Genomic DNA, 72,089 nt, shown 5'->3' with positions numbered 1-72,089 from the left:
GGGAAGATATGGCCCAGTCAAAGGGAGAAGCTAACACCTCAACTGAGATTCAGGAATTGAAACAACTAATTATACATGTTCAAACAAATCTTTCAAGTCAAATCAGTGAGTTGTGAGAGAATGTGACAAAAGAGATGAAGGATATAAAGAAGACACTGGGTGACATAAGAAATAATTCTTAAGCTTGAAAAAACAAATGGCAGAACTTATGGGAATAAAAGGGACAGTAGAAGAGATGAAAAACACAGTGGAGACATACAACAGCAGACTTGGAGAGGCGTAAGAAGGGATCAGTGAGCTGGAGGACAAGACATCTGAAATCCTGCACAAAAAGGAACAGATAGGGAAAAGGATGGAAAAATATGAGCAGGTCTCAGAGAACTGAATGACAACATGAAGTACTCAAATATACATGTTATAGGAGTCCCAGAGGGAGAATAGAAGGAAAAAGGGAAAGAAAGAAGAATAGAGGAGATAATCAATGAAAATTTCCCAACTCTTATGAAAGACATAAAATTACAGGTCCAGGAAGCACAGCATACCCCAAACAGAATTTATCCAAATAGACCTACTTCAAGACACTTACTAATTAGATTTGCAAATGTCAAAGACAAAGAGAGGATTCTGAAAGCAGCAAGAGAAAAGCAATCCATCACATACAAGGGAAGCTCGATAAGACTGAGGATCTGTCAGCCAAAACCATGGAGGTGAGAAGGCAGTGGTGTGATATATTCAAGGTACTTAAAGAGAAAAACTGCCAACTAAGAATTCTATACCCGGCAAAACAGTTCTTCAAAAGTGAGGGAGAGTTTAAAATATTTACAGATAAGCAGACACTGAGAGAGTTCGTGAACAGGAGACCTCCTCCACAAGAATTACTAAAGGGAGTGCTGCAGACGGATAGGAAAAGACCAGAGAGAGAGGTTTGGAGAAGAGTGTAGAAATGAAGATATGAGGAGATAGAAAGAGGATAGAGATCAGGCATTTGATGCTGAAGAAGTATAGAATGTTCAAAAGGATTGATTATATAGATCCAGAAATGGATAGCACAATATTGAGTGATGGTAGCACAATATTGTAAGTACACTGAACAAAGATAACTGTTTGTACAGCTGAAAGAGAAAAGTTAGGGGTATGTATGACACCAGAGAAAAGATAGAAGGTAAAGACTGAGACTGTATAACTTAGTGAAACCTAGAGGGGTCAATGATTGTGATTAAATGTAGAAATATAAGAATGTTTTTACATGAGGGAGAACAAATGAATGTCAACTTTGCAAGGCGTTGAAAATGGGACAGTATTGGGGAAAAATACAATCAATGTGAACTAGGGTCTATAGTTACAGTAACATTGTAATATGCTTCATTAATTGTAACAAAGGCAATATACCAAAGCTAAATGTCTGCAACAGGGGGATATAAGGGAGGGGAATGGGATTCTTGGCATTGATGGTGTTGTCTGACCTTTTAATTTAATTTAATTTTATTTTATTTTTCTTTTAGATTTTTTTTAGTTGTCATTTTTTCCCTTTCTTTTTTCTTTTTCCTCCTTTTCTCTTTCTTTGCGGAAGAAATGGAAATGTCCTCATATAGATTGTGGTTGTAAATGCGTAACTATGTGATTATACCAGGAACCATTGATCATTTACTTAGGAGGGAATGTATGGTGTGTGAAAAAAACTGTTTAAAAAAATCTTATGTGCTTTTTGTATTGAAATTCTATTCATCAGGTGAGGTATAAGTATTTATTTATAATTATGATCTGTTAATTTAAGGACAAAATTATTAAGAACTGTAAAATAGTTAAAGAATAAATGTACGGATGATGGGAATATTAAGGGATCATGTTAGCTCAAGAACTTTACAGATCTCATTATATCCATTTTGAGTCAACAGAAGTTGACAAAAGTGTAAATGATAATATAAGGAGAAACTCCAAAATCAAACATAACAACATTCATGAATTATCATCTTCAATCCCTAAATAATGAAGAATAATATAGAGAGCATGGAGATAAGAGAAAACTGGTTAGAAAAAATATGAGTTACCCCAGAAGATCTCACTTCTCCACCAGCCTCAGTTAAAAGTGAGCATGTATTTAATATCTCAAATGATTGTCCCTATAAAATAAAGGCAACTTTAAGATTTTGACTATTAACATTTTTATAATGAAGTAATTATAATTAAATTTTGGATAAAAGTCCTGATTTATTCTTGTGTCCCAGAAGTTCATTTTGTGATAGTGAGATTCAGTTTCAGCCAATTATTGATTTTAACACTCAGCCACTTGACATTCAGCCAAAACATGTATTCAGTGTGACTCTATTATATCTATATATGTCCACATCCTGTTCTGTAAACTAAATATTATAATAGGAATATGCATTGCCCCAAGTTGCCTTATAAACGACTGTATAAAATTGAATCATTAGGCTATATCATAATTTAATCATTACTTTATTGTTGGTCATTCAGGCTTTTCCAAATATCTGAGTGATTATAAATGTGCTGAATGTCTTATACAATACATTTTTGACTGCATCTCTGAATTTCTCCTTTCCAAAAAGCTTGTGCTAATTTTCACTCCTACATCTAATGTATGAGTGCTATTTTTCTTAAACCATTGCCAATGCTGAATATTATTAGTTTTATAATTTCTGACAATTTGATAGGCAAAATTGGCATCTCATTATATTTACTCTGCACTCTCTTTGGTTACTTGGTTCAGTTCTTTTGTGAAGTTTCTATTTATTTCTTTCCCCTTGCGTCCAATGGCGTTAGTGTCTTCTTGTTTATTGACAAGAGTTTCCTCCTTATATAGTAAGGTTATTAACATTTACTTGTTAAAAATGAAAAATGTTGACTTAGAAATGTTAAGTGTTAGCTACTTTGATAGGCTCAGATGGAGTGGGTGGAGAGAGAATGCGGGGGTGTTTACTGGGAACATAATTGGTGGTGCGTGTGCTAGATCCAGCAGAAATTCAGTTCATCCTCTCTACACCTCCAGACTGATTTCCTAAAATAATACTTCAACATGCTTTCCTCTGCTCAAAATCTCCCCATTTATCTTTATCAACCATGTAGCAAAGCATAATCTCATCAGTTAGGCATTAACATATCTCTGTATTTGGCTCCAGATATTACTTCACAATGTGTCCCTCCCAGCCCAACTCTGTCTAGACTAGTAGAATATGTTAAGTGGTGACTCAATACAGAGATGACAAGGTCTCTATCTTCATGGTTCTCATGGATGAAAAGGGAGGGAAAAATAAACAGAAAATTGCAATTCTTCATCTAAACCCCATGTAAGAAATACACAAAAGGCATTATGAGTGGATAGGGGATGGACAGCTTGGCTGGAGGACAGTTGTCAGGGAATCTTACCAGATGAGGTCAAAAATCAATCTTGATGGATGGTTAGTTGTCAACCCAAGAAAGGTCATGAGGGAGGAGGAACATTCTGAAAAAAAGCGAAGAGCAGGAGAGATTCAGGTTAGGAAGAGTAGAGGGATGCAGAGGGAAGTGATCAAAGATGAGGTGGGCAGAAGCTAGGTATCCTGTTGTATCAAGGGGTTGGGTTTTTTTTTTAAATTCAAATTTATTGAGATACATTCACATACCCTATAGTCATCCACAGTGTACAATCATTTATTCACAGTACCACCATATAGTTGTGCATTCATCACCACAATCAATTTTTTATGATTTTCCTTATTCCAAAAGAAATAAAAATGAAAGTAAAAGGAACACCTAAAACATTCCATCCTCCCCATCCAACCCATTTTCATTTAGTATTTTTTTCCCCATTTTTCTACTCATCCATCCATACACTGGATAAAGGGAGTGCAGTCCACAGGGTTTTCACAATCACACTGTCACCCCTTGTAAGCTACACTGTTATACAATCGTCTTCAAAAGTCAAGGCTACTGGATTGGAGTGTTGGTAGTTTCAGGTATTTACTTCTAGCTATTCCAATATATTGAACCTAAAAAGTGTTACCTATATAGTGCGTAAGAATGTCCACTAGAGTGACCTCTCGACTCCATTTGAAATCTCTTAGCCACTGAAGCTTATTTCATTTCGCATCCCCCTTTTGGTCAAGATGTTCTCAATCCCACGATGTTGGGTCCAGATTCATCAAGGGGTTGGGTTTTAACCTTAGGGCAATGGAAAGTGATTGAAGAGTTATAAACAGGGGACTGACTGACCAGGGCTATTCTTTAGAAAGACCATTGCCTGCATCATGCAGAATGAATGAATGAGAGGAGTAATATTTAGAGTGACTATAAGTCCCAGTTGTCCTGAGATAGTCCACATTTACCTATTGCTCCAGGAGTCTGCCTAGTTAAGCATTTGTCCAAGATTTTTCATTTTTAAATTGAATATCATTAATAGGCATTGAAATAAGTCAAGATGAGTTTGATAGAACTCCGTTTTGTACTTCCAGCTTCTGTCATGCCTTCTCTAGTATTGAGATGCATATTCACTGAACAGAAGTCTGGCTTTAACATGTGATTAAATCTGGAATAAGACCAGCGGTAGCCTACCTATCTTTTTTCTGACCCTTTCCAGATGCCAGGTAGCAAACACTTGCCTTTCAATGAAGGGGTGTATGCAGGCTGTTGCTGGATAGAATCAAGTGGGTTCAGACATTAAGAGCAAGGGAGACCTAAACTCTTTTGGCCCTGGTGGTGATGGGAGAAATATTTGAAGCTCTTGTCCCTGCTAGCCTCTTTGTGTACCAACCATTTGTGCTGTGACTTGTGCTGCAGTCTGAGACATCCATGAAACTGCACAGGTCACCCCTCAGTAGTGTCAGCGGGAAATGTGAACATCGTGGGTTAGGTACATGTGAAGTAGGTGCGGAAAGTAGGGGCTTTTTTCATCTCAGTGCTGTTGCTACCGTGGTTTTGTCATTTATTGTATAAGGTAACCTACATCTATTTATTGTATTATTTGCCAATGCTTTTTTTTTCTTTTTTTGCAATAAACCCTTTTGTCAGCAAGAGCTCAAGAGACCGTTAAATGAAAAAATTAAGTATGGAATTTTCATCTTGCAAGAACATTGATGGTGAAAGTATAACCTGCATAAAGTGTTTATGGACATTCATCATGTACCGTGGAGACCATACAGGTACCTCTGAGCATGTGGGCTGAAGCATCATCATCAATTTCATCAAAAGGTATCACGGATGAAGTTTTGATTTGTGCTACAACGTGGATGAGCCTGAAAACATTATGCTGAGTGAAAGAAGCCAGTCACAAAAGGGCAAATACTGTATTTCACTTTTATGAAATATCTGCAAGAGACAAAGCCATAGACACAGAGAGTGGACGGGAGGTTACCAGGGGCCGGGGAGAGAGGGGGATGGAGAGCTATTGCTTAAATGGGTACAGAGTTTCAATTTTGGGTGACAAAAACTTTTGGTAGTGGATGGTGGTGATAGTAGCACCACATTATGAATGTACTTAACGCCATGAATTGTATGGTTAAAATCGCAAATTTTTTGTAATATATATATATATATATATATATATATATATATATATATATATATATATGTCAACACAATAAAAAATAACTAGAAAAAAGAAAATACACAGTGCTCAGAGAGAGCAGTTAATAGGGGGCTGGGAAAAGAGCAGTGGTTGTCACTGTGAGACAACCATGCCTGGAGACGATGATTTAACACACGCAGCTGTGGATTGGGGTTCAGGCTGCCCCTGACATTTGTGGGCCTGGGGCAAGAGGGCAAACACAGGCCCACATTCCATTAGGTTTAAATATTTACAAGTTATAAATCAAGCCAGAAAACTGTTAGATAAAATATGCTGTATTCTACTACCTTGACAAAAATATGTTCATTATGACAAAACAAAAAAATTTCACCTAAAGCTATGGTTTCTCTCTGACTGAAAGTTGGCAAAAACTCAAAGATGACAGAACTTCAGTGTTGAACATGTCCGAGTCTTCTCTTGATGGGCTGGCAAAGTTTAGATGAGTAATAAAAGTAAAGGGATATGTAATTCATAAAATTCTATATTTTTTTCCATCAAGTTTCGAGTTCTTTCCTTCATTCCAGCAAAGTCACTGATTATATCCTTGTGGTCAAGACTTCCATGCGATTTGTGTTCTGTTGACAGTAAAGATCTAAAGGATTAAGGAATAAAATATATTTACATTGACAATGTAGAAAATTTGAATATATTCTCACCCAAATATTTAAGTTAAAGTGAATGTAAAACATAACAAAATTAAAATTACTTTTCACATTTCAAAAAAGGTTTCTTCTAAAATATTAAAAATTATCAGTTAAAACTGTAATTAATGAATAGCAGATTTTAAAATCAAAATTACTTAAATAAAGGTGAAAATAGTTTAGATTTTGAAAAGTTAATCCAATTGTATTAACGAATTTTATGAAAGTAAGACTATTCACAGGTCTAAGGGTCAATGTCTATCTGGTTGCCAATTTAAAGAATCTGCAGCACACTGCACCCATCTTAAAGCTGGATTTATTTATACACAAAAATAAATATATGAAAATGAATTTATGTATATATATGAGCATACACATGAATTTAAGAGTTATATGAATTGTTTAATATTGGAAAATATTAATATATACTGCTTCATGAGTACTTTTGGAACCAAGAAGTGGAACAAAAGAAAAGCAAGGCAGTGGATACTCAGCACTAATGGAAAATGATGCTATGTTAGGCATAAATCTCTTGCATTCTTGCTATCTGCGGGGAAGCATTTGACAAGTTAATTAATTTGCCTTTTCTCTTATATAAGTCACTCCACTACTCAGCTCTTCCCTGTACTCTAAAGCAGTTCCTGTCTCTGATTTCGGCAACAGCACAACTCACAAACCTTTATGCATTTGAATGCAGCTGCTTTTTTGTTTCTAGGACACTGGGAAAGAGCTGTGAAGAAGAAGATTCTGAACTTTGAAAGACATTAGTCATGAGTGTGGACGTTTACCAGAATTGAGCTTTGGATCCTGAGGGACAACTGCCCATGAGTTTTTTTGATGTACTTTTTTTGGTGTGTGTTTGTGATACACAGGGCCCCTAAAGTTCAGTGTCCAGGGCAGGGGTCCTTCTTGTCCACATCTAAGAGTATTTACATTTCACGGTGTGCAGGATGTATTTTTATCTAGGATGACACAACTGAACTTCATTCCAAGACTTCTTGTGCACATACAACACGTGAAGCGAAAGTTTTCCATGTGTTGACTCCATTAGCAGATGAAGAAGTTCACAGAGTTAAATGATTCTAGTTTTACATCAGTGTAATCAGATGCTTCAAATAGCAGATCAGTTCATTCTAATTCCAGTTTGATCTTTTTATCCACTTCATAGAATTAATAAAGCTTTTGGAGGTTCATTCTGTTAGAGGTGAAATGTCTGACATGATTGTGAATGTCATAGTAAACTCATTATAAAAATTCAACATTTAAAGATAAAATTGTTTGTTCTGAGGGTCATGGTTAAAATACAAATTTTGGTTCAGTACAACATCATAGTGAAAGAAATGTTCTTACTAAAATTAAGAAATTTATGGAGAAGAAACATACTTGAAATTAATCATGATGCACATATAGTTTGTAATTAATTGTGTAGAAACAAGTGGCAATATTCTACCAATCAAAATAGAAGTTGTAGCTGTCAAAACTTGTAAATATTTCTGTCTATACAATGTTTAAGTAACTGAAACACAAAATTTTTTGACAAAGCTGATGTTGAATTAAAAACAATTAACATGACAGTATGTGCTTTCTTATTTTTCTGCCTGTCATCAAGTGGATTGTAGAAATGTCTAAGGCTTTGAAGAACTTCTTTGTAAGTCAACTAAGTGTCTTCCAGTGTCATTGAACAATTTAGTGATTCCTCTGAGTTTTGGTTTCATTATTTTCTTAAAACCATTTGGAAATCTTTAATCAAAGTATTCAAAGATGGAGCTCCAAATATGTTTACTTTTAAAGATTTTAGCAAAATCAAATCAGTAGAAAATGAAGCCTGCAACCAGAAATGCATTGAGATTTGTCTCTTTAAAACAAGAGAGGAAATGAAAAAAGTAAATGATGAGAGTTCAAATTATTTATAAGATTTAATTTTGAAATTCTATAATTGAGCATTGGAATATTCTGACTTAGAAGAATCTTTTGATTAAGTTCTTATTTTTAATTGGATAAATTTATAGTTTTTACCAAAATGGAACAAAGTTTGGACACCCCACAATTTTTCAGCATCTGAGTTGGATGATACATTAAGAAGAATCATAAATAGATATCATTTATTTGATGGGTTTTGTCACTTAAAAAAAATTGTGGGAGAAAGGTATTCTGAATGGAAGCAAAAAGACACTACCTGAGAAAATATTTGGGCTAAAAGACTTATGTATTTCAATAAATATATGAATTGAGAATATTCTCCACATAGCAGAATTTGTATCTCAACAACTGAATAAATCTTTTTCTCATTTAAAATATGATAGCTTACTCATACACCATCAATTAATTTTGACAAGGATGCCAAGACCATTCAATGGAGAAAGACTAGGCTTTTCAACAAACGGTGTTGAGACAGCTGTATACCATGCAAAAGAATGAAGTTGGGCTCATATGCAAAAATTAACTCAAAATGAAACAAGGACTTAAATGTAAGAAATTAAACTATAAAACTCTTAGAAGGAAATGTCAGTGCAAAGGCAATGATTTCTTAGATATGACCCCAAAAGTACAAACAACAAAAGAAAAAATAAGTTGGGCTTCAAATTTTAAAACTTCTGTGCATGAAGGACACTATTGAGAAAGTAAAAAGACAATCAACAGACTGGAGAAAATATTTGCCAATCATCTATATGATGAGCATTTAATATCCAGAATGTATAAAGAACTCTTACAAATCAACTGAAAAGACAAATAGCCCAATTAAAAACTGGGCAAGGCACTCATGCTAAAGAATGAAGTTGGACCTCATACCATGTACAAAAATGAACTCAAAATGGATCAAAGACCTAAATATAAGAGCTAAAACTATAAAACTCCTAGAAACACAGGGGAACATCTTCAGGACCTTGTATTAGGCAATGGTTTCTTAGACTTTACACCAAAAGCATGACCTACAAAAGATAAAACAGAAAACAAGACTTCATCAAAATTAAAAACTTTTGTGCATCAAAGGACTTTATCAAGAGAGGAAAAAGACAACCTACAGAATGGGAGAAGATATTCGGAAACCATATATCTGGTAAGGGTTTAATATCCAGAATATATAAAGAACTCCTACAACTCAACAACAAAAAGACACACAACCCAATTTAAAAAATGGGCAAAGGACCTGAATAGACAGCTTCCCAAAGAAGAAGAAAAAATGGCCAATCAGCACATGAAAAGATGCTCAACATCATTAGCCATTAGGGAAATGCAAATCGAAAACCACAATGACATACCACTTCATACCCACTGGGATGGCTGTTATTTTAAAAAAATGAAAATAAGTATTGATGAGGATGTGGAGATATTGGAACACTCATGCATTGCTAGTGGGTATGTAAAATGGTACAGCCCTTTAGGAAACAGTTTGGCAGTTCCTCAAAAAGTTAAACAAAGAACTACCATATGACCTGGTAATCCCACTTCTAGGTATATACCCCAGGTAATTGAAAACAAAAACTCAAACAGATACTTTTCTGACAGTGTTCATAGCACCATTACTCACAGTAGCCAAAAGATGGAAAAAAACCCTAGTTCCAATGACAGATGAAATGAATAATCAAATTGTAGTAAATCCATACAATGGAATATTATTCAGCCATAGAAAGGAATGAAGTTCTCATACTGGCTACAACATGGATGAACCTTGAAAACCTTATGCTAAATGAAAGGAGCCCCAGACGAAAGACTACAGTGATGGATATTCCATTTATGTGAAATGTCCAGAATAGGCAAATTCATAGAGACAGAAAGTAGATTAGTGGTTTCCACGGTTTAAGAGGAGAGAAGAATGGTTTATGGTTTGTGGTGACAGAAATAGTCTGGAGTTAGATAGTAGTGATATTTGCATAGCATTGTGTATATACTAAAACCCACTGAAATGTACACTTCAAAATGGTGAATTTGTTTTGTGACTTTTATCTCAGTAAAAACAATATTATCTCAGTAAAAATAATATTAACAATATATTAAAAACAATATTTATCTCAGTAAAAAAATAAGAGAAGAGTCAATGGAATGTGCTAACAATCTAAAATTTATAATCATAAGATTACAGGAAATTTTAAAAAACAATTTAAAGTAATCAGACCACATTGAAAATAAATACCAGTGACATGGTATCAGAGACAGATATGACTTAAAGTATGTGATTATGTATATATAAAGAATGTGAATATGTACCAAGAATAATTATTCTGCTTGTGTTTTTTAATGGTTACATAATAAAGTGTTTAAATTTTTTTGCTTTAATGTACACAAATATAAATTATTCTTATTCTTAGAAGGAATTTTATTTTTAAAAACGGTTTCTGAATAGAACTCTTTTAAGAGTTCAAAAATATAATTAAACAAATTCATTGGTCGAAAAGTAAATATTCCAAAAATTAAGTAATTTTAGTTATTTTAGTTCCTTCTCTTACTCAACTGTCCCCCAATATATGGTCACACTATTGATATTGGAAGTAGGGAGACGAGCTGGGAGGCAGTTGTATCTGGGTAAGAGATGATAAAGGCTTGAACTAAGACTGAAGCTGTGGAAACAGAGAGAACACGATAGGTCTGGAGATATTTAGGAAGTGGAAGTGATAGGATTTGATGGCTGGTTGGAAACTGAAGATGAAGGTGAGGAAAGAGTATAGAATGATTCTTGGATTTTTGGTTTGGGTAGATGGTGATTTCATTTACTTTGGGAATGCAAAAGGAAGGGCAGGTTTAGCAGGAGAAGATGATAGATTCAGTTTTGGTCGCATGGAATTTAAGATGCCTGCTTAAAACTCTCCAACTCTCCAGTGATTTCTCAATGGCTTTACATTATCTTTAGAATGAAGACCAAATCCTTCAAATCCCAGACAACTGACATATTAATAAACTTGGATGCAACCCATTCTCAAGTTAGGGGAGAGAACTGGGAACAAGGAAGTACTTAGTAGCTAGGAGATGGTGATACCAGGCTGAGACGTAGTGATAAAGAAGACATGGGATAGGAAAGTGAGTGCTGAAATTGGTTAGGAGTGCAGGATTGGTGGCAAGAGTGCATTCAAAATTGGCAAGCAAGTGACCTAGTGTTACACTGAGGTGGTTTAGAGAGCTACAGTAGGAGTGAGGTGGGCCAGGGAAGCAGGTAGAATGGGGATTCCTGCCCATACTCATATATTTTTCTGAATGCTGCAAACAAGGCTGGTGCTAGAGTGAGGCAAGAGAAGTTCCTAGGGCTTAAATAAAAGGTGGTGCTCATACTTGGGTGAGTGCATGTATACCCAAGAGTGAGTACCTCCTTAAATTTTGTACCCTAGGAGCTTCCCTTGCCTCTCCCTAGTACAGGCCTTGCTGAAAACACTCTCTCTACATCTTAACATGTGTTAACAGATAGAGTTGAACATCATAGTCACTTAGGGAGTTATTCTTGGTGATTTTTTTTAATGCAGATTCCTGTATCTCCACTTCAAATATACTGAATTAGAATTTCTGAGGGTGGAATTCAGGAGCCTGTATTTGAACAAAAACTACTTAGGTGATTCTGATGGATGAGATCTATGGGATCCAATGATCTGTAGCACTCAGATGCTATTCCTTCGGCTGACCTCGAAGCTTGATGTTAAGATTCTGGGAGGTATTTGGGTTGAAGATACTAATTAAACATACCCCTTTGGTGTATGCATTCTGAGCCAACTGAGAAGGAGAAGCAGGATTCATGTGGGAATTAAAGTATAGTATCAAGAGTCAAAGAAGAAACCACAAGGGAAATTAGAAAATACTTGGCATTGAATGAAAATGAAAACATCATATAGCAAAAATTATGGGATGAAGTTAATGCAGTGCTTAGAGGAAAATCTGTAGTATTGAATGCTCACATTAAAAATGAAAAGTTCTTAAATCAATGATCTAAGCTTCCACCTTAAGAAACTAGAAAAAGAAGAGCAAATTAAATCTAAAGCAAGCAGAAGGAAGGAAGTAACAAAACAGAAATCAATGAAAGAGAATCTTAAAAAAGAGAGAGAGAGAAAGAAAATCAATGACACTCAAAGGTGATTCTTTGAAAAGGTTAATACAATTTATAAACCTCTAGCTAGGCTGATGAACAAAACAGAAGATGCAAATTACCAATATCAGGAATGAAAGAGGGTATATAACTAAAGATTGTACAGACATTAAAAGGATAGTAAGATATTATGACAGCTTTATGCCAATAAATTTGATAAATTAGATGAAATATTTTTCAAAGATACAAACTACCAATGCTCACTTAAGAAGAAATAATTAAGGTAACCTTGTAGCTATTAAATAAATTGCTTTAACAGTTAAAAACCTTGTCCCTACCCCCACAAACTTTAATGGTAAATTCTATCAAACATTTAATGAAACAATAGTATCATTTCTATACAAGCTCTTCAAGCAAATAGAAGAGCATAAATTTCTCAATTCATTTTATCAGGCCAGCATTATCCTGATATGAAAACCATATGAAGAAATAACAAGAAATCTGTAGACCAATATCCCTCATGAATGTAGATGCAAAAATCTTTAAGAAAACATTAGCAAAGCAAATTCAGCAACATATGAAAATAATATTACACCATGACCGAGTGGGGTTTATCTCAAGAATATGAGGCTGGTTTAACATTTGAAAACCAATCAGTGTAATTTACCACATTAACAGGTTAAAAAAGAAAGAAAAACGATCACTTCAATAGATGCAAAAAATTTTTGACAAAATTCAACACTCATTCATGACAAAAACTCTCAGCCAACTAGGAATATAAAGGAATTTCCTTAACTAGAAAAAGATCATAAAAAGATCATCTCTGAAAAATTATAACTAAACTTAATGGTGAAAGACTGAATGTTTTCCCCCTCCGATCGAGAAAAATGTAAGAATGTCTGCCTCAGGTCGCTTCTATTCAACATTATACTGGAGGTCCTAGCTAGTACCAGAAGGCAAAAAAAATAAATAAAAGGCATACAGACTGGGAGGAAGAAATAAAAACCATCTATGTAGATGATCCAAAAGAATCTACCAAAAAAACTTCTAAAGCTAACAACTGAATTTAGCGAGGTTTCAGGATATAAGGTCAAAATACAATGTACTAACAATGAATAACTGGAAATTGAAAGAAACAAAACTATTTACAATACAATCAAAACATGAAATGCTAAGATATAAATCTAACAAAATATGTGCAAGATTTCTATGGTGAAAACTATAAAACATTGCTAAGCAAAATTAAAGAAGACCGAAATAAATGGAGAGCTATACCACATTTGGAAGGCTCAGTATTAAGATGCCATTTCTCTCTGACTTGATCTGTCGAGTCAATACAATCCCAATGAAAATCCCTGAAGGATTTTTTGGTAGAAGTTTGCAAGTTGATTCCAAAGTTTGTATCATGTGCAAACTTACAGCATTTCAGCTTTATTTGCTAGGAAAAATAATGCTGGAAAACATTTACTGAATGTTTACCCTGTGCCAGGTATTGTTTTCAGTACTTGAATGTACTAAGGAATCTAATCCTCAAAATAACTCTCTGAAGGAGGTGAAATGTTGCTGTGCTGGTTTGGTGCTGTTATGAACCCCACAAAAGGCCATGTTCTTTTAATCCATCCCTGTGGGGGCGGACCTGTTGTGGGTGGGACCTTTTGGTTCAATTGAGATGTAACCTAACCCATTCAGGGTGGGTCTTAATCCCTTTACTGGGGTCCTTTTTGAGGAGAAGAGAGAGAGAGAAATGTCCAGAGACGTTTGGAGAAAGCCATTGAAACCAGAACCAGGAGAGAAGGACCAGCAGACATCGCCATGTGCCTTCCCATGTGACAGAGGAACCCCAGATGCCATAGGCCTTTCTTCAGAGAAGGTATCTTCCTCTTGATGCCTTAATTTGGACATTTTCATGGCCTTAGGACTGTGAATTTGTGAACTAATATAAACCCCCATTGTAAAAGCCAATCCATTTCTGGTATATTGCATTCCGGCAGCTTTAGCAAACCGAAACGGTTGCTATCCCCATTTTGTAGATGTGCAAACTAAAGCATAGAGAAGGCAAGTAACAGCTTATCAACTTGTAGACTGGAGAGTTTGCCCTTGAACCCAGGCAATTGGAATCACCAGCTATTGCTGCAAACAACCACAAAATCTCAATGATGAATAATAATAAGCATTTAGTTTCCACATCTGTAGGTTGATTGGGGTAGCTTTGCTGACTTGGCTCTGCTCAGCCAGGCAGTCCAAGCTGCAAGTTGGGTTCAGGTCTGTTCCACATGTCTCTCATTCTCCTTGAATTAGTGGCTTAGCCATGGCCTGTTTTTCACATGTTGATGACAGAAGCACTACAGAGGGCCTCTCATTAGAACTCAGACCCAAATCAAGCTGTCTCCTATTTCTACCTTTAATTGCACTTACCTGCCCAAGTAAAGGGAGAGTAAATAGAAAACTGCAGGTCTGTCCCACAGGGCGAGGACGCTCTACCCTGGTGTGCTTATAACAGGAAAGCTACAGCAAGGCCTAGAATTTCCTTCCACAGGCAGGCTCTCTCAAGAAAGTCAAGTACATGAGGAGAGGCCATTTCTGTTCGGCAACATTAAAACCACCTGATGGAAGATTAGTGGCTGTCAGATGTTCACCAGGATTTGTTAAGTGTCTCACGGGAAAGGGAGTGGGAGAAGGGTGAAGGAAGTGTGAAAGATACAGAAATGTTAAAAGAACTTTCTATTTAAGGGCCAAAGAGGAATATAGAGAGAGAAGAACTTTTTCTTTCACAGAGGTGAGGAGTTTATGGATACTGAAGTTTCTCAAGAGGTATTTGTAGTTGAGCAATAAAAGAAACTGTTGCGTTTTTACTCTTGAAGAAGCAGCTCCCCAGATTCCCCTCACTCAAACCTCACTTCTTGTGGGCTCTGCTTGGCTTGGCAACAGAAAGACTTGTTTGCCTTGTGAGGAGTATTTTGGCCATTTGTTTCAGTTGCCCTGAGTTACTCCAATATGGCACAGAAGCTTGTCCTGCTGGGGTTTGTAATTGATTGCAAAACTAACTCTGGCTAGCAAAACCTGCAAATCCTACTTAGTGTGTGCGTGTGTGTGTTACCGTTGTTGTATTTGCATTTGTGATTTGTGTGTGTGCATGTGCATGTTTTGAGCAGAGTTCCCACAGGAAAGAGAAAGGCAAGATGTTGCCCAGCTGTCTTGTTCTGACAGGACTTCTTCACATAACAGTCCATGGAAGGTTCAGCAGCACTCCTCTCCCCCTAGTTTCCTGTTTCTATAGACCTGCAAAGAGTCATTGAGCCTCTCCAGCTGTAGCTTAAAGTCATCACTGAGACAGTTTCAGACTGTCTCTTCTGAGGTGGGAGGGTGTAGGAAGGCCTGTGCCCTTATTATATAAACTAATCATTATTTGAAAGAAGAAAGCTAAACTCAACAGAAATGGTAAGATGGATGCCTTGTTCATGGTCTCAGAAGCTGGTACTGCTGCTCTGGGTCAAGGGCAGTAGAATTTCTTGTCAGTCAGTTTTTTTTTAATTAATTCAGTTTTATTGAAATATATTCACATACTGTACAATCATCCATGGTGTTCAATCAACTGTTCACATACAGTCTTGCATTCTTCACCCCAATCTATTTCTGAACATTTTCCTTACACCAGAAAGAATCAGTACAAGAATAAAAAATAAAAGTAAAAAAGAACACCCAAATCATCCCCCCCTGCATCCCACCCTATTTTTCATGTAATTCAGTTTTTAACCTCTTTGGAACCCTCAGTAGCATCAGAATTTCAGGGCCTGACTACAGTGGGTTCTCTCTGAAATGGTGGGCAAGAATTTTCGCAAGAAATACAGGGACAGAAATGAATGTTCTTTTCTCAAATGCAGGGTGGGAAGTTTTCACTTTCACATGGCTTTTAGGAAGAATGGTCCAGCAATGTGCAAAATGATTCAAGTAGTGCCTGCTTAGCTCCAATTCCCCTACTCTGTGAGCCCCTTAAGGTCAGGAAATGTGTCTTGCTGTAATCTAGCACTTGACAGATGCCTGGCAGAGACACTTAATAAATGTGAGCTGAATGAATGCATGAAATAGTGAAATATCACTTCCTTAAGAAAGCTTTTTTTTTTCTTGTTAAACCACTTGTGTTTCCAGGAATTTTGCCATTTTTTAAAAACTTTGCTTGAATAGCTAACTACCATATCATTTATAAAACTGCACAAAATCATTTATAAAACCACAAAAAAAAATCACATTTTGATGATCTATTCTTGTGTAACAAACCATTCCAAAATGTAGTAGCCTAATACAATAACCTTCTCATTATCTATCATGATTTTCTGGGTTGCCTGGGCTCAGCTGGGCAATCTTCTGCTCCGTGTAGCTCCATGTAATATTGACTGGGCTATAATTGTCTGGGGGCTTGACTGAGCTGGACATCCAGGATGGCTCACTCAAACGGCTGGCAACTGATGCTGGCTGTTGCCCAGGAGCTCAGTCAGAGCTGCTGACTGGAGCACACACATGTGGCCTCTCTGTGTGGCTTGGGCTTTTCATGGATGGCAGCTGGCTTCCAAAGGGGACTGTCTCAAATGTGAGTGTTCAAAGAAAATGGAAACAGAAGTGGAAGCTGCCAGTCTACCTAAAGGCTGGGCCAAGAATTGGCCCAGTGTTATTTTTGCTGCATTCTATTAGTTAAGCAGCCACAGAGCCAACCCACATTCAAGGAGAGGGGAAATAACTTCACCTGGGGAAAGTGACAAAGAATTTGTGACTATCATTAATGCACGATATTGCCTATATGGTAATTGACATGGAGGAAGGGACAATGATAAGAGGCAACAAATAAACTAGGATGGGTGAAAAGATTGCCTCAGGGCAGCTAACTATTAATCTGAATTATTTTAAAGTCCAGCCCAAGATGGATAGCATACGAGACACTGCTAGACAGTCAATAAAAATCTTTGAGGAATTATGGACCACAGTGGGTGTCTTAGAACCCTAGAGACAGGTGAATGTCATTATCTTTAAAAATGGGAAGAAGGTACAATCACTGCAAAATTCAATTCTGACCCCGAGCACGATCCTAACAGATATTATTAGAATGATTAGATTCAGCTCCATGTGATATAAAATCCAAATTTACAGTTATAAAAATATGAAAAGTTATTTTCTCTCTTACATAAATAAAATCCAGAAGTAGGCATACAAAGTTGGTATGGTGGCTTCATAAAGTAATTGGGGTCTCAACTCTTTCCAGCTCATTGTGCCACCATTCCTTGTCCTCGTGGTCCAAAATGATGGCTAGAGTTCCAACCATCATGGATACATTCCAGAGTAGGGAAGAAAGGAGAAGGGAGAGCAATTCATCTCATCTTTTAGAGATGTTTTCTAGAGGCTGCCATACAGCCTCTGTTTATTTCTCATTGGCTAAAACTTAGTCATAGAACCACACCTATGCTGGAACATGTAGTCTTAATTTTGGGTGGCCGTGAGCTCACCTAGTAATTGGAATTTAATTACAGCTTAATTAAAAAGAAGGGCAGAATGGATTGGGGGTAGGCAACTAGTAGTGTCTGCTTCAGATGTTTTGTCACTCCTGGTAGAATCCAGGGTGAGTTTTCCAAGAAATCAGGTGAGAAATGCTAAGGTTTTAGGGCCTGAGCTGTTGCTCTCCCTCTCCTCTGGGCTTAGTCAATGGAGTATACAAGCTCATTGTGTATCAGACCCATCTTATGCTGCTCTTCAGATTCTCTCAGCCTCACCTGTCTCCTGGACCCTCTGCCATCTGTGTTGCTATGGAAGTCATCTCTGTGTGGGCCCAAGTGGTCCCATTTTTTGAGACTGAGGCCCAGACTCTGTGGCTCCTCTCACCATTTCCCAACTCAAACACAACCTCATTGTGTGAGATCTGATTTTTCCAGTGACTGTCAGAGAGCTCAGGTGATGCAACAGGGAAGTGTAGGTGAGTTAGCTCCCCATGGGTCCAACTTCACCCCATGGGAAACAGGAGACAAAGGTGAGGTAGCAGATAAATCCCCTGTCCATTCCTCCCTTCCATGGACTGTTCCAAGGCCCAACTTCTTTGTGTATAGCCTGTCTGGAAGTATCTTGCCTGGCTAAGTGACTGGCTGTGTCTCTTAGAGAAGAAGTGCCAGCTCAGGAAAGCATCACCTTTACATTTTGCTTTCCATCCATCCCTGCCTCACTTTCCTTTTCCTCCACTCTCCTGTCCTAGGATTGTACCTCCCAATAAAGTATTAGCACTTAAGCCTTGACCTGGGCTCTCTTTTAGAGGGAACTTAGGCTAAGATAGTCTGGTCCAAAGTATCAACAATCTCCTAAAAGCAAGGCTTCTGATGTGTTGTGCAGCTAATGTGGCCTAGACCTGAGACTTCTTGCCTCCTACCCCAAATGTATATACTTTGAGGTGTGCATTTGGGTTTATGTGTGGGGATATGACTGTTCTTGCAGAGCAGACTTAGTGACCTGCCAGCTACAAAGCCCAGAGGCCTGCCTCCTACCTAGTCACAGTCTGGGCAGAGAGGACTCGACACTGGCAGATATCCCACCTTGGGGATACTCAGCTTGGCATTCCTTCTGCATGGAGACAGGAAGTGAAAAGGAGGGCAAGGAGCTGGAAGAGCATGCACCCAAGTCTCAGCAGATCAGAGGCAGAGAATAATGGAAGGCCCTGTTGGATGGGCTTACTTCATGGGAGCTGGAAGCAGAGGAGAGCCCTGGCCCTCCTATCCAAGCCATGAGGCAGGCTGGCAGCTACATTCTTGCATTAGAGGCATGGTACCTGCCCAATGGTAAATATGACAAGATTAGGCTACTACCACTCAGATTAGCCTCCCCTCCTCTTTTGGAGAGGAATAAGAGATTAAACGAGAGAGGGGAGTAGAAGGCCCAATCTTTGAGGAAATCTGAGGAGGGAGGATAAGGCGTGCCACCTAGAAAGAGATATCTCATTTCTTTCTTTGAAATGGTCATGATTTTTTTTTGTTATTGCATATTATGGATATGACTTTAACAAGGCATGTGAGAATGTGTCTCATGCTGTAGTTAAACCAGGGCCTGTGATCCTTGGTACTATTGATGTTTGGGGTGAGAGAATTTTTGTTGTGGAGGGCTGTCCTGTGCACCATGGGATGTTTAGCAGCACCCCTGGCCTCTAGTCACTAGATGCCAGTAGTGTACTCTGCCTCCTCAGTTGTGACAACTACAAATGTCTTCAGACATGGCCAAATGCCCCCTGGTGTGCAAAATCACCCCTAATTGAGAACCAGTGCTTTAGATATTGGTGTGCCCCACCATTTTATCTCTGGTCATCCTATTGTCTCTTTCTGTACATTCTAGGTGATTTATTTTCTCCTTTGGCATCGGAAATCATCCTTCTGTGGATGAGTCTTACATCCGTCCCTCAAGCCCAGACCTTCCCTCTGAGCTCCAGATTCTTAAATCCAACTACCGATTGGATGTAGACACTTTGATATAAAACATAAATCTCAAACTGGATGTCTAAAATGAAGCGTATTGTCTTCCTTTCATATCTGTTCTTCTTGTATCCCTTCTTGATGAATGGCATCGCCATGTCATCAAATTGCCCATGTGAGGAATAATCTTTGACTATTCCTGGACTTCATTACCACCAGTTTCCTGGAGAAGAAATCTTGCCTCAAGGCTACAGCATCAACTCTTGCTTGAGTTTCCAGCCTGCCAGTCTGCCCTACTGATTTTGATTTCGCCAGCCCCTACAATCACGTGAGCCAATTCCTCAAATTAAATCTCTTTACACACACACACACACACACACACGTACATATCCCATCAGTTCTGCTTCTCTGGAGAACACTGACTTCTCTGAAGAACCACATTTTCCTTTTATGACCCTGGCCTTCAGAAATACAAGATATTAGATGTACCTAAACATAACTGAGGAGAAACACTATATATTAGAAGTGTGTCTGAATGAAAGAAAAGAGAGTCAAGGATCATTGACTTATTTACATAGAAAATCATAGAATTTTAAATAAATAATTAAATGGGGAAAAAGCAATATATGATTTGAGTACTGGTTAACATTTTCTTTAATTGTTTAAGCTGTGACCATATTTTATGAGCAGCAAATTACAAAGACTGAAAATTCATGTAATTCTAAAGTGAGACAATGGATTTTCATATATTGCTCATAGACTGAGTCGCATGCATTCCTGTCATGATCAAATATAACTTGAAACCATACCAACAGGACACATTTTAATGATGTATACATGATTGCTATTGTGCTGGGTGGTGATTTGGCTTGAATGGTAAACAGATCACTTAAATGATGTAATTCATATTTCTTTTACAGAGTTAAATCAATTTTTGTGCTTTTCTCTTCTTATTGTGATGCAGATTATAGATCTTGGAGAATTAACCCTGACAGTCTCCCCTGATCTTTAATACTCATTCAGTAATCCTATCTTTTGGCTCTTGGCATCTTGTAACACACACTCAAAATGACCCCCACTTAAAGCTAAGGCCAGGCTCAAACATACCAACATTTGGGGCTCCATCGTCCCTCATTTACCACCCCTCTAGGGCCCAGGGTTGAGGCTCCTTGTGCCCCTGAAACAGACTGCTGTGCTGCCCCACCACACCTTGGGTTTCAGCCTGGGTTGTAGCATCAAGAGATCTCAAGGCTGTGAGGACTCTGGGCCATAGGCTGTGGGTGGAAAGCTTGAATGTGGGGGTGTCAAAAGGAGGATGGGGTACCTCTAGGGTACAGGGGGGGTTACTAAAAGAAGGGAGAACTTGAAATGTAAGGAACAGTGGGCCCAAGAGCAACTCAAGCAGGCCCTCTCTGCTCCCTCTCACTCTGTTCTGTTCTGTCTCTCCTCAAGCCATCTCTGTGCTCAGTGCAGGGAAACCGGAAGGAAAACTGAACATTCAGTGGACTGGCTTGACACCAGACTGCTATGAAAAGCTGTCAGAGTCAAAGGTTTTATGTTAATATGTTGTTAACAATTATTTGTGGATAAATTAAGCATCTGGGTAAGTTTGGGGGGGGGGGTTGTTAATAAGAAACCTTTCCTGGCAGCCTTCTTGGGACTCTTACTCCTGGGTTTCTGGTGTTATACCCTGAGGTGACCTCTCCTCCTTCGGACACTCCCAGTCTAGGCTTATCAGCCTCAGCTCAATGGGTCTAGAGTCCCCACAGCCTTAAGAGCTCCTTGATGCTACCATCTGGGCTCAAAGCTGATTCAAAGACCCTACAGCACCGTAGCCCCTTTCAAGAACATTGAAAACCTCCGCTCTGGGCCATGGAGGGTTGGGGGATCAGGGACAAGGGAAGCTCAGGTGTAAGTGTGTTTGAAGCCCAGCTTTTATCCATTAAGTTGGTGCCATTTTGTGTGTGACAGTGAGTGCTGTTAATTTTGTGGCTGGAGAAAACCAGATGGGAATTAACTCTGGAATCACAGTTGCTGGAAGTCCTGGAGAAGTGGATGCTAATATTGGGATGGAGGCTAAAGGAGAGATGAAAGGGTGTCTTTATCTTGCTCTTCCACCAGGGAACACGCAACGGAAACACCCAATGAATATACTTATGGGAAATGTAGTTAATAGCATATTCTGAGGCTAGTATTACAGCATCATGATTAGTGAATTGAGCACTGCCTTTGGATTCAAACCTAACTGGGTGACTTTGGACTAGTTTCTTAACTTCTGTAAGTCTCACTTTCATCATTTATAAAATGGGGATAAACCTAGATTTACTTCATGAAGAACATTCTAGAGCATAGAGGACTGAAATCTAGAGAAGTTGTGGTAGTCTATTACATCTGTAGCTACCATGAACCATGTTTCCCAGAATTCATGTCATTTTGTAGTTCCTGTCCCTTGAATCACTTTAATCAATAGAGTGTGTTCAGGCCTAAGCCTTAAGAAGACTTGGCAGTTTCTGTTTTTTGTGCTCTTGGGAGCTCTGAGCCACCATGTAAGAAGTCTGGCTACCCTGATGGAGAGAACACGTGGAAAGGATGTGTGGAGAGAGAGAGGCCTTGAGACTACATGGAGAGAGGGAGGAAGGCCCAAGCATCCGGGTGTCCCAGCTGAGCCCAGCCCCCAACCAGCAGAAGACCCACCTGGCCGAGTACAGGCCAGATTGCAGAACTGTGAGCAACTAAAAGATGTGTTGTTTTAAGACACAAAATTCTGTAGCAGTTTGTTACGCAGCAACAGAAAACTGAAACAGGGATCATGGATGTTAGAAAAATATTGTTCATATAGTATATCCTTGTCATCCATGAAGTGTGTATCCCAGGCCCTTCCTGAATGCACGCTGGCATTTAAACTCACTCATAAAATGCAGTCAGGTAAAACTGAAATATTTGAGTGGCCATTTCAGATTTTTGATGATTTTTTAAATGTAGTGTCACTGTATTTATAAAATACCTCGTCACTTCTTCACTTCCAGCACCAACGTACCATATGGGTTTTTTTTGTGAATGCTGATCACGTCTGTTACTTAACCTCATCCCTGTTCTGGATGTGCCTAAATGTCATCTCTTCCCTATCCTCCATTTGTTGACTGCAACAGACACTGGAATATCCAGACACCAAAATCTCTTCCCATCCATTCTGCCCTTTTCTGCCCCTCCACCCCAACAAACATGCAGACACACAAAGTAAGCTTCCTATGCTTCTGGAAACTTCTGGATAATTGTTCCAATTCTGTAATTCTTTTGGCTTATGTAGATTTGGGCAGGATTGAATTTTCACCTCTTATTAAATGTCAATACAAATAGGATGTAGCTTGTTTAGTGCTCCTGGCCAGCTTTGAATTAGTTAGGACTAGGCGTGTTTGAAACAGGCACACTTATTATGCTTTTTCTCCTACTTAGCATAGAACATTTTAGACACTGTGGTTGTTTGAATCTGTTATGTATCCCAGAAAGGATCATGTTCTTTTAATCCACCCCTGTGGATGTAGACCTATTGTGGGTGGGACCATTTGATTGACCATTATTTCAGTTGAGATGTGACCCACCTCATTCAAAGTAGGTCTTAATCCTCTTATTGCAGTCCTTTATAAGAGGATAAAGGACACACATAAAAGAGAGAGAAACACTCAGAGAAGCTAAGAGAGGCAGAGAAGCTGAGAGGCAAGGACACACACAGAAGCTGAGAGAGGAGGCCACTGAAGCCAGAAGCTGAAGCAATGAAACCTGGGAGAGAAGGACCAGCAGACGCCAGCCATGTGCATCGCTATGTGACAGAGGAGTCCAAATATCATCTGATGATGGCTTGATTTGGATATTTTTCACGGCCTAAGAACTGTAAGCTTGTAAGTTAATAAATCCCCATTGGAAGAGCCAACCCATTTCTGGTGTGTTGCATATCATCAGCTTTAGCAAACCAAAACAGACACCAATGACACTGAGTAGCTTTCAGAAAAATACAAAACATTCCTTCAACTTTGGCAAGCACAATAGCCTTGAGGAGGCTGTTGGCACCTGCTTGAAAATTTTAAGCGTAGAAAATAGAACCCACAAATCTGACAAGCTCTTGGTGTTCCACGCATAAGGGCTGGCGATAAACCAATTTTGATTAACTACTTATTTGTACTGTTATTGGCATTTGGAAGAAAAAAATTTACTATTACTCTGATTGTAGGCCTGCTTCTTGGGACTTATGCCTCCCTTTATGGGCAAAGGGGACCTGTGATTAAATATTTAACATGCAGACAAATGGCTCAGTCTGGTGACTTTTGGTCACCAGGCCCCATTTGAGTGCAGCACCTCCACTTGACAGGGGTCAGGGTCTTTGTGTTAGCTTAATGTGATGGAGGGACTTGGGGAAATATTTCCCCACTTCTACTACATACTATTTTCTCTATTAAGTAAATGACTTAAATCGTACTCAGGTTATCGTAGAAGTATTAGTGTTGACAAAAAACATTTTCCAGAGAAGGGCATATCTGATGCTACCTTCTTGCTTAAAATATCAATCTGTGGCTCCTCCTGACTTACAGAATAAAGGGAACTCATTTCCTTACAGGCATGTCTCTTTCATCCCCCCTCTTTCCTTCCCTCCCTCCCTCCCTTTCTTCCTTCCATAAAAACTTGTGTGCCTATGATATGACAAGCACTTGTCCAGGCCCTGGGGATATAGCAAGAAACAAAAGAGACAAGATCCCTACCTTCATGCAGCTTATCTTCCAGCAGTGGAATTGCAAGAGATTTGCTGAGATCAACATGTCCCAACATGTGTTCAGAGAAACCCGGGTCCCATGAAACACTTCACAAAAAGCTGGGGAAATGTTGCATTCTGAATACTTCCTCCTTGAGATTCACAATTTCAAACTAAAGGCCCCAGAAGTCTTATGTAAAGACTCCTGTTAATTTCATTTACTCAGTGTGTCCCAAATGTGTTTAACCAAGAGAGCTTTATTTTAAGTAGTAGTTATTAACATCACCCAAAGGTTGGTTTCCAAAGAAGTCCCTGCAGGAAATGCACATATGTTCCATTCCTCTGTCTCTTTGTCTATTACATGTTACCTATTTTCATAATAATGCTACATAAAAACAATCACAAAACCTCAGGGGCATACAACAATAAGCATTCATTGCTGATCTGGGGCAGCTGGCTACACGGTTCTTTTGATCTTGGCTGAGCTCGCTCAAACATCTAGGGATTGGCAGGCTCTCAGCTGGGACAACTGGGATGACTTGGCTCTGCCCTGCTTGTCTCAGCCTCCAGTGGACTAGCCCCAGGCATGTTTTCATGGGGGTGGCAGAGGTATAAAAGGCAGGTGGAAATGTGTAAGCAACATTTCAGACCGCTGCTTCATCAAATCTTCTAATATCCCAAAGTCCAAAGCAAGCCACATGGCTGAGTCCAGAGTCAGAAAGGGTGGGGGCACTACAAGATTACATGGCAAAGAGTGAGGATAGGGAGGGTGAAGAATTGGGGCCACCTTAGTAATTGACCCTGACTCAGTGCCTCTTCCATGAAGACTTTTCTGACTTCCTCGGACCCACACCATTTTTTTCCTCCTGGGATTCTCCACTGGACATCCAATCATGACTGCAAAGTTTAGCATTCTCGAATGACTTTTGAATTCTCAGCTTGTTTCATGTTGGCTCCCCCAACTATATGATAAACTCCTTGAGGAATGAGACTGTGAGGATTAATTTTGTGTGTCAACTTGGCTAGGTTATGGTGTCCTGTTGTTTGGTCAAACACTGACCTAGATGGCCCTGTGAAGGTGTTTTGTAGATGTGATTAGCATCTGTAATCAGTTGGCTTTAAGTAAAGGAGATTGTCCTTGATAACGTGGGTTGGCCTTGTTCAATGGGTCGAAGCCCTTAAGAACAAAGAACCGAGGTTTCTAGAAAAAGAAGAAATTTTGCCTCAAGACCCATGTCCACTCTTCTGAGTTTCCAGCCTGCCATCCAGCCCTATGCGTTTCAGACATGTCAGACCCTGCAATTGCATGTACCAATTCCCCCAAATAAATCTGATACATATATTCTGTTGGTTCTCTTTCTCTGGAGAACCCTAATACAGAGCCCACATTTTATACTCCATTTGTATCTCCCAGAGCACCCAGCACAGTGCTAGGTACACAGCAGGCATTTACTAAAGATGAACTGAGTTCAGAAGTCTTCTGAGCTGCACCTTAGGTGAGGCCCTTTCCAGGGGGCTGTCCCCGTGCCTTGGCCCCTCTACTCCCTACCTCACCCAGGTGAAGCACTCAGGTTTGCTTCTAGTCAAAGGTCCTGGATGGGCTCCAGGGGTGGGGTTGGCTCTTGCGTCAGAGAAATACCAGAAAAGCCCTGAAGTGGAGCAGGAAGTCGCTCCTGTGTGTACACACTTTGCTCTTGCTGCGTTCACAGCTCTCGCAGAGTCTCTAAACCACTTCCCGTGAACTTCAGGCCAGGCCATACTTGAACCTCCCCTCTCTTGTGGTGGTGGTCCTCCTCAACTGGGGCCACTCAGTTCGTCCTTTTCTGTCTCATTGTGGTCTTCCTGTCTCTTCTGACAGTCGAGGCCCTAAGGCCTGGTTTCGGTTTCCTTCCCCAGCAGAGCTGCATTTCTGACCCTGCGGCTGGGTGGTAGAAGAGGTGGTTGTGTTGGGAGAAAAGCATTCTGGACCTTTGTTACTCCAGCAGCGTGTGTCTCACCGGTGGGCTGGCTGGAAAGGCAGCATCTCAGGCCCCACCCCAGCCCTACTGAAGCAGGGTCTGTTTTTTCACCAGACCCCCGGTGTGCACAAAAAAGTCAGAGCAGCAAGCCCAAGAGGCTGGCCATGGCTCCCTAGGCCCCCAGCTCTGTGACCTGGGCAAGTCACTTCACTTCTCTGTTTTCTCACTCGTGAAGTGAGGGAGTTGGACAAAAGCATCTGCTCTCTTAATATAAAGTTAGTCACATTTAATTATGCTCGAGGTACATTCAGATTACTTTGTTGCTTCATCAGATAAGAACAAAGGTGTGGGAAGTGGGAGAAAAGTGCATTTTGCCCCAGATCAAGAACATTTAGAGTTGGAAGGGACTTTCATGAATGTTTCCCTTAGCCCCTGCTCTTTGCCCCCCCCCCCCCCACCGCCGCCTTTGCTTTACAGAAGAGGAAACAGTTCACACAGCCACTTAGGGTCAAGCTTTGCAAAGGACACTGTCCACCTCCTGCTGCCTGAACCCTCACTATGACCCACAGCATCACGTCACCTGGGAGCTTGTGAGAAATGCAGATTATCAGGCCCCCAGACATCCCCCTCACTGAGTCAGAATCTGCATTTATCACGAACCCCAGGGGAATACGTACACCCAGTCAAGTTGGAAGAGACCCAGGAATGCTTGAAAACAAATGAGGCCTAGAAGAGAAGCATCATTTCACCAGCAGCAAGAGTACTGACCTTGGAAGCAAAGAAACCTGGATTTGAATCTCAGCTTGCCACTTCTAGCTACGTGGTTTTGAGGAAGTTGCTTAACCCTCTCTGAGCCTCAGCTTCCCCATCTGCACAATGTTTCATGTCTATGAGTTTACATATTATAATTAATTCCTATCATTGAGACCCTGCCATAATTGTACTTATGTGTCTGGCTTATTTCACTCAGTATATTGCCCTCGAGGTTTTGTCATCAACCCATTTTTTTTTTAATATGGTTTTGTTCACTCACCATACATTCCATTCCAAGTAAATAATTGATGGTTCTCTGCATGGTCATACATTTATGTGTTCACCACTTTCACCACTATCTATATAAGGGCATCTACATTTCTTCCACAAGGCAGGAGGGAGAGTCAAAGAAGGTAGAGAGGCAAAAGAAAGAGGAAAAAAAAAATGACAGCTAGGAAGCAGCAAAAGGAAAAATAACCTTAAATCAAAGTAGAATAAAGAATCAGACAATACCACCAATGTCAAGTGTCTAACATGCCTCCCCTATCCCCCCCTCTTATCTGCATTCACCTTGGTATATCACCTTTGTTACATTAAAGGAAGCATAATACAATGATTCTATTAGTTACAGTCTCTAGTTTATGCTGATTGCATCCCTCCCCCAGTGCCTCCCCATTTTTAACACCTTGCAAGGTTGACATTTGCTTGTTCTCCCTCGTAAAAGAACATATTTGTACCTTTTATCACAATTGTTGAATACTCTAGATTTCACCAAGTTACACAGTCCCGGTCTTTATCTTTCCTCCTTTCTTGTGGTGTCTCAGATGCTCCCCACCTTCCTCTCTCATCCATATTCATAGTTACCTTTGTTCAGTGTACTTCCATTGTTGTGCTACCATCTCCCAAAATTGTGTTCCAAACCACGCACTCCTGTCTTCTATCACCCTGTAGTGCTCCCTTTAGTATTTCCTGTAGGGCAGGTGTCTTGTTCCCAAAGTCTCTCATTGTCTGTTTGTCAGAAAATATTTTGAGCTCTCCCTCATATTTGAAGGACAGCTTTGCTGGATACAGGATTCTTGGTTGGCGGTTTTTCTCTTTCTGTATCTTAAATACATCACACCACTTCCTTCTTGCCTCCATGGTTTCTGCTGAGAGATCCGCACATAGTCTTATTAACCTTCCTTTGTATGTAATGGATCGCTTTTCTCTTGCTGCTTTCAGGATTCTCTGTCTTTGACATTTGATAATCTGATTATTAAGTGTCTTGGTGTAGGCCTATTCATATCTCTTCTGTTTGGAGTACGCTACGCTTCTTGGATCTGTAATTTTATGTCTTTCATAAGAGATGGGAAATTTTCATTAATTATTTCCTCTATTATTGCTTCTGCCCCCTTTCCCTTCTCTTCCCCTTCTGGGACACCAATGATACGTAGATTATTGTACTTCGCTTCATCCTTGAGTTCCCGGAGACGTTGCTCATATTTTTTCATTCTTTTCTCCATCTGCTCCTTTGCGTGTAGGCTTTCAGGTATTTTGTTCTCTAGTTCCTGAATGTTTTCTTCTGCCTCTTGAGATCTGCTGTTGTATGCTTCCATTGTGTCTTTCATCTCTTGTGTTGTGCCTTTCATTTCCATAGGTTCTACTAGTTGTTTTTTTGAACTTTTGATTTCTGCCGTATATATGCCCAGTGTTTCCTTTACAGCCTCTATCTCTTTTGCAATATCTTCTCTAAACTTTTTGATTTGTTTTAGCATTAAAGTCTTGTATCTCAGTTGAAGTGTACGTTTGTTCCTCTGACTGGGCCATAACTTTGTTTTTCTTAGTGTAGGTTGTAATTTTCTGTTGTCTAGGCATGGTTTCCTTGGTTATCCAAATCAGGTTTTCCCAGACCAGAACAGCCTCAGGTCCCAGAGGGAAGAAATATTCAGTATCTGGTTTCCCTGCGGGTGTGTCTTAGAAAATTGCTCCATCCTTTGATGCCTCAGGTCACTGTGCTTTTCTGCCCAGCAGGTGATGCCTGTTAGCCTATAATTCTTGACTGGTGTGAGGAGGTATGGCCGTGTTCCCCCAGGCTCTGGGGTCTGGTTCTGAATGGAAAGGGCCCCACCCCTTTCCTCCTAGGAAAGACAGAGCCCCCAGGTGAAGGTCATTAGCATTTCAGTGGTCTCACTGTCTGCTTGTGGTGTCTCCACCCTTCCCCAAGTCACAGCCCTGGAAACTGAATATGAGTGGGGCTTTCTCCACTGAGCCGGAATAGAAACAGATAGTCCCCTTCAGACCCAGTCCAAGGCGACCCTCTGGTTCTCCAAGGTCAGTCATCACCCAAAGCCTCTGTCTGTTTTTTTGGGGATGCGTACCTGTAGTGAGCAGTTCACCCTCGCTACTTAAAACCCCAGTTGGAGCTCAGCTGAGCTATATTCGCTTGCTGGGAGAGAGCTTCTCTCTGGCACCACGAGGCTTTGCAGCTCGGGCTATGGGGGAGGGGGTCTCACGACTTGGATCCGCAGGTTTTACTTACAGATTTTATGCTGTGTTCTCGGGCATTCCTCCCAGTTCAGGTTGGCGTATGATGAGTGGATGGTCTCGTTTGTCCCCCCGCAGTTATTCTGGATTATTTACTAGTTGTTTCTGTTTTTTTGTAGTTATTCCAGGGGGACTACTTAGCTTCCACTCCTCTCTATGCTGCCATCTTGCCCCGCCTATCGCTTTCATTTTCTTAATGATGTCTTTTGAAGTACAAAAATTTTGATTTTTGATGAGATCCAGTTTATCAGTTTTTTCTTTTTTGAATCATGCTTTTGGTGTTATATCTAAGAATTATTTGCTTGGTTAAACATTTGAAGATTTTGTCCTATGTTTTCTTTGAAAGGTTTTGTTTTTAGCTCTTACATTTAGGTCTCTGGTGTATTTTGAGTTGTGTGTAGTATGAAATACTAAGTCATTCTTTTGCATGAGACTATCCAATTGTCCCAGCAACATTTGTTGAAATACTTATGATATTTTATTCCTTTCCCCAAAATAAGATCAAAATTGGATGAATACATATTGTATTATCTTCTACATCCTTGTAGTTGCCTTTGATGCATTCGATTTAAACCCCTTAAGATAAAAGATAAAAACAACCCACCTCATATGAGTTTTTCTAGTTTATTGCAAGATTCATGTGTATTTTCTGACTTTCTTAGTCATCTCTGATAAAAAGGGAACATGTATGTGTAAGGGAAGTTAATGATAGACTTGTTCTAAATTTGGTAAAATGCACTGTAAGGTTTATAATTAAGATCATATACCCATTAATTCAAACTTAATTAAATATAGTAATGGTAGTAGAATAAGTTTTATGTTGTCATTATAATATGGTAATAGAGTAATTCATGTTGTGATTGCTTAGATTTTAAGTTTAAAATGATCAGTTTCAAAATTTGTGATTACTGTTTGTAAAAGTCTGTTTCCCAGTGGCAGGCAGAAATTTTCCCAGGTAGTCAGAAAAATTCTGATGCAAGGCTGAAAAGCAATATTAATTAAACAAAGTAAATTGAGCTGAATTAATTATCACAAAAGTTACATTTTTTTATAAGGACTTTTATTGCAGTAGTTTTTCTTCATATTACAGTATTTCCTTTTTCATAATTATACTTTTCCCGTATTTCAGATCATTTCAAAATAAGGAGATTTTACTATATTTGAATTATTTATTTTATTTTAAAATTTATATTGGTAACACATGCACATAACAAAATTTCCCATTTTAACCATTTTCATGTGTAAAATTCAGTGATACTCATTACATTCACACTATCGTACTACCTACCCACCATCCATTATCAAAACTTTTTCATCACTCCAAATAGAAACTGTGTACCCATAACAGTAAACCCCCATTCCCCCCACCACTGCCCCTGGTAACCTGTAATCTACTTTCTGTCTCTATGAATTTGTATGTTATATTTCATGTAAGTGAAATCATACAATATCTGTCTTTTTTTATTTGGCTTATTTCACTCAACATGTCTTCAAGGTTCATTCATGTTGTCACATGTATCAGAACTTTATTCCTTTTAATGACCAAATATTTCTTTGTATATGTATGCCACATTTTGTTTACCCATTCATCTGTCAGTAGACACTTGGGTTGCTTCTGCCTTCTGGCTATTGTGAACACTGTTACTACGAACATTGATGTGCAAATATCTGTTCGAGTCCTGCTTTCAGTTCTTTGGGGCATATACCTAGAAGTGGGATTGCCAGGTCATATGATAATTCTATACTTAACTTTTTGAGGAACTGCCAAAATGTTTTCTGCGGTGGCTACACCATTTTACATTCCTACCAACAATGTGGACAAGGTTTCTATTTCTACGCATACTTGCTCATTTTTTTTAGTAATAGCCATTCTAGTGGGTGAGACGTGGTATCACACTGTGGTTTTTATTTGCATTTTCCTAATAGCTGATGATGTTGAACATCTTTTCATGTGCTTAGTGGCCATTTGTATATCTTCTTTGGAGAAATGTTTATATTTAAGTCCTTTGCCCATTCTTTGCCCATTTTTTAAACTGGGTTTCCATCTTTTTGTTGTAGGAGTACTTCATATACTCTGGTTATTAAACCCTTATCAGATATATGGTTTCCAAATATTTTGTCCCATTTTGTAGGTTGTCTTTTCACTTTCTTGATAATGTCCTTTAAATGCACAAAAGTTTTTAAATTGATGAAGTCTAATTTATCTATTTTTTCTTTTGTCATGCTTTTGACATAAAGTCTAAGAATCCATAGCCCAATGCAAAGTCCTGAAGATGTTTCCCTATGTTTTCTTCTAAGAATTTTATAGTTTTAGCTATTATATTTAGGTTGTTGATCCATTTTGAGTTAATTTTTATATATGTGGATTTCCATTTTTCCCAGCACTGTTTGTTGAAGAGACTGTTCTTTCTCTGTTGAGTGGATTTGGCACCCTTGTCAAAAATAAGTTGGCCATAGATGTGTCGGGGTTTATTTCTCTGCTCTTGATCCTGTTCTGTTCGTGTACGTATATGTTTGTCCTTATGCCAGCACCACAGTTTTGATTACTATGGCTTTGTAATAAGTTTTGAAATCAGGATGTGTAAGTACTCCACCTTTGTTCTTTATCAGATTTTTGCTATTAGGGCCCCTTGCCCTTCCGTATAAATTTGATGGTTGGCTTTTCCATTTCTGTAAAAAAATGCTACTGGGATTTTGATCAGGATTGCGTTGAATACGTAAATCACTTTGAGTCGAGCTGACATCCTAACAATATTTGGTCTTCCAATCCATGAACATGGGATGTGTTTCCATTTATTTGGGGTCTTCTTTAATTTCTTTTAGCAATGATTTGTAGTTTTCCCTGTACAAGTACCTTAAATTCTTGGTTAACTTTATTACTAGATATTTGATTCTTTTAGTTGCGATTGTAAATGGAATTGTTTTCTTGATTTCGTTTTCAGATGTTCATTGCTGCTGTATAAAAACACAACTGATTTTTATGTGTTGATCTTTTAACCTGACATTTTGATGTATTCCTTCATCCGCTCTAGAACTGTTGTAGATTTGGGGGGATTTACTATGCATAGGATCATGTCATCTGTGAATAGAGAAAGTTTTACTTCCTCCTTTCTAATTTGGATGCCCTTTCTTTCTTTTCATTGCCTAATTGCTCTGGCTAGAACTTCTAGTATGATGTGTAATAGTGAAAGTAGGCACACTTGTCTTGTTTCTGATCTTTGGGGGAAAGCTGTACATTTTTCTTCATTGAGTATGATGTTAACTGTGGGTTTTTCATAATATGCCCTTTATCATGTTGAGGAATTTCCCTTCTATTCCTCATTTTCTGAGTGTTTTTATCAAGAAAGGGTGCTGAATTCTGTCAGATGCTTTTTCTGCACCAGTGGAAATGATCATGTAGTTTTTTTCCTTCATTCTACTAATGTGGAATATTACATTGATTGATTTTCTTATGTTGAACCACCTTTGTATACTTGGGGGCAAATCCCACTTGGTCATTTTTAATGTGCTGTTGGATTTGGTTTGCTAGAATTATGTTGAGGATTTTTGCATCTATATTCATAAGGGAAATTGGTCTGTAATTTTCTTTTCCTGTGATGCCTTTGTCTGGCTTTGGTATTAGGGTGATGCTGGCCTCATAGAATGAGTTAGGAAATGTTTTTTGAAAGTGCTTGAGAAGGATCTTTGAATGTTTGGTAAAATTCACCAGCAAAGTCATCTGGTCCTGAACTTTTTGTTGTTGTTGAGAGGTTTTGGATTACTGATCCAATAACTTTACTTGTTATTGGTCTGTTGAGATTTTCTGTTTTTTCTTGAGTCAGTTTAGGTACTGTGCCAGTTTGAATGTATTATGTCCTCCAAATGCCATTATCTTTGATGTAATCTTGTGTGGGCAGACCTATCAGTGTTAATTAGATTGAAATTCTTTGAGTGTTTCCATGGAGATGCGCCCCACCCAACTGTGGGTGATGATTCTGATGGGATAATTTCCATGGAGGTGTTGGCCCGCCCATTGGATGGGTCTGAATTAAATTACTGGTGCACTAGCACTATATAAGATCAGACAGAAGGACGGAACTTGCTACAGCCAAGAGGGGCACTTTGAAGAAAGCACAGGAGCTACGCATGAAAGAGAGTTTGAAAACAGCTGTTGAAAGCAGATTCTTGCTCTGGAGAAGCTGAGAGAGGACAAATATCCCAAGTGCAACTAAGAGTGACATTTTTGAGGAACTGCAGCCTAGAGAGGAGTGTCCTGGGAGAAAGCCATTTTGGAACCAGAACTTTGGAGCAGACACCAGCCATGTGCATTCCCAGCTAACAGAGGTTTTCCGGACACCATTGGCCATCCTCCAGTGAAGGTACCCAATTGCTGATTGTGCTACCTTGGATAATTTATGGCCTTAAGACTGTAACTGTGTAACCAAATAAACCCCCTTTTGTAAAAGCCAGTCCTTCTCTGGTGTTTTGCGTTCCGGCAGCATTAGCAAACTATAACAGGTACTTTGTGTATTCTTATAATCCTTTTTATTTCTGTAAGGTTGGTAGTAAGTCCCCACCTTTGTTTCTGATTTCAGTGACTTGTGTCCTCTTTTTTTTTTTTTTTTTGTTTGTTTGTTTGTTTGTTTGTTTGTTTGTTTGTTTTTGGTCAGTCTAGCTAAAGTTTGCAAATTTACTGATCTTTTCCCTGATTCTCTCTTTAATTTTCCACTCTCTGTTTCATTTACCTTCACTCTAATTACTATTTCCTTCCTTCTGCTCACTTGGAGTTTAGTTTCCTCTTCTTTTTTAGTTCCTCTGGTTGTGAGGTTAGGTTCCTGAGTTGAGATCTTTCTTTTTTAATTAAGCATTTTCAGCTATATATTTCCATATGAGCACCACCTGTGCTGCATCCCGTAAGTTTTGGTATGTTAGGTTTTTGCTTTCATTTGTCTCCAGATAGTTCCTAGTTTCCCTGGTGATTTCTTTTATGATCCATTGTTTCAGAGTGTATTGTTTAATTTCCACACATTTGTGAAATTTCCAGTATTGTTCTGTGATTGATTTCTAGCTTTATTCCATTGAGGATATTTTGTATGACTTTAATCTTTCTAAATTTGAAACTTGTTTTGTGACCTAACATATACTCTATCCTAGCAAATGATCATGTGCTCTTGAGAAAAATGTGTATTTTCCTGCTCTTGGGTGAAGTGTTCTACATGTCTATTAGGTCAAATTGGTTCATAGTATTGTTCAAGTCCTGTATTTCCTTACTGATCTTCTGTCCAGATGTTCTGTCCATTATTAAAAGTGGTATTTAAGTGTTTTACTATTATTTTAGAGCCATCTGTTTCTCCTTTCAATTTTGTCAGTGTTTGCTTCATATCCCTATATATGTGTATATACACACACTCTGTTAGGTGCATATATGTTTATAATTGTTGTATCTTCTTCTTGAATTAATCCTTTTATCAGTATATAGTGTCCTTCTTTGTCCCTTGTAACAGTTGATGACTTGAAGTCTGTTTTTTGTTATCTTGGTATAGTCACACCAGCTTTCTTTTGGTTGCTCTTTGTATGGTATATATTTTTCATCCTTTTACTTTCAACCTATTTATGTCTTTGAATTTAAGGAGAGTCTCTCATAAATAGCATATAGTCAGGTAATGCTTTTTTATCCATTTTGCCAATCTCTGCCTTTTGATTGGAAAGTTCAAACCATTTACCCTTAAAGTAACTACTGATAATGCAGGACTTCTGCCATTCTGCTATTTGGTTTTTGTAAGTCTTATACTTATTTTGTCCCTTATTTCTTCCATTACTGACTACTGTTGTGTTTAGTTGATCTTTTATAGTGAACCATTTAGAATCCCTTCTCATTTCCTTTAGTGTGTATTTTTTAGGTATTTTCTTTGTGGTTACCGTTAAGCTTAAATTTAACATTCTAAATCTATCACAGTCTCGTTTGATTTGATACCAGCATTAGTTCAGTAGCATGCACAAACTTTGTTCATTTACACCTCTTCTCCCCCCCCCCACTTTATGTTGTCCTTGTCACAAATTACATCTTTATATGTTGTGTATGACACCATAGATCTATAGTTACTATTTACGCATTTGTGTTTTACATCCTGCAATAAGTAAAAAGTGGAGTTATAAAAATGGCATTTGTATTTACGCATATAGTTACCTTTACCAATCTTTTTTCTTCATGCAACTTTGATCTACTGTCTGGTGTCCTTTCCTTTCAACCTGAAGAACTCACTTTAGTATTTCTTACAGGGCACTTTTACTGGTATCACTTTCCCTCAGCTTTTGTTTATGTGGTGAAGTCTTAATCTCCCTCATTTTTGAAAGACATTTTTGCCAGACATAGAATTCTTGGTTGGCAATTTTTCTTTTGGCACTTTAAATATGTCATCCCACTTCCTTCTTGTCACTGTGGTTTCTGATGAGAAATCAGCACTTTATCTTATTTAGGGTCCCTTGTACATCATGTATTGTGTCTCTTGTGTCTTTCAGGAGTCTCTCTTATCTCTTATCTCTCTTATCATTCGACAGTTTGATTACAAGGTATCTTGGTGTGGATCTCTTTGAGTGTGTGTGTGTGTGTGCGTGTGTGTGTTTATTTTTTTATTTATATATGCACACATACATACATGCAAGGGAGAGCTGTATGTGTGAAAGGAAGATTTGTGAGCAATACAGATGCATAGAAAATGGAATAAATAGTACGTTGTAAAGACTACTGATTTTAGAAAAAGGAAACCGTTTTCAGAAAAGACCCCACCAAAGGACTTGGGTGCTTTGTAGTTAATAGACATAATAATGTAGTCTGTACCATTATTTCAGTTAATCTCCTAGTTATGGAAGCTGCATCACCTCAAATCAGTTGTATGATTCAGCAAAACATGCCTCTTGCTGTGTTAAGGATTTTTCTGAGGATTCCTCCTAGGAAATAGTGCATGTGCGGGTAGAAATGAGAAGTCATTCTGCTTAGGACAAAAGTCTTGTGTTGATTATATTTGTAAACTTATTTGTGGTCTGTTGGACTTTTAAGAAATATGAGTTCTTAATAATTCTAATTTGCTCCTACCATTGTAGTCTGAGCTAAAATGTTAATCATGCTGCCCTAGATTTCTAATATACTTGTTTTTTCTGGATTCTGACTTTCTTTCTTTTTTTTTATTTTTAAATCATCATTTTATTGAGATATATTCACATACCATGCAGTCATACAAAACAAATTGTACTTTCGATTGTTTACAGTACCATTACATAGTTGTACATTCATCACCTAAATCAATCCCTGACACCTTCATTAGCACACACACAAAAATAACAAGAATAATAATTAGAGTGAAAAAGAGCAATTGAAGTAAAAAAGAACACTGGGTACCTTTGTCTGTTTGTTTCCTTCCCCTATTTTTCTACTCATCCATCCATAAACTAGACAAAGTGGAGTTTGGTCCTTATGGCATTCCCAATCCCACTGTCACCCCTCATAAGCTACCTTTTTATACAACTGTCTTCGAGATTCATGGGTTCTGGGTTGTAGTTTAATAGTTTCAGGTATCCACCACCAGCTACCCCAATTCTTTAGAACCTAAAGAAGGTTGTCTAAAGTGTGCGTAAGAGTGCCCACCAGAGTGATCTCTCGGCTCCTTTTGGAATCTCTCTGCCACTGAAGCTTATTTCATTTCCTTTCACATCCCCCTTTTGGTCAAGAAGATGTTCTCCATCCCACGATGCCGGGTCTACATTCCTCCCCGGGAGTCATATTCCACGTTGCCAGGGAGATTCACTCCCCTGGGTGTCTGATCCCACGTAGGGGGGAGGGCAGTGATTTCACCTTTCAAGTTGGCTTAGCCAGAGAGAGAGGGCCACATCTGAGCAACAAAGAGGCATTCAGGAGGAGACTCTTAGGCACAAATACAGGGAGGCCTAGCCTCTCCTTTGCAGCAACCGTCTTCCCAAGGGTAAAACTTATGGTAGAGGGCTCAACCCATCAAACCACCAGTCCCCTATGTCTGTGGTCATGTTAGCAACCATGGAGGTGGGGTAGGCGAATATCCCTGCATTCTCCACAGGCTCCTCAAGGGGGCACTACATCTTTTTTTTTTTTTTTTTCCTTGTTTGTCTTTTTTCTTTTTTTTTTTTTTAACTTTCCCTTCTTTTTTAAATCAACTGTATGAAAAAAAAGTTAAAAAGAAAACAAACATACAATAAAAGAACATTTCAAAGAGACCATAACAAGGGAGTAAGAAAAAGACAACTAACCTAAGATAACTGCTTAACTTCCAACATGTTCCTACTTTACCCCAAGAAAGTTACATAATATAGCAACATTTCTGTGAACTTGCTCCTACTATATCCATCAGAAATTAACAGACCATAGTCATTCCTGGGCATCCCCAGAACGTTAAATAGCTTATCTGTTTTTCTTGGATTATTGTTCCCCCTTCCTTAATTGCTCTCTACTGCTAGTTCCCCTACATTCTACATTATAAACCATTTGTTTTACATTTTTCAAAGTTCACATTAGTGGCAGCATATAATATTTCTCTTTTTGTGCCTGGCTTATTTCGCTCAGCATTATGTCTTCAAGGTTCATCCATGTTGTCATATGTTTCACCAGATCGTTCCTTCTTACTGCCGCATAGTATTCCATCGTGTGTATATACCACATTTTATTTATCCACTCATCTGTTGAAGGACATTTGGGTTGTTTCCATCTCTTGGCAATTGTGAATAATGCTGCTATGAACATTGGCGTGCAGATATCTGTTCGTGTCACTGCTTTCCGATCTTCCGGGTATATACCGAGAAGTGCAATCGCTGGATCGAATGGTAGCTCTATATCTAGTTTTCTAAGGAACTGCCAGACTGACTTCCAGAGTGGCTGAACCATTATACAGTCCCACCAACAATGAATAAGAGTTCCAATTTCTCCACATCCCCTCCAGCATTTGTAGTTTCCTGTTTGTTTAATGGCAGCCACTCTAACCGGTGTTAGATGGTATCTCATTGTGGTCTTAATTTGCATCTCTCTAATAGCTAGTGAAGCTGAACATTTTTTCATGTGTTTCTTGGCCATTTGTATTTCCTCTTCAGAGAACTGTCTTTTCATATCTTTTGCCCATTTTATAATTGGGCCGTCTGTACTATTGTCATTGAGTTGTAGGATTTCTTTGTATATGCAAGATATCAGTCTTTTGTCAGATACATGGTTTCCAAAAATTTTTTCCCATTGAGTTGGCTGCCTCTTTACCTTTTTGAGAAATTCCTTTGAGGTGCAGAAACTTCTAAGCTTCAGGAGTTCCCATTTATCTATTTTCTCTTTTGTTGCTTGTGCTTGGGTGTAAAGTCTAGGAAGTGGCCTCCTAATACAAGGTCTTGAAGATGTTTTCCTACATTATCTTCTAGGAGTTTTATGGTACTTTCTTTTATATTGAGATCTTTGGTCCATTTTGAGTTAATTTTTGTGTAGCGGGTGAGGTAGAGGTCCTCTTTCATTCTTTTGGATATGGATATCCAACTCTCCCAGCCCCATTTGTTGAAAAGACCATTATGGCTCAGTTCGGTGACTTTGGGGGCCTTATCAAAGATCAGTCGGCCATAGATCTGAGGGTCTATCTCTGAATTCTCAATTCGATTCCATTGATCTATATGTCTATCTTTGTGCCAGTACCATGCTGTTTTGGCAACTGTGGCTTTATAATAAGCTTCAAAGTCAGGGAGTGTAAGTCCTCCCACTTCGTTTTTCTTTTTTAGAGTGTCTTTAGCAATTCGAAGCATCTTCCCTTTCCAAATAAATTTGATAACTAGCTTTTCCAAGTCTGCAAAGTAGGTTGTTGGAATTTTGATTGGGATTGCATTGAATCTGTAGATGAGTTTGGGTAGAGTTGACATCTTAATGACATTTAGCCTTCCTATCCATGAACATGGAATATTTTTCCATCTTTTAAGGTCCCCTTCTATTTCTTTTAGTAGAGTTATGTAGTTTTCTTTGTATAGGTCTTTTACATCTTTGGTTAAGTTTATTCCTAGGTACTTGATTTTTTTAGTTGCTATTGAAAATGGTATCTTTCTCTTGAGTGTCTCTTCAGTTTGTTCATTTCTAGCATATAGAAACATTACTGACTTATGTGCATTAATCTTGTATCCCGCTACTTTGCTAAATTTGTTTATTAGCTCTAGTAGGTGTATCGTTGATTTCTCAGGGTTTTCTAGATATAAGATCATATCATCTGCAAACAATGACAGTTTTACTTCTTCTTTTCCAATTTGGATGCCTTTTATTTCTTTGTCTTGCCAGATTGCCCTGGCTAGCACTTCCAGCACAATGTTGAATAACAGTGGTGACAGCGGGCATCCTTGTCTTGTTCCTGATCTTAGAGGGAAGGCTTTCAGTCTCTCACCATTGAGTACTATGCTGGCTGTGGGTTTTTCATATATGCTCTTTATCATGTTGAGGAAGTTTCCTTCAATTCCTACCTTTTGAAGTGTTTTTATCAAAAAGGGATGTTGGATTTTGTCAAATGCTTTTTCAGCATCTATTGAGATGATCAATTGATTTTTCCCTTTCGAGTTTTTAATGTGTTGTAATACATTGATTGATTTTCTTATGTTGAACCATCCTTGCATGCCTGGAATGAACCCCACTTGGTCATGGTGTATGATTTTTTTAATGTGTCTTTGGATTCGATTTGCAAGTATTTTGTTGAGGATTTTTGCATCTATATTCATTAGGGAGATTGGCCGGTAGTTTTCCTTTTTTGTAGCATCTTTGCCTGGTTTTGGTATTAGATTGATGTTAGCTTCATAAAATGAGTTAGGTAGTGTTCCATTTTCTTCAGTGTTTTGAAAGAGTTTGAGTAAGATTGGTGTCAGTTCTTTCTGGAAAGTTTGGTAGAATTCCCCTGTGAAGCCATCTGGCCCCAGGCATTTATTTGTGGGAAGATTTTTGATGACTGATTGGATCTCTTTGCTTGTGATGGGTTGGTTGAGGTCTTCTATTTCTTCTCTGGCCAGTCTAGGTTGTTCATATGTTTCCAGGAAATTGTCCATTTCTTCTACATTATCCAGTTTGTTGCCATACAGTTGTTCATAATATCCTCTTATAATTTTTTTAATTTCTTCAGGATCTGCAGTTATGTCACCTTTTTCATTCATTATTTTGTTTATATGGGTCTTCTCTCTTTTTGATTTTGTCAGTCTAGCTAGGGGCTTGTCAATCTTGTTGATCTTCTCAAAGAACCAACTTTTGGTGATATTTATCCTCTCTATTGTTTTTTTGTTCTCTATGTCATTTATTTCTGCTTTAATCCTTGTTATTTCTTTTCTTGTACTTGGTTTAGGATTGGTTTGCTGTTCATTTTCTAGCTTCTTCAGTTGATCCATTAGTTCTTTGATTTTGGCTCTTTCTTCCTTTTTAATATATGCGTTTAGTGCTATAAATTTCCCCCTTAGCACTGCTTTTGCTGCATCCCATAGGTTTTGGTATGTTGTGTTCTCATTTTCATTCGTCTCTCTATATTTAGCAATTTCTCTTGCTATTTCTTCTTTAACCCACTGATTGTTTAGGAGTGTGTTGTTTAACCTCCAGGTATTTGTGAATTTTCTAAGTCTCTGATGGTTATTGACTTCTAATTGTATTCCATTGTGGTCAGAGAATGTGCTTTGAATAATTTCAATCTTTTTACATTTTTTGAGGCTTGTTTTATGTCCCAGCATATGATCTATTGTGGAGAAAGTTCCGTGAGCACTAGAAAAGTATGTGTATCCTGGTGATTTGGGATGTAATGTCCTGTATATGTCTGTTAAATCTAATTCATTTATCAGATTGTTTAGGTTTTCAATTTCCTTATTGGTCTTCTGTCTGGTTGATCTATCTATAGGAGAGAGTGATGTGTTGAAGTCTCCCACAATTATTGTGGAAACATCAATTGTTTCCTTTAGTTTTGCCAGTGTTTCTCTCATGTATTTTGTGGCACCTTGGTTGGGTGCATAGACATTTACGATTGTTATTTCTTCTTGCTGAATTGCCCCTTTTATTAGTATGTAGTGGCCTTCTTTGTCTCTCAAAACATCCCTGCATTTGAAGTCTATTTTATCTGAGATTAATATTGCTACACCTGCTTTCTTTTGGCTGTAGCTTGCATGAAATATTTTTTTCCATCCTTTCGCTTTCAGTTTCTTTGTGTCCCTGTGTCTAAGATGAGTCTCTTGTATGCAACATATTGATGGTTCATTTTTTTTGATCCATTCTGCGAATCTATATCTTTTAATTGGGGAGTTTAATCCATTTACATTCAACGTTAAAACCGTGAAGGCATTTCTTGAATCGGCCATCTTATCCTTTGGTTTATGTTTGCCATATTTTTCCCTCTCTCTATTAATATCCTTTATTGTACCCATACCGAATCTCTTTAGTACTGAACTTTCTCCAAGTCTCTCTGTCCTGTCTTTGTTTCTCTGTCTGTAGGGCTCCCTTTAGTATCTCCAGTAGGGCAGGTCTCTTGTTAGCAAATTCTCTCAGCATTTGTTTGTCTGTGAAAAATTTAAGCTCTCCCTCAAATTTGAAGGAGAGCTTTGCTGGATAAAGTATTCTTGGCTGGAAATTCCTCTCACTCAGAATTTTAAATATATCGTGCCACTGCCTTCTTGCCTTCATGGTGGCTGCTGAGTAGTCACTACTTAGTCTTATGCTGTTTCCTTTGTATGTGGTGAATTGCTTTTCTCTTGCTGCTTTCAGAACTTGCTCCTTCTCTTCTATGTTTGACAGTGTGATTAGTATATGTCTCGGAGTGGGTTTTTTTGGATTTATTCTATTTGGAGTTCGCTGAGCATTTATGATTTGTGTATTTATGTTGTTTAGAAGATTTGGGAAGTTTTCCCCAACAATTTCTTTGAATACTCTTCCTAGACCTTTACCCTTTTCTTCCCCTTCTGGGACACCAAGGAGTCTTATATTCGGACGTTTCATATTATGTATCATATCCCTGAGGTCCATTTCAATTTTTTCAATTTTTTTCCCCATTCTTTCTTTTATGCTTTCATTTTCCATTCTGTCATCTTCCAGGTCACTGATTCGTTGTTCAGCTTCCTCTAGTCTTGTACCATGAGTGTCCAGAATCTTTTTAATTTGGTCAATAGTTTCTTTAATTTCCATAAGATCATCCATTTTTTTATTTAGTCTTGCAATGTCTTCTTTATGCTCTTCTAGGGTCTTCTTGATTTCCTTCATATCCCGTACTATGGTCTCATTGTTCATCTTTAGTTCTTTGAGTAGCTGCTCTAGGTGCTGTGTCTCTTCTGGTCTTTTGATTTGGGTGCTTGGGCTTGGGTTATCCATATCGTCTGGTTTTTTCATATGCTTTATAATTTTCTGTTGTTTTTGGCCTCGTGGCATTTGCTGAACTTGATAGGGTTCTTTTAGGGTTTGTAGACCTATTGAAGTCCTTATCTCTAATTTATCAGATCTACAGCTTCGTGGAGTACACTTTCTCTAACTAACCAGCAGGTGGCGTCCACGAGCCACCTGTTCTCCACAAGCCAGTTCTCCCCTGCTTAGCCTTTTTGGTGAGTGGGGGAGTGAGTCTTGTGGGGTCCAATTGGTGTACCAAGCTTGTGTGTGTAGTTGGTGTTGCCTGCCCTGTATGTGGGGCGTGTTTCTGGGCAGTCGGGGAGGGGGGGTGGCCCTAACAATCAAATCTCCCTGATGATCCTAGAGTTTTAAAGCTGCTGCAATAGTCTAATCCTTCAGTTCAGTCCTGCCACAGTTTGTCTCTGCCACTGACCCACAAGTCTTTGGTATTGGCGTATGGCTCCTGAGACTTGCAAGTGGGCCCCTCTTCCAGGCTGTGCACCCCTGGTCCTCTGTTGAGGGATGACTGTGCTATGTCGCAGGTGAGTGCCGTCCCCCCAGGGCAGTTCTGGGATGCTGGGCTTGTAGGGAGGCTCCCAGTCTGCTGAAATGATGGCTGAATGGGGCTTTGTTAATTCACACTGCTCCACCTTCCCAGCTCTGTGACATTCAGCTGAGGTTGCAGGGAAGGCTAATGTCCACGCCCAGTTTTGTGGTGTGTGCCTGTTATTTGAAGCACTTCCGTCACACTGGGTTGTCTGGGGCAGCTCTGGGCTATGGGGCTGGCGATGGGCAGGAGTGTTTCCTGTCCACCAGGATGGTGGCTGTGAGCGGACACCCCCCTTTTCTTGGGAAGTTGTGTTGTTTAGTGAATTTTCTCAGCCACTGGATTATTGCCTTTTGTCTCAGAGCTCGCTTAGTTCTGCTCTTGACTTGACGTGCCCAAATTGCAATTCTTTGAAGCTTTCTGTATTGGGCTTCTTAGAGTAATTGTTTTAGAAAAAGAAAAAAGGATTTAAAAAAAAAACAAAAACAACAACAACAAAAAAAAAAACGGCCCTCTTCAGAGATCTAATGGGTTATTGAAATGCTAATAGACAAAGCAACTATGACCATTAAGGAAAGGTCCACAGGGCAGAGAGATCAGCTTTGCTTCGGGATTTGCATATGCGCCTCAAGGCCTGAGCTCCGCCCTTCCCCTTTCTGTGTTCACCAGAACTCCAAAAATCCTCTGCTTTTATTTTGGAGTTTTTCGTGTTGTGTTTTTTCTATGCCTGTCTCCTCTCTGCTGGGCTGGCTGCTCTCAGAGTCTCTGGTGTCTGGTCTCAGTCTATCTATGGTTGGAGTTTGAATCAGTAGAATGAGTTTCCGATAAGAGCAGCCACTGCAGTTCTCCCTTCTCCTTCCCGGAGCTGACAGCCCCTCCTCCCCCGGGACTGAGCCTGGCAGGGAGGGGCGCGGGTTCCCTGGCCGCAAAAACTTACAGATTTCGCTGATCTCAGCAGTTCCACGTTTTCATGAGTGTTGTATGAAGTATGCCCAAAGACAGATTGCTCTGTGGTGTCTAGTCCACACAGTTCCTGGCTTTTTACCTACTTTCCTGGAGGAGTAACTAAAACTTACAGCTCACCAGTCTGCCATCTTGCTCCGCCTCCTGACTTTCTTTCTTAAAACTGACTAACCTTTCTCCAGCCATCCTTGCAGTTTCTCTTTAGGGTCTTCTATTTTTGCCTATTTATTCAGATACAGAGCCAGTTTCTTCTCCTAGACAAGAGGCACATGCTTCTTTTTATTTATTGTATAAGGATTATTGGTAATGATTTTGTACATTTTTATAGAGGCTAAAGTCATGTTGAAGAGTCACTTCTTTCCAAGACCAATTGTTTTAGTTTGCTAAAGTTGTTGAAATGCAATATACCAGAAATGGGTTGGCTTTTACAATGGGGATTTATTAACTGACAAGCTTACAGTTTTCAGGCCATGAAAATGCCCAAATCAAAGCATCAATAGGCAGTGCTTTCTCCCTGAAGACCAGCCACCAGTAGTGATCTTCTGCTCCTCTGTCACATGGCCAGGCACATGGCAATATCTGCTGGTCTCTCCATTTTCCTTGGTTTCATTGCTTCCAGCTTCTGGCTTCAGTAGCTTCCTCTCTGTTTCTGTGGTTTTTCTATTTTCTGTGTGTCTTGTCTCAGCTTCCCTGACTTCTCTCTGAGTGTCTCTGAATTTCATCTCTTATAAAGCACTCCAGTATAAGGACATAAGATCCACCTGGGGCATGTCTGAACTGAAATAACCTTATCAAAAAGGTCCCACCCACAATGGGTCTGCATCCACAGCCATGGATTAGCTTTAAGAACATGATCTTTTCTGGGGTACATACAGCTTCAAACCATCACACCAGTGAAAGTGGAAATAGAGCATTAAAGGCCACAGACATTAGAATTTAAGATGATCAACTGGTATTTATGGAAGGCCTGTAGGTTTTTTTTTAAAATACACTTTTATTGATATACATTCACATACCTTACAATCATCCACAGTGTACAGTTATTCACAGTACCATCATATAGTTGTGCATTATCACCACAATCAATTTTTTATAATTTTCCTTATTCCAAAAGAAATAAAAGTAAAAGTAAAAAAGAACACCTAAAACATTCCACCACCCCCCATACTACCACATTTTTCATTTAGTATTTTGTCCCCATTTTTCTACTTCTCTGTCCATACACTGGATCAAGGGAGTGTGAGCCACCAGGTTTTCACAGTCACACAGTCACACCATGTAAGCTACATAGTTATACAATCATCTTCAATAATGAAGGCTACTAGGTTCAATGGTTTCAGATATTTCCTTCTAGCTATTTCAATACACTAAAAACTAAAGAGGGATATCTATTTAGCACATAAGAGTGCCCTCCAGAGTGACCTCGCAACTAACTCCATTTGAAATCTCTCAGCCACTGAACTTTATTTTGTTTCATTTCATTTCCCCCTTTTGTTCAAGATGTTCTCAATCCCACGATGCCAGGTCCAGGCTCATCCCTGAGAGTCCCATCCCATGTTGCCAGGAGATTTCTACCCCTGGGAGTCATGTTCCATGTAGCGGGGAGGGCAGTGAGTTCACCTGCTGCGTGGGTTTAGAGAGAGAGAGAGAGGGCCACATCTGAGCAACAAAGAAGTTCTCTGGGGGAGACTCTTAGGCACAATTATAAGTAGGCTTAGACTCTCCTTTGCAGTAACAAGCTTCATAAGGGCAAGCCCCAAGATTGAGGGCTCATCCTACCAAATTGTTAGTCCTCAAAGTTTGTGAGAATATCAGTTATAACCCAAGTGGAGAAGTCCAATATTTCTGCATTTTTCCCCAGTTCCTCAGGGGGGTCCTGCAAATATATTTTTATTCTTTGCCAAAATTACTTTGGGATATATCAGGATTTCACACTAACCTGTACAAACCTACCAGATCTCACTTAGTATTCAAAGTTCCATGTAATTATGGTGGTTGAATAAACTGACCATCCTGCAAGTTTTTTTTTGATTAGCTGACACCTGAAAATAATTTTGAAGGCAATTGAATATTCTTTTCATGGGTTTTTATACCAGTTCAGATAGTAATTGTGAATAGTCTATCAGGGAAAGTGGCCAAGAAGGAGTACCATAGGTACATGTAATCATACTTGGGGAAAACATGAGGTGACCTCAGATTTCCTGTTATCAGCTATTAAAATGATTATTTCAAAGGTGGTATGAAATGGACTTTTTTAAAATATGATTTTGTTGAGATACATCCACATAGCGTACAATCCTCCAAAGTGTACAAGCAGTTATTCATAGTATCATCATATAGTTGTGCATTCATCACCACAATCAATCTTTGAACATTTTAATTCCAAAAAATAAAATAAAAATAAAAATAAAAAAGAATATCCAAAACATTCCATTCCCCTCCTCCCCCATTGTTCATTTACTTATTTACTTTTTTCTGACCCTCATTCATTGTTTTTTTTTAACTTTATCAAAAAATTAAAAAACAAACAATAAAAAAAAAATTTCAAACAAAGCCAAAAGAAATGGGCTGTTTTGAGGGAAGATTACTTGGTACTGATTCCCCAAGATCACATCTCCCCTGATTATTTCATTGTGGAATCAAATTAAACTTTGGTTTCTTTTGTGTTGGGGCTTATTGGGTGGATTTCATTCTTTCTAACATAGTTTGAGAGAGAGAAAAATCCTGCTAGGATAGTGTTGATGGTGTATTCAAAATTTGAATATATCAAACCCAAGTAAGATTTGGTACCTCTGTATGTTTTCCCTTTCTTTTTGTGTTTTTATATTTGTCAGTTTATGTGCAGAAATTCTTAAGCCCCCATTTCAATTCTTTGCCTTTTACTGTTGCTTTTTGTTGCCCAGTGAAAATAGAGGTCATTGAAAGAGCTCCATCCCTTTTTACTCCTCTCACTTCAGCTTACTTGTATCTATATCCCTCTTTCTTTCCTCCTGTCTCCGGAAAAGAAGGTATTTTCCCATTTCCCAAGCCTTATCCTATGATTAGATTCTATCCTTTCTTAAAAACTTTGTTTCATTTCTTGTTCTTCCTGTATCATCAGTCTCATTCTTGAGCAGCTAGTTGCCATTTCTCTTGAGTTTCATGCTTTGCGTGTGCTATCCACGCTGTCCAGAATGGTTTCACCGTACCACTTCCTCTTAGAGAATTTTTCCTTCATCCTTTTGCTCCTTAATCTTAACCTTTTTTTTCTAAAGCCTTTGCTGCATGACTCTGGAAGGTCTGGATGCTCTTTTCTCTGTACTCCTACTGCATATTTTACATACCTTGATTACAACATGTAAAATTGGATTGTACCACTAGAGGAGAGGTTGGTGGGGAACTCCATAATGCCAGGAACAGGCTGATGCCATCTGAACCCACTGATCAGTCTTACCTTCACTTCAGATTATGATACCTATTCTGAATTTATGTATTTATAGTATGACTCTCTCTATATAATTATATAGTCTTTATATATATCTCAAGAGAGATGTCTGGAAGAATGTTCACCAAAATGTTGGTGTTAGTTTTCTCTGGTTAGGGATTTGGGCAATTTACCCTGTTTTTTTAATTTGTAATACTACTAATTAGCTTGTATTCTGATGTGATAGTACCCTTACCCCCTACCCCTACCCTGAGAGAATTAAGGTCAAACTACAGCTTGGATTTAAAATTTTTTAATTACATTTAAAGATTTCCTTAATAATGTACATTGAGGTTGTTTCCAGTTTTTCACTATTACACACAGCGCAGGAATGGATGCCTCCTTTGTGGACTCGCTAGTATTTTTCTAGGATGGATACCTAGAAATGCTGGGTTAGAGAATAGGCACATTTTGTATTTCTGTACACTTCCAAACTACCCTCTAAAAAAGACATAGCAACATACAATCCCACTAGCTGTTTTTCTTTTCCAATAATGTATAAGATCAGATTTTTTATTCCACCACCCCTACCCCCAGAGTCTCATGGGCAAAATCGCTTTTATTTGCATTTCCTTGGTGAAATGTAGATTGAGCATCTCTTATTATATTTATTGCTTTTCATGATTGCCTGAGCATCTCTCTCTCTCTCTCTCTCTTTTTTTTTTTTTTTTTGGTTTAAAACAATGGAAATTTATTCTTTTACAGTTCTGGAGGCCAGCAATCCAAAATCAAAGTGATGTTGGCAACGCTGCGCTCCCTCAGGTGACTCTAAGGGAGAATCCTTCCTTGCCTCTTCCAGCTTTTGGTGGCTGCCAGCCGCCTTTGGCTGTTGGCTACATCACTCCAATCTCTGCCTCCGTCTTCACATCACCTTCTCCTCTGTGTGTCTGTCTTCACTCTCCCTCTGCCTCTCTGTTACATAAGGATATATGTGATTGCCTTTAGGGCCCACCAGATAATTCAGGGTAATCTCATCTGCAAAGCCCCTTTTTCCAAATAAGGTAACATCCACAGGTTCTAGGGATTCCGACATGGACATATCTTTGGAAGTCACTACCAACCTACTACAAATACCTTTCAAAGTATAATAAATGCAAAGAGAGCTCAGAATGAATAAATTAGGACAGAGAATATGTTGGATGGCAAGGGGCAAAAAAACCGAAAAAAAATAGAATGGCAAGGTTTTGTATAATTTGTGATTATTAGCATTATAGCAAAAATGTTTAACAATTCAATGTGAATATGTGTATATACTGTGTGATTCAGCCATGAAATCAAAACAAAGAAACAGCAACTATTTCTACACCTACCAAAAACTTAAGGATGAAATTATGGAGGAACAAAATATAAGAATGCCTGTCTCCTTAGACTTAGATATCTAGTTGGATTGTTTGTTATTAAGAAGTTCAGCAACCATGTCTTCTTAATAACCCTCTAAAAGACATGACTTATGCTAATAACAATAATTACAAATAACTGAAAAATATTTCCTTGGTAAGAGGGTGATGCCACCCCTCACGCTTTCCAAATTCTTGCATGATAATTGTTCACTGTGTGAGAATACTGAGTAACTTGTTTTAAGTTATGGTAGCTCATTTTGCTGAAATACCAGAAATATCATATTTCAAATGACTGACAAAAAATATTTTCACATCCCAAAAAGTTTCTAGTCTAGAAACTTGTATGCTAAATGGTGTGAGTTTACAGTGTCAGACTATACACAAAATCAAGACCATAGTCAAGCCTGTAAATTATGATTTCCCCTTCCTGAAGCCACATTGCAGTTCTTAAGTAATAGTTCTTCAACCCTTCAAACAGCCAAATCTTTATAACAGCTTCAAAACTATATAAAAGAGGGAAGTATGTTTCTTCAAATACTGTAATTTTGTTTTCTCAAAGTTTCCCTCAAATAACAGAGAACTTTCTACCCAGCATATTTTTCATCATGTGAATGATGTATATATAGGTGTGTACCTTAACATTCTCACTCAACAGCCAAGCTTTGTTACATAGATTTATAAACCGTATTTTTTTTTTAAATTGTTTTAATTAGAGATGCTGTAGGTTTACAGAAATACCATGTAAAAAAATCCAGCATCTGATGTTCTCACAACCATTGAGGACTGATGGCTTGGTATGCCTAGCCCTCTAACTTGGGACTTGCCCTTATGAAGCTCCTTACTGCAAAGGAGAGGCTAAACCTGCCTAAGAGTCTCCCCCTGAGTACCTGTTTGTTGTTCAGATGTGGCCCTGTCTCTCTAGCTAACCCAACTCAGCAGGTGAACTCAATGCCCTACCCCCTACATGGGACCTGACTCCCAGGGGTGTAAATCTCCCTGGCTATGCAGGATATGACTCCCAGGATGAATCGGGGCCTGGCATTGTGGGATTGAGAACATCTTCTTGACCAAAAGCGGGATGCAAAATGAAACAAAATAAAGTTTCGGTGGCTGAGAGATTTCAAATGGAGTCGAGAGGTCACTCTGGTGGACCTTCTTACACACCATATAGATATAACCCTTTTTAAGTTTTACTATATTGGAATAGCTAGAAGTAAATACCTGAAACTATCAAACTCCAAACCAGTAGCCTTGACTCCTGAAGACGATTGTATAACAATGTAGCCTACAAGGGGTGACAGTGTGATTGTGAAAAACTTATGGATTTCCCTCCCTTTATCCAGTATATGGATGGATAAGTAGAAAAATGGGGACGAAAACTAAATGAAAATTAGGGTGGGATGGGGGGGGGAAGATGATTTGGGTGTTCTTTTTTACTTTTATTTTTTATTCTTATTTTTATTCTTTCTGCTGTAAGGAAAATGTTCAAAAATTGATTGGGTGATGAATGCACAACTATAGAATGGTACTGTGAACAGTTGATTGTGTACCATGGATGATTGTATGGTATGTGAATGTATCTCAATAAAACAGAATTGAATTTTAAAAATCCAGCATCCCGTATTACCCCACCCCCATTATTAACACTTTTCATTAGTGTGGTACCTTTCTTAAAATTGCTGAAAGACTATTATAACTGTGCCATTAACTATAGTCCATAGTTTATATAAGGATGTATTTTTTTCCAATATGCCACACTATTATTAACACATTAATGTGATACGTTTGTTATAATTCATGAAAGAATATGAATATAGTTGTACTATTAACTGTAGTCCATCATTTATAATAGGGTTCACTGTATTGTCCAGTCCTATGTTTTATCTTCTAATTCTTACCCTGGTAACACATATACAGTCTAAAATTTCTCCTTTTCTCTCTTTTTTTTTTTCATTTTTATTGAGATTGTTCAGATACCATACAATTATCCAAAGATCCAAAGTGTACAATCAGTTGCCCCTGGGTACCCTCATACAGCTGTGCATCCATCACACTTAATTTTTGTTCAATTTTTAGAAACTTTTCATTACTCCAGACAAGAAATAAAGTGAAAGATGAAAAAAGAAAAAAAAAGGAAACTCTGATCCTCCACTATCCCTAACCAACCCCCCTCAATTGTTGACTCATGGTATTGGTATAGTACATTTGTTACTGTTTATGAAAAAATCTTGAAATTCTACTAACTGTAGTATATAGTTTGTAATAGGTATATAGTTCTTCCCCATATGCCCCTCTATTATTAACTTCTAATTGTATTGTCATACATTTGTTCTGGTTCATGGAAGTGATTTCTAGTATTTGTACAGTTGATCATGGACATTGCCCACCATAGGATTCAGTTTTATACATTCCCATCTTTTGACCTCCAGCTTTCCTTCCGGTGACATATATGACTCCGAGCTTCCCCTTTCCACCTCATTCACACACAATTTGGCGCTGTTAGTTATTCTCACATCTTGCTACCAACACCCCTGTTCATTTCCAAACATTTAAGTTCATCCTAGTTGAACATTCTGCTCATACTAAGCAACCACTCCCCATTCTTAAACCTCGTCCTATATCTTGGTACCTTATATTTCATGTCTATGAGTTTACATATTGTAATTAATTCCTATCATTGAGACCCTGCCATAATTGTACTTATGTGTCTGGCTTATTTCACTCAGTATATTGCCCTCGAGGTTTTGTCATCAACCCATTTTTTTTTTAATATGGTTTTGTTCATTCACCATACATTCCATCCCAAGTAAATAATCGATGGTTTTCTGCATGGTCATACATTTCTGTGTTCACCACCTTCACCATTATCTATATAAGAGCATCTACATTTCTTCCACAAGGCAGGAGGGAGAGTCAAAGAAGGTAGAGAGGCAAAAGAAAGAGGAAAAAAAATGACAGCTAGGAAGCAGCAAAAGGAAAAATAACCTTAAATCAAAGTAGAATAAAGAATCAGACAATACCACCAATGTCAAGTGTCTAACATGCCTCCCCTATCCCCCCCTCTTATCTGCATTCACCTTGGTATATCACCTTTGTTACATTAAAGGAAGCATAATACAATGCTTCTATTAGTTACAGTCTCTAGTTTATGCTGATTGCATCCCTCCCCCAATGCCTCCCCATTTTTAACACCTTGCAAGGTTGACGTTTGCTTGTTCTCCCTTGTAAAAGAACATATTTGTACATTTCATCACAATTGTTGAATACTCTAGATTTCACCCACTTACACAGTCCCAGTCTCTATCTTTCCTCCTTTCTTGTGGTGTCTCACATGCTCCCCACCTTCCTCTCTCAACCGTATTCATAGTTACCTTTGTTCAGTGTACTTCCATTGTTGTGCTACCATCTCCCAAAATTGTGTTCCAAACCACGCACTCTTGTCTTCTATCACCCTGTAGTGCTCCCTTTAGTATTTCCTGTAGGACAGGTGTCTTGTTCACAAAGTCTCTCATTGTCTGTTTGTCAGAAAATATTTTGAGATCTCCCTCATATTTGAAGGACAGCTTTGCTGGATACAGGATTCTTGGTTGGTGGTTTTTCCCTTTCAGTATCTTAAATACACTTCCTTCTTGCCTCCATGGTTTCTGCTGAGAGATCCGCACATAGTCTTATTAACCTTCCTTTGTATGTAATGGATCGCTTTTCTCTTGCTGCTTTCAGGATTCTCTCTTTGTCTTTGACATTTGATAATCTGATTATTAAGTGTCTTGGTGTAGGCCTATTCATATCTCTTCTGTTTGGAGTACGCTACGCTTCTTGGATCTGTAATTTTATGTCTTTCATAAGAGATGGGAAATTTTCATTAATTATTTCCTCTATTATTGCTTCTGCCCCCTATCCCTTCTCTTCTCCTTCTGGGACACCAATGATACGTACATTATTGTACTTTGTTTCATCCTTGAGTTCCCGGAGACGTTGCTCATATTTTTTTCATTCTTTTCTCCATCTGCTCCTTTGTGTGTAGGCTTTCAGGTGTTTTGTTCTCTAGTTCCTGGGTGTTTTCTTCTGCCTCTTGAGATCTGCTGTTGTATGTTTCCATTGTGTCTTTCATCTCTTGTGTTGTGCCTTTCATTTCCATAGATTCTACTAGTTGTTTTTTTGAACTTTTGATTTCTGCCGTACACATGTCCAGTGCTTCCTTTACAGCCTCTATCTCTTTTGCAATATCTTCTCTAAACTTTTTGAACTGATTTAGCATTAGTTGTTTAAATTCCTGTATCTCAGTTGAAGTGTACGTTTGTTCCTTTGACTGGGCCATAACTTTGTTTTTCTTAGTGTAGCTTGTAATTTTCTGTTGTCTAGGCACGGTTTCCTTGGTTATCCAAATCAGGTTTTCCCAGACCAGTACAGGCTCAGGTCCCAGAGGGAAGAAATATGCAGTATCTGGTTTCCCTGTGGGTGTGTCTTAGAAAATTGCTCCACCCTTTGATGCTTCGGGTCACTGTGCTTTTCTGCCCAGCAAGTGACGCCTGTCAGCCTATAATTCTTGAGTGGTGTGAGGCAGTATGGCCGTGTTCCCCCAGGCTCTGGGGTCTGGTTCTGAATGGAAAGGGCCCCACCCCTTTCCTCCTATAGAAGACAGACCCCCCAGGTGGAGGTCATTAGCATTTCAATGGTCTCGCTCTCTGCTTGTGCTGTCTCCGCCCTTCCCTGAGTCACAGCCCTGGAAACTGAAAATGACTGGGGCTTTCTCCACTGAGCCGAAAAAGAAACAGATAGTCCCCTTCAGACCCAGTCCAAGGCGACCGTCCGGCTCTCCCAGGTCAGTCGTCACCCAAAGCCTCTGTCTGTTTTTCGGGGCTGCGTACCTGTAGTGAGCAGTTCGCACTCGCTACTTAAAACCCCAGTTGGAGATCAGCTGAGCTATATTCGCTTGCTGGGAGAGAGCTTCTCTGTGGCACCACGAGGCTTTGCTGCTCGGGCTATGGGGGAGGGGGTCTCCCGACCTGGTTCCGCAGGTTTTACTTACAGATTTTATGCTGTGTTCTTGGGCATCCCTCCCAATTCAGGTTGGTGTATGATGAGTGGATGGTCTCGTTTGTCCCCCCACAGTTATTCTGGATTATTTACTAGTTGTTTCTGGGTTTTTGTAGTTGTTCCAGGGGGACTACTTAGCTTCCACTCCTCTCTATGCCGCCATCTTGCCCGAGTCCCCTCCTTTTCTCTTTTTAACCACATTCACATATATAATTCATATATAATTACACTCAGTATTGTGCTACCATTATTAGCATCCATTTCCAAAATTTAAAAATCTACCCAAATGGAAATTCTGTACAAATTAAGTATTAACTTCACATTCCCTACTCCCAACCGAGACTCTGGTAACGTATATTCTAGATTCCAACTCTGAGTTTGCTTATTCTAATTATTTCATACAGTGAGATATACATAATTCGTCTTTTTGTGTCTGGCTTATTTCATTCACTGTAATGTTTTCAAGGTTCATCCATGTTGTTTCATGAACCAGAGCTTCATTACTTTTTTTTATATCTCAATTATATTTTTATACTCCCCAATTTATTTTGAAAACAACCTTTTCTGATACATATTCAAATGAATTTGAAATTACAATTATCTCAAAGTATACAGAAATTACCTATATGCTCCTATAAATGAAACAGTGATAAAAGAACACTTAACATATTATTTAAGGACTTCAACATAACAGAATTCTCTTTTTCAGCTTTTTAAACTATTTTTTCCCATCTAAGCCAATATGTAATATTTGACATTTAGGTTGTATGTGTATATAAAACAGCCAAACCATCACATTTCTGATAAGATGAAAGAGCATATGGTGTCCTTTCTGGATATAAATTTTCAGAGGCAAGGTGGTCCAAATGACTTCCTCATTAAATAAACTAGATAAAAATTAAGAATAATGCTAAAGATTTATTCCATAAATCATTCTGTTTCCTATCCTTCTAACATAAAGGTGTGCACTCTGGGGATGTGTGAATCAAAATGCTTCCAATCAAGATTGTGAACTCCTATGACTAGGGATTTCTAATTTAATAAAAGGCCCTGGGGTAAAAAGAGAGGTAGTATAGGTGAATAGAGGACATTTGTCCATCAAGTTATACATATTGACTCAATAAAGAGGTAGATTATTTAAAAGTCTCAGTGGGCTCAGATATTAACTTGGGCCTGAAAGTGATATATTAATTACTTGCTAAGATGATATAATTCAGCATATTAGAATGCTAGTCATCACTGGATTAGTACCTTAAGGTTAAACATTGGCAAGAAATCATTGGTATAAAACATTGTATGTAAATTCAAAGATACGGTAATGGATAGGGGTGGCGATTGTTAATGGGATTATAAGTATCAGAGCTATATTGAAGGTGAATAGGATTGAAAGGGTTGTTTAAAGGCATGTTTCCCACAGATCAGCACCACATATATAGATAGAGGCTTGCATGATATACTTCTAAGGTATGACACTAGCACAGAGAGTTGACAACAGAAGGGTATATGGGAAAAATCAACATATTGTATACTAGGGTCTATGATTAATAGGAATACCATGCTAGTATTACACACATACTAGAAACAAATAATTAAGGGCTGACAAGAGCTACAAGATATTTGGGGTCATGAGAATTGTTTAAATGGAGAGTGATGAGGATTGTATGGCTAAGTGATGATAATGTGAGATATGGATGGATTATTGTGGGTGTAACATATGCTATGTGAACTTAGGATCCCCCTACCTTATAGGTTGGGTCAATACAGAAAGGTCCTTTTTCTGTTGAGGTGGTCCAGCGAACAGAGACTGGATTGAGTGTGTGCACCTCTTGCCAACAGTTCTACCATAGTCTCTGTCTCTCTTTTTCTCTGGGGGTCTTTTTTTTTTTAATTCAATTTTATTGAGATATATTCACATACCACACAGTCATCCAAAGTGTGCAATCAGTTGTTCACAGTACCATTGTATGTTGTGCAGTCATCACCCCAATCCATTCTTTGAACATTTTCCTTGTACCAGAAAAAGTAAAGATAAGAATAAAAAATAAAAGTAAAAAAGAACACCCAAATCATTCCCCCCCTATTTTTCATTTAGTTTTTGTCCCATTTTTCTGCTCGTCCATCCATAGAGTGGATAAAGGGAATGTGATCCACAAGGCTTTCACAATCACACTGTCACCCTGGGGGCTCTTTTGTATGTGCACTCCTCAGCAGTTCTGCCCTGGGTCTGTGTTCTGCCTTGGTTCTGTGCTGACTTGGGCCCCTGTGCCAGGATATGAATGGCGTTCTAACTCGCTGCTATGAGTGACTGTATAGTCTGCACCTTGGGCAGGAGGTTATGCTGCCTCTTTGCATCTCCCAAGCTGCACTGGACCAAGTTGGGAGAGGGGTCTGGATTGGCGGGCCTGGGAAGGAAATCTACGTGAACTTGGAGATTATTTTTCTTCTTCTTTGATTCAGCATTTGTGAAGTCCTTGTCCAGTGTCTTTTGTCCTCCAGAGCTCTAATCAAGTGGGATTTTTCCTCTTATTAGTTGATTCTGAGGGGGTACTTTTCCAAGGGATATCTTACATCACCATGCTGATGACATCACCCTGAGCATCTCAACATTTTTTTATGTGTTGATTTTTCGGTTTCCTGATTTCAAGAGTACCTCATATATAAAGGCTTTGAACCCATTGTATTTCATATACGTTGTAACTGATTTTCTCATTAATTGGAATAGCTTCTGTCATAAACATGTTTTTGATAGTTATTTGACAGAATGTGTCCATCTTTTCCTTTTTAATTTGTAGATTTCTTATTGTGCTTTTGAAAGCCTTTTGGTACCTGAAGATTTCCCTGTGTTCTCCTGTGTTTTCTTCTGGTGCTTTTATGATTTTCTTTTCAATAAACCTTTAATCCATCTGGAATGTATATAAGTAGAGCTCTAATTAGTTATGTTTTAAAATAGATAACTTATTTCCCAATACTTCCGTATTTTCCCCCAGCTCCTCAGGGGGGCCCTGCATATATATTTTTATTCTCTGCCCAAATTACTTTGGGATGTGTTGCTGTTTCACTTTACCCACTAGTCCTGTCCGGGAAACATTTGTTAAAGGAATGAACTATTTTAAATTGCACTTTTCCTTTGTTGAGGAAGTTAAGCTGAAATTTTTGTATTAGAAAAACAGAAGTTTAGTAGAGTGGGGTTAAGGATTCAGGCCTGATTCTCAGCTTTGCTTTTTTTTTTTTTTTAATTAAATTCCATTTTATTGAGATATAGTAATCACATATCATACAGTCATCCATGGTGTACAATCAACTCTTCACAGTACCATCATATAGTTGTACATCCATCACCCCAATCAATTTTTGAACATTTTCCTTACACCAGAAAGAATCAGAAGAAGAATAAAAAATAAAAGTAAAAAAGAAGACCCAAATCATCCCCCTCATCCCACCCTGTTTTTCATTTAGTTTTTGTCCCCATTTTTCTACTCATCCATCCATACACTGGATAAAGGGAGTGCGATCCACAGGGTTTTCACAATCACACTGTCACCCCTTGTAGGCTACAATGTTATGCAGTCATCTTCAAGAGTCAAGGCTACTGGGTTGGAGTTTGATAGTTTCAGGTATTTACTTCTAGCTATTCCAATACATTAAAACCTAAAAAGGGTTATCTATATAGTGTCTAAGAATGTCCACCAGAGTGACCTCTCGATTCTGTTTGAAATCTCTCAGCCACTAAAACTTCATTTTGTTTCATTTTACATCCCCCTTTTGGTCAAGAAGGTGTTCTCAATCCCACGATGCTGTGTCCAGATTTATCCCTGGGAGTCATGTCCTGTGTTGCCAGGGAGATTTACACCCCTGGGAGTCAGGTCCCATGTAGGGGGTAGGGCATTGAGTTCACCTGCCGAGTTGGCTTAGTTAGAGAGAGAGGGCCACTTCTGAACAACAAACAGGTGCTCGGGGAGACTCGTAGGTATAATTATAAGCAGGTTTAGCCTCTCCTTTGCAGTGATGAACTTCATAAGAGCAAGCCCCAAGATAGAGGGCTCGGCATACCAAGCCCTCAGTCCTCAATGTCTGTGAGAACATCAGCAACAATGCAGGTGAGGAAGTCCAACACTTCCGCATTTCCCCCCAGCTCCTCAGGGGGGCCCTGCATATATATTTTTATTCTCTGTCCAAATTACTTTGGGATGTGTCGCTGTTTCACTCTAACCTATACAGACCTACCATGTCTCACTTCCTGTTCAAAGTTCCATGTAATTGTTGTATTTGAACAAACTGACTATAAAAGTTATATTGTTTGGAAAACATAGATCCTGCACCAAATGAACATCTCTTCCTTTGGCCTCACATGAAAGTTGAAGTTTTAAAACACAGTCAGTTTCAACCTTTACTATTTGGCCTGATTTGCGCTAGTCTTAACCAGATCTGCTTCATTCATATCTCTAATTGAAGTCTGGGGTCTTTTTCAGCTTTTTTTTTTTTTTAACATTGCTGTATGCACTGATACTGACATTCATATCTGCCAAGCTCTAGCTCTGAGTTTCAGGTGTCACACAGATACCTAATGTTCCAGAGACCAATCAGTTTATACACAAAGGGATCAGCATCTCAGAGTTTGGAGATAGTGTTACAGTTCAGGAACAGATTTGACTGCTGTAAGAGTTTACAATCTAGAGACCATTACAATAATCATTCCCCTGTTAGGCTGTGCTCTGAGATTCAATTCTGAGTTTACGCATTTTAGATAGTCCATATTGGTGAGGCATTATAGTGTTTGCATTTGTTTCTGGCGTACTTCATGCAACATGCTGTCTACAGGATCCATTCACCTCCTTGTGCGTCTCACAGCTTCACTCCTTCTCGTAGTTGCTCAATATTCCATTGTATGCACACACCACAGTTCACCCTTCTGTTCCTCAGTTGGTGTACCCTTAGTCCACCTCCACCCATCACAAATTGTGAATACTGCCTCCGTAAACACTAGTGTACAAATGTTCATTCTTGTCTCTGGTCTCAGATCTTCCAAGTACATACCCTATAATGAGGTTGCAGGACCTCATGGCCCCCACATACTTAACTTCTTGTGGAACCACCACACTGACCTCCAGAAAGGCTACACCATTCTGCCTCCTCATCAACAGTAAATAGGTACATCCCTCTCTCCATGTTTTCTCCAGCACTTTTACCCCTATTTATATTTTTTCCTACAATTTTATAGAAATACATGCACATATCATTCAATTATCCACAGTGTACAGTCAGTCGTTCATGGTATCATCATAAAGTTGTACTTTTATTAACACAATCAGCACTTGAACACATTGATTACTACAAAAAAACAGTTTTTTTGTGTGAACAATAAAGATGATAAAGAGAAAAATAACATGTCATACAATACAGTATAATACTTAGGACAGAAAACACCACCACTACCAAGAATCTCATATCCCTCCGCTATATCCTCCTCTCATACACACTTAGCTTTTGTATATTGCCTTTGTTACATTTAATGGAAGCATATTACAATGTTGCTGTTGACCAGAGACTCCAGTTTGCTTTGATTATGTTTTTTTTCCCAGATACCATCCATTTTTCAATATTCTGCATGGTTGACATTTATTTGTTCTCCCACACGTGAGAACATTTTTATATTTGTACATTTAGTAACAGTCATTGGCCACTCTAGTTTTTGCCAAGTTATACAGTCCCAGTCTTTTTCATCTATCTTTACCTCTGGTGTCATGCATTTCCCTATTCCACCTCTTTCAGCTTTACTCACAGACATCTTTGTTCAGTGTATCTACAATATTGTGCTACCATCACACAGTATTATGCTATCTATTTCTGGATTCAGCTTTGCTTTTGACAAAGAACACAAACAGGTGTCTTAATTTGCTGTCCTCTTATGTCTTCAGCTGTAAAATGGTGAATGGTGATCCTGTCTTCCTTGTGAAGTAGTTCTGAACGTTAAAGACAATATTAAGTAGGCATGGTATCATGCTCAGGAAAAGTGCTTGGTAAATGGTGGCCACTATTATTTTTGTTATTTATGTCATGCATAGAATTACTTCCTAGGTAATGCATTGTGGCTGGTAGGGGATCTGCAGCATGTAGATGTACCATGCTATTCATAGACATGTTCCTGAAAAAAAAAAACATCAATCCATTTAATATGAACTTAGTATAGTAATTTCAAATGTATTAGGGGTATACTCAAGGGTGAACAAAATCCCAATATAAATTTTTCAGTTAATCAAAGACTTGATTATAAGTCAACCAGTCACTCTCTGACCTTAATATGAGGTAGTTAGGGCATTACCACAAATGAAGAGGCATTAACCCCTGTGAAGAAAGTAGAATATGAGGATTTTGCAAAAAGTCATGTAGTGATAAAGGCATATGTATGAGAAAATATTGTAATTGTTCATCTGAATAGATTGTAGAGAAGGAAAAATATTTTGAACCTGTGTAGGAGCAGGAGGAGCATCGTATAATTTTTTTTTCCATCTAAAGTAATACTGATAATGATCATGGCCTATTCTTTACTCAGATTTTTACCAGTGATAATGGAAACATTTTTGTTTTGCCAAATAGTTGAATTTTTTTAATACTTGGAATTATGGGCGTATTTGTTTTTGTTTTTGCTAAGTGGTACAGAAATAAGCATATAATCCCCTTTTGCTAGCAACTTTTATTATCTTAAATTGTAAATAATACAGTATTTCTAAGTGAATGAAACTTTTGAAGACTGTTTGGACTTATCATTTGTTGTATGGTTTGTTGTAGAAAAGCAAAGTTATTAAAATAGAGACTTTCTGTAGAGGGCAATTAAGGTAGCATGCATGAAGTCCACCTTCAGCTATGCCAGATATGTGCAACATGGCCGCCAGGGCTGATACAACAATAGCTTAAGTTACCCTCAGCCTTCTTTACGGAAGTAGTTTGCGCCAAAAGTGCTAGTTCGCGCCAAAAATGCTAACCCTACATCTGCCATCCGCCCTAGCAACAGCAGCCACCAATCCTAGACCGCCACGAGCCCTTGCTAGCCACTTCCCCTTCTCCTAGAGTATATATGCTCTGCCTCTTCAATAAAGTTTTGCAGCTTGATCAGAAACCTGTCTTGCTGTCATTCCTCATGTCTCTTGTCCCATACCATTCCTCCCTCACAGGACTCTGAGCCTCCGTTGAACGTCCCGCGGGCCGGGACAACTTTCAAAGATACTAAATTGCAAGGAACCTAATAATCCATCAGAATTCTCAGTCTGTTCTCTGAGTTTGATTTCTGACTCCATTCGTAGTGTATGGCTGTGCAAAAAGCATTAGAGGTGCAGTATTTAGAATTTTATGGATAAGAGAGAAAATTGTTCCTTGTTACTGATGGTTGGTGAAGTTTAGAATATATGATAATGGGAATGAACAACTGTCTTATCAAGTTGATCATCATAATCTCTGCCTTAGATATTTGTAATTCTTTCCTTAAGGAATGGTAACTAGCAACTTCTCATATTAATGGGTTTCTTTTCTCTTCTGGATGAATACGTGAATAAATCGTAAATTTGTATTCCATTTTCTGAAAGTCACTTCTCATAGGTGTGAATTAAGTTGGCCCCTCACAAAATAGCATGGGATGTGTGAAGGAAGTATGCTTAAATATTTTTGAGAGATGCATGTTCCCACAGCTAAACTACATGCTTTGTGTTCTTAATCCCATACTTCTAAAACATTTGTTTTTTAAATGGTAAAATGAGCTTTTAAAATACACTTTAAAGTATATTAACCCATACTAACACTTTTTTTCATACAGAATTATTACACTGTGCACAGAAGAGACATCACCACTCACAAACCACTTGAAGTTGAGGGATTCCATCAAAATACAAGAGGCTTTAGAAGACCTTTTAAGGTGGAGTGTTATTTTCCGTTTAATTCTGGCTTTGGGTTTATGCTTTGGGCATAATGTTTTAAGTATTACTAAATTAAAAGCTGTTTTTTAATAGTCCTATAAATAGTAGCTATAAACTAGCATCTCTGAACATTTGTAGTTAATTATAATCAGTTTAATGGTAACTCCTTTCCTTGGGACTTGATTTTTAAATGCCTTTTTTTTTAATAACTGGGACCCTTTTTTCAAATACTACATGGAACGCAAATACATAAAACAGGTGGAATGGTTCTAGGTGGGGAGACAAGCAAAGGTCCCAGAGCCTCCCTTTGACTAACTCCTAAGATGTAATATGCACAAAGATGTAGAGCTTTCTCCAGGATTCATAGGTTGAAAAGTCCTGCCAAAAGATATGCAACCCTCAGAGGCCTTCTGAATCATCAGAGAAAGATTCTGTTCAAGTAGCTTTGTCATTGCATATTTTATTACATTCTATTTATACTGCTATGTCTGATATAAGTAATAGCTTTTAATCAACCAACATATTTAATTTATCCAGAATACCTCATCCCCCAAACATGGAATAAGAATTACAGTGCAAAGTACTGTATTTTTTTCTCCTTGTCCTCAAAAATGTAGGTGCTTTTTAAATTCATTTTGAGTGAATTACTTGCTTATGATATTTTTTATTCAACCTTGTTTCCCCCCTCTTCCCTTCCAAAGAAAAGAAAGTAATTTGAGCTATTTTGTGAAGGCTGGGTAGAGTAGTTTGCTCATTAGGAGGAAGTTAATGTGAGCAGAAAGATGGTATAAACTATCACAGATCCATAGAGTAGGAGGGTAGTTGAGTGATCATTGAATACCTGGCTTCTAAAGAGTCATATTTTCTAGATATTTAAAATTTTTTTCCCCACTGGGAAGAACACAGTTTGTAGGCCTTGCATAGATAACATTTTTAACCTGTGGTGTATATACCTAAAAACATTAGGTTTTCAAAAATAGCTATGGCCATACACTTTATAAATGCGTACCATCTTTTATTCTCTTGAATTATTAGGCATAAAATCAACTGAAAATTTATGTCTGCATAACTTAGAGACAATGTAGTTGGGATTTCAGATCCAGTTGGTTCCTTCATGTGGCTGTTCTCATTGATCAGATATAATTGATGATAGTATTTTTTTAAGATTGTCATAAGATTTATTGCCTCTTACCCCCACCCCCCTTAAGGAAAGGTTCCTTACCATTGATTGTTAGAAAAAAATTTTCAAAATATATGCAGTAATCTTTCCTCTTGACTAACCATTTAAATTGGTGTGATGTTATATGACTGTTTTAAAGTTTCACAATTCTTTATAGTAAAATAGTGGGAAAAATAATCCTTCCTAAGGAAAGGAAATGTTTCATTAAAATTTACTTTACATGAATTGTACTAGTTCAAAGCCAAATAGTGATCACCTTCTTAGATATGTAAAAATTGGCAGCATAAACCGAGTGTGTGTGTGTGGGGGGGGGGGGTAGTATGGGAGCTCTGTACTTTCTACGTGATTTTTCTCTAAACCTACAACTGCTCTAATAAGACAAAAGGAAATATAAATCTGAAGATTAACTTTAATCTATCAAGTTTGTGCATGTAATTTTAACACAATCATGGTGTCTCATTATAATTCTGTTTTACTTGAAAGTTTTGTAGTCTTAAGATAATTATAAAACAGGCCTGGCATAAATACTTCTTAATAAATGTATATGCTTCATTATGCATGACATATCCATTTCTAAAATAATTCTGAAAGGAGGAATCTACTTAATTTTTATAATTACTCTACTCTACTATACCGTTTGTACATTTGTTTCTCTAACATTGCCCCTGATCTGTTTCCTATTGTAAGTACTCTGGGGATGAAATCTAAATAAAATAAACCAAAACCTAGATTTCCAAGGCATTAAAACTCATTCCTGTGACCAAATCTTCGAAAATTATTGTAGAACCCAGACATTGTATATGCTCTATTTAAATGTCTGAGCATTAATCAGGCCGTAACTTTAAAACCACAATTTAGTACAACATATATTATGACTTTCACTAAACAAGTGGCTTAGTAACTTAATGCTGTGTGCCTTGCAGCCATTTCTCCTTTCCACAACTTTGCAGCTGTCTTCTTTTTAAAAAGAAGCAGCAGCTCCAGCAAAAGCAACTCACCTGATGGAGCCCTAATCTCTTCTTCCTGGCATTGCCTTAGTTGCTGGGTTAATCTGAATTTTAGTATCCGAGGAGAAGCAAGTAGTGTTTGAAGTCTTTTATATAATGCAGCAATTGTGGTGTTTGTGGACAGTTTTATTGACTTCCCTAGATGCTAACTGATAGTGTGTTTAATCTTATGATAGAGTTTATTGAGGAATTATTGTTTAGCGCTTCATGCTGAGGGATTCACCTCTTCTTTGATATCATTGTAAGTGTATGCAGGTTTATTCAGACCTTAACTTTCTATAACTTTTTTTGTAATTTTATTTTCTGTTTTAAGCCTTAATAGTTACAAATAGTAAACTCTTTCCCCAAGGCATTCTAAAAGGGACCACTATTAACTTCATCCCATTTCCGTGCTCATCTAGTAGTTGAGATGTGACTGATGGGTATTGTTTTATTTCAAGTAATGAAAGAATTTAATTAAAAGACAAAGTCCTCTCCATGCAACTTTGTAACCATCCATATATAACTAGGTTATATTTTCCTTTTTACTGTGAGCATTTGCTTGAGAGAATTGAGAACACATTAACATATAATACATTTTGCCCCTGATAAATACCAATTTTCTGAATAGAATTCTGATTTTATAAAAAAGTACACATATGGAAATAGATTTAGCATGGAGTGACTCCTGTTTTGAAGGGATGGACTTTGCAACTTTTATTCCAACCCTTGTCCCTGCCCAATAAATAAACACTGGTTGAGTCCTTAACTAAAGAGAGTTTGAAGAAAAGGCTTCTTCCTTGTGCCATTAAAGCTAAATGCTGTTTTATGCTCTTCAAGCTTGGAGAGCCTTTTTCTTGGATATCTTCAGAGACCCTTGATGGAGATTCCTGTTGGCTGCCTGTCATGTGCTTAGACCGGGGTCTCCACTAAATTGTCAGCCCCTGAAAGGAAAGGGGTGGGTCTGTTTAGTCTTTGTACCTTGTACATAGTATTAGATATGAATTTAGTTATTAAGTTCGGAACTGTTTGACAGTTAGATATGCCTGAGAGAGTATGTTGGGTCACCAAAGTCTTACCTTCTCTATCATACTTTCTCCCGACTTCTTGGGATTAGAGGTCTCAATATTCAGTTTATGCTGAACTTGTCCTTGTTAAAAGTTTAATTTTGCCTAGGGTTTGATGTGTGAAGTTTCACATTTATTTTGTGTGGAAGAATTTGGGTGGCTGGGGAGAAATCCCTTTCATAGTCAAGAGCTTAATGCCGCCTCTCCCAATGAGCAAGTAGCCAAGTTTTTAAGGCTGAGTAGGGCAGACTTAGAGTCCATATATGAACCTTTGGGCCACTGCTTCCTTTTAGATTATTCTAGGAGGATGCTTGGAAAGCAGGTGGGCATGAAGGAGTGTGTGATGTGCGGAGAGTAGGGGGCATGTTTGGAGAATGTTGGACAAGTTTGGTTCATGATTGACAAAACTGAAGAATCTCCTTCCTTCTCTCACCCCCAGCAGTCAGTTAACAAAGGACTATTCCTTTTATCTACCACATGAGAAACACAAATTTTTATTATGGTCTGATATCTATTGCAATACTGGACAGAATACAGGCCAGGAAATAGCCTTTTCAAGTATAACTCCTATCTTGAAAATATTTGCTACAGTGGGATTTTTATGGTAAAGAAAGATTGATTTTAAGGTACTGAGTAAAGTTAAGAGAGTTTTTGATTCTTGAATAGCTGTTGATACTTCATGTCTTTCCCCTACTTTGGGGCTTGATATATTTGACTATGAATCAGAGGAATAATTTTAGCTCATTAAAGATTTTGAAGGTTGTATTTCTCCTAGCATGATAAATACCAAAAATTGACTTCAATTTTTTTAACTTGCCAGTTTTTAAAATTGGGTTTATGTAAAACAAAGATTTTCTTAAAGAAAATTATCAGTATATAAAATAAGCTGGGAAGCCAGTTTAAGGGAAACTTGATTACCACTGTAACTCCTTCCCTTTTAATATCTGAAGTGCCTAGAATCGAAGCAGCTTTTAAGTATCAAATATTTTCCCATCTGTTACACCAATAAAGTAAATTTGGAAGCTGTAGTTTTAACATTTATTTTTTCCTTTACAGACCAACTTTAGCAGTGGCAGATTGCAGCCCCATTACAAATCAGGCCTAGTACAGAAGAGCTTGTACATTCAGGCTAAATATCAGCGTTTACGGTTCACTGGTCCAAAGGGATTTATCACTAATAAATTCAGAGAAAGATTACTGAGGGAAAAAAAGGTTAGTTGGATTACAATCATTTAAAAATGTTGTGACTTTTGAACTCCTAAATTATCTATGTTAATTAAGATAAATTGGATTTTTCATTTGATTTTGATTTAAACCTAGATTTTAAAAATGTTCTTATATTGCATGACAGTTGAATAAAAGTTTAAAGAGATAATGATAATCAAGTTGCGAGACTGTTTAACGTTAAAATGCTTTTAGCTATTATACCTCAAATACTTTGAATATGCCAACTGTTTGAACTTTTTACTTTAGAATTTCTGTTATATGGTCAATCTTTAAAATGACAATACGGGTAGACTTTTAATATGTTTAGCCTTATACAATGTGAATTATCTAGTTACCAAGAAGTATTGAACTGATTGTATTAAATTTCAAAATACAGTAACTCTTAATGTTAATAACAGCAAGTTTCTTTGCTTGGTAATTTTAATTGCATGCTATTTTAGTTGTAGATTGATTTTATTATTTAAATTAGCCATGCCAGAATTTCAAAATGCAGCACAAACAGGATATAAAATTAACTTGTATATGATAATTATATTTTAAATGAGAATAATAACATCAGTTAAGTGAAGGATGTTTATCAGTTTTTGACTCAGTTATGTTCATAATTTTGAGCTGATTATTTTCTTCTGGGAAATATACATATCTCTAGTGTTGCTATTAAATAGCCCAATTGTGGTTTTATAAAATTTATAATCATCAATGTTCCTTAAATATTCATGCATACAAAATCTTCACAGTGAGCTTTCTTAGTAATTATAATAAAACAACAGTTTTTGAAAGATTTGACTGGTAGAATGAAGCTGACAGCTGATAATTTTTTAAGTTTTAGAGTTAAATAGAATATCTTATGTAACCACCCCATTTCCTAATTTTAACTCAGTGCTTTAGAAGTTTCTAATTTCACTGTGTATGTCACTCTTGGTTTTATGAAAGCCGTCTCTTTTTTAAAAATGTGAGTGTAGTTGGAATCATTTTCCTCTCTCGTATACCTCCCTGTTGTCAGGCTGTACCAGGGCTTAGAGCGAAGTGCTGCTTCTCTTCCCTGCCTTGTGTGGCGAGTTTCTTTGCAGCAGATCTTTCAGACATTTGTTCCCAATCACGAGTGTCATCCTTGCTGTTCTCAGGGAAGCTAGTCATTGATTTCTGCCCTAGAGGGAAGGCGAAGGCTGACTTCCCTCAGATACAAGGTAGGGTTTCTGGTAGATGGTATTGGTTTCTGGTCAGTTAGCTCTTTGCTGGGTTTTGAGTTTTAGCTTCATTCAACTCCAGTTTTACCTCTAACTTTTAGAAGATTTCAGGCTTCTGAATGCTTATGACTGTTTGCTTAGGCTTACAGTTCCTCTATACTCGTTGAACTTGCTCCAGTATATCATTCGTTTCTTTGCTTCAGTTTGCCCAATTCGTTCAAACCACATTGTCCATTAGCCCCACTTAACAGTAAATAGAAATCAGATATCAGGCTTTTATCATAGGACCCAAGAAGTGTCCTGCTATAGGTCTCATATTTGGGGGTGAGGGTGGGGATAGGCTTTTTGTATCATCTGAAATATGGCAATTGTAGTTAAGTCTAATGCAGGTCGCAGCCCACCGTCCTGTTGCCTTTCACTGCCGTCTGAATGCCTATGAATTTTTGAAAGATTGTTGTCTGCTACTTTTCCAGTGTCTACTCCTCTTTTTCCTTGGCTTACCCTTCTGGGTATTGTATAGTAGCTACTTTGGCATGGGCTTTTCTAATCTGGCTACTGTCAGTGCCTGCAAGCAAGCCATAGCCAGGCTTTTTATAGGTTTGTGTTAGAGCAAGACCTATCTTTGTGAGTACAGCATCAAATTAGGTACCCTGCTATTAGCACCCTACTTAACAGTTGGGCTCCACACTCTCCTAATCTTCTGAAAAAGGAATGAGGCATTGCAGCTTCTCTTTCTGCTAAGGTGTGACCTAAGCTGCATCAAGTGAACTTGGTCTGTAAGCTGTCCCGGTAGGACTCTGCCACTCTGGAACCCCATTCTGTCAATAGAAATTGATGACTTAACCTATTACTCCATCTTACCTCTGCCTTCATGCCCTAAAGAGGAGTCTTTGGTTTTTTCCATTGTTGCTTCTTGTATCATCTAAAATGTAGCCCTTAAATTAGGGGCACTGTTGTGTGTGTATACATACACACTTTCATATTCTCTAAAAAGTTAGTGTACAGAACAGAACCATTGTGTCAAGGGTCTCTCAGACCACCCCCAGGTTCAGTTATTCACTAGGACTCAAAGGATTCAGTGTCTAGTTGTACACGTGGCTATGATTTATTACAGCAAAAGGGTATATGACAAATCAGCAAGGGGAAAAGGTGCATGGGGTGAAGTCCAGGTGAGATCAGATAAAACTTGCAGAGTAGAGTCCTCTCCCAATGGAATCACACAGGAGGCATTCAGTTTCTCCAGCAAGCAGTTAAGATAACATGTGAGAAATGTTGCCAACCAGGGAAACTTGTTAGAGACTCAGGGCCTAGGTTTTGTTGTCGTTATTGTTGTTTTATTGGGGGCTAGTCTTGTGCCCCTGCCAGGCACATACCCAATTTCCAGACTCCTGGAAGGAAAGCAGGTGTTCAGCATAAACCATATTGTTTGTATAAACAGTTTAGGCACAGTGAGCCACGCTTATCTGCCACCTGAAATCGAAGTTCCCAGACACCAGCCAAGGGCCACCCTTGTAAGCAGGCCCTTCCAAGGATAGCAGTCAGGACAGCTATGTTAACTCTTTTCTGTATAACCGTATTTCAAAGAGCTCAGTTTCAGAGATGTAAATGTCCAAAGGGAGGAAGAAATCAATATGGTAGGAATGGTCAAGGGATGTCTGCTTAGTGCTTTGATTTATACTCTCATCACAAAGGAGGTAGGTTATAAGCTGAATCATCAAGAACAGCAGGACATGGAAAGGGCTCAAGTCATAGGATATAGGATGGAGGTGGGAGGCGCAAATTATAAAGGACCTTGAAAGCTGGGTGGAATATTTAGTATTTGATGTGGTAGAAGTAAGACATCTTCTTAGAAGGAGAAGGAGAAAGTGGTCTTTAGAACAATCCCTGGTCAGCAATGAGTAAGCAGAGTTCAAGGGAAGAGAGATGAGGTGCGGGAAGACCAAAAAAGGGCATTTGCAATGACCCAGGTTTCAGGTTATAAAAACCTAGACTAGAGTGGTGCTCATATAGCTAGTTCAGCATTCAGCTTAAAATAGGCTTTCAAGTAATTGGGAGGGAGGGTCAATTTGAGAGATTGTGTGAAAGAAGCTATGTCAAGTGCGAAGGTGATCCAGAATAATTGCACATTTTATAAACAAGATAATTCAGTTGAACTTTTTAAAGAATTATCGTTAGACTTTCCTTTTAAAGTTGTTAATGGGTTATAGATATTTGAAAATAAATTTATGATTTTATATTGTATAATGAATAAAAATAGGATACAATGACGTCTACCTCTATTAAAAGAGTGATATTGACAAAAATACGTATGCATATATTGAACATATTGTTAATAAGGAGAATAAGAATTTTCTGTCATCACTGTTTTTGTTTGGAATTAAGTTTCCATACTAATACAAATGTCAAGAAATAAATCAACTTTTAAATTTCTTTCAGTTTTAATAATGTAAGATCCTAGTAAAAGGTAAGGATATATGTATTAATAAATTTTTATTTTTAATGTCTCTGGAAAACATGCCATTCTACCATTTTTGCTCTTTTATTAGTTGCATGGTCTTATGTCCAGTTTGTGATTCGCAATTTAATATTTTGGGTAGTATCACAGTATAGAATCCACGTTCATTATTAATCATAGTCTTATTGTTCTTGTGAATTCCTTTTCCTGTATTATTGAAGCCTTCTAGGGTGCATCTTTTTATGTTGTAGGTAATCATCCAAAAGCAAGGAAGCCTTTTTCCCCCCTCTAATGGTTTTCTCTGCTGTTGTCAGTTGAGCTAGAAGAGTCCATTTAGTTTTAGAATTAAAGATGATAAAAAAGATAAAATAATGGTTACCAAATTATAAAGCAATTACTAGTTTGAGGTTGTGCATTTGTTAAGTTAGGCTCTGTACTTTAGAGACTAAGATTTAAGAGTCTCTTGCTTTTATGCCTGGGATACTCCCAAAGAAATCCACTCAGGTAGCAGAGTGCTGTTTTCATCAATTTACTAATACCAGTGTTATCTAGTACCATATGTTTTCTTTGTCCTACTGACTTGTCATTTGATACCTGCTTTGATGTGTTTTCTTGGTACTCTGTATCTTTGGGGTTTCACATACCTTTGTAGGGATCTTGGGTACAAGTTGTATCATATAAATTAAAATATTTTGAAAATTACAGTGTGAACAAAACTCTCGCCCAGATGTTATAACTGACTCTTTTGAAGTCTGTATTTCTTTTGTTTTCTCTCAATAGGAATTTACAAACAGTGCCACAGATATCTAATCTGGAATTGTTACGAATGGAAATGAACACTACAGGAGGATATTTTGGAACATCTCTTTTTATCGGAAGTTAAAATTGGCACTAATACTGTAACTTTCTTGATAAAATAACTTTATTTTTCAGTAGTGGAATGCTGCAACTTTTTTACACCTAACAATTGCTTTTAAATTAAAATATTCAATTAAAAAATTGTATTAAATACAGGGTGAGTTTTTTGGTTTTTTTTTTGTTTGTTTGTTTTGCAGAAAGTCTCAAAAGAATCTCTTGAAGGGCATTATTTGTTGATGCTTTTTTCCTCTGAGCATGGTTTCATAGAGAGGACTTACTGAGTTTTGTCCAGACATTTATATGTCGAAAGCTTTGCTTATGTAATAAAAACAAAAACAAAAGTGTCCGAATTGCAGTGTCTGTACATGAAAGAATTTTCAATAGCAGCCTTACAGTTAGCAGATTCTATACTGGATTTTTCTTTTTCTGAGGATATTTTGGCTTATAACTTGAAGTATGCTTAAGTTTCTTTTGATGAAGGTCTATATAATTCATACATTTCATATTACAATGTAAGAAGGCTAGAGAAAAGGTGCTTCATATTTTCCATGAGGTAGTTCTGAGTGCACTGAATTTTCAGTAATAGGTCCATTCAGCTTTTTCCACAACTATTTGCTCTTTTCAAATTTCAGAATGCTACTGTGGAAAATATACAGAGATTTTGTAACCCATATTCCATCTTGTTTTTCCCTCAGGGTAAGCTTGTTCAATATCATATTTTTAAAATCTTTTTAAAAACCTGACAGACAAAAATCTCATATTTGAAAACTGTACTTCACAATGACAGCATTACACATTTTGCAAGCACATCTTATAATGTGTTTATTTTCAGTTCAGTTGATATCTATTGAGTACCTACTATGTGTAAGATAAAATTTATGGGATTTTAAATGAAATTTTAGGCCCTAATACCTTAATTC

The 72,089-nt window shown here is 38.2% G+C and overlaps 1 long non-coding RNA gene across 2 annotated transcripts; it reads left to right on the top strand.

Moving 5' to 3' along the window:
• The first annotated feature begins 62,143 nt into the window (after nt 1-62,143).
• LOC119524050 lies at nt 62,144-71,267 on the top strand. 2 transcript variants are annotated; one of them, XR_005214756.1, is made up of 3 exons: nt 62,144-62,208; nt 66,499-66,654; nt 71,092-71,267. It is a non-coding gene; the product is annotated as an uncharacterized LOC119524050 (long non-coding RNA). The 2 variants fall into 2 exon arrangements; XR_005214757.1 differs by lacking the exon at nt 62,144-62,208 and adding an exon at nt 70,293-70,320 and having other exon boundaries at nt 66,609-66,654.
• Nucleotides 71,268-72,089: the final 822 nt, after the last annotated feature.

The sequence above is a fragment of the Choloepus didactylus genome, chromosome Y (genome assembly GCF_015220235.1).
Source record: "Choloepus didactylus isolate mChoDid1 chromosome Y, mChoDid1.pri, whole genome shotgun sequence".
Classification (NCBI taxonomy): Eukaryota; Metazoa; Chordata; class Mammalia; order Pilosa; family Megalonychidae; genus Choloepus; species Choloepus didactylus.
Note: the sequence above shows the minus strand (reverse complement) of the source record. Positions and strands in the feature narration are given on the sequence as shown.